The 72089-nt window shown below is 38.0% G+C and overlaps 3 protein-coding genes across 5 annotated transcripts; 2 read left to right on the top strand and 1 right to left on the bottom strand.

Annotated features, from left to right (window-relative positions):
- Positions 1-13669: 13669 nt before the first annotated feature.
- Positions 13670-17957, bottom strand: LOC306844330 (putative C-type lectin domain family 20 member A). Of its 2 annotated transcripts, XM_079376372.1 has the most exons (5): positions 17901-17957; positions 17278-17336; positions 16836-17204; positions 15180-15619; positions 13670-14619 (listed from the first exon to the last, which is right to left on the bottom strand). In XM_079376372.1, exons 2-5 carry the CDS (start codon positions 17315-17317, stop codon positions 14476-14478), a joined length of 993 nt encoding a protein of 330 aa, XP_079232498.1. In that variant the 5' UTR covers positions 17318-17336; positions 17901-17957; the 3' UTR covers positions 13670-14475. The 2 variants fall into 2 exon arrangements, with proteins under 2 accessions (XP_079232498.1, XP_079232499.1); XM_079376373.1 differs by lacking the exon at positions 17901-17957 and having other exon boundaries at positions 17278-17485.
- Positions 17958-42590: 24633 nt separating this feature from the next.
- Positions 42591-53871, top strand: alpk1 (alpha-kinase 1). 2 transcript variants are annotated; one of them, XM_079426528.1, is made up of 14 exons: positions 42591-42705; positions 42996-43106; positions 43764-43918; positions 44637-44835; positions 45282-45341; positions 45423-45509; positions 47354-47430; positions 47543-47638; positions 47719-47823; positions 48703-50581; positions 51400-51547; positions 51822-51984; positions 52183-52369; positions 53557-53871. In XM_079426528.1, exons 2-14 carry the CDS (start codon positions 43001-43003, stop codon positions 53754-53756), a joined length of 3462 nt encoding a protein of 1153 aa, XP_079282654.1. In that variant the 5' UTR covers positions 42591-42705; positions 42996-43000; the 3' UTR covers positions 53757-53871. The 2 variants fall into 2 exon arrangements, with proteins under 2 accessions (XP_079282654.1, XP_079282655.1); XM_079426529.1 differs by lacking the exons at positions 42591-42705; positions 42996-43106; positions 43764-43918; ... (1 more) ...; positions 45282-45341; positions 45423-45509 and adding an exon at positions 46781-46973.
- A 1436-nt stretch (positions 53872-55307) lies between these two features.
- LOC306875786 (ependymin-like) lies at positions 55308-61254 on the top strand. The gene is made up of 6 exons (XM_079426512.1): positions 55308-55623; positions 56994-57028; positions 57248-57382; positions 58228-58414; positions 59091-59178; positions 59319-61254. The coding sequence occupies exons 1-6, from the start codon at positions 55542-55544 to the stop codon at positions 59431-59433; spliced, it is 642 nt and encodes a 213-aa protein (XP_079282638.1). The 5' UTR covers positions 55308-55541; the 3' UTR covers positions 59434-61254.
- The last annotated feature ends 10835 nt before the right edge of the window (positions 61255-72089 follow it).

Genomic DNA, 72089 nt, shown 5'->3' with positions numbered 1-72089 from the left:
ATGGTTAAGACATCATTGTTAATAATGTACATTTGCTAATTTTCAGACTCGAGACACTCAAATTTAGCCAGGTCTCACCAGACAGGTGTTGGGTCCAGGGACAGGTCAACAGGCAGTTAGTAATCATCATATTAAACCAGTCACCTCAAATACCAACTAATTTTATCAACCACATTGTGTATGAATACAGTTGAAGCATATTTTTAAATTAACTCAGTGTTTTGTTTTTCAGACCCTGGGCATTTAAATGCAAACCGAGCCAGCCAGTTGAAGGCTGCTGGGTCCAGTCATCAGTCCAGCCACAGTGACGTGTCCCAGCACAGTGACGGGTCCCAGTACAGTGGCGGGTCCCAGCACAGCAAACGATACCGACACAGGAAGCAGTCCAGGCACAGCAACCAGATGGGACAAGGCAAGCAGTCCAGCACAGCGATTTGTCCAAGGACAGTATTCATTCAAACCCAAGAACGTAAATGTCATGTTAACAAACCAGTCACCTCAAATACCAAGTCATTTTTATCAACCACAAACTAGGGATGCACCGATCCGATACTCAGTATTGATATTGGCTCCGATACTGGCATTTTCTGCGGGATCAGGTAACAGTCACAGGGCTCCAGACTGTGACTAAAACAGTCACATTTGCGACCAAAAATATTAATTTGCGAGTGAAGTTCAGCGTTTCCCACACACAGACTTAACAGTCGCCCAAGTATATTTGGTGACACATTTTTGTTTTTATTGCTATTATTATCTCTTACACTTCTTTTTATCCACCCGAGATAATGAAACGTCACCTGCCGCCACAAGTCTCACAAAATCCTGTGGGAAACACTGAAGTTTTTGCTGAGGTTGCCACTGGCGACTATATATATTTCCATGTTCTTATTTAAAAATTTGCATGTAATGCCTTTTTTTCCTGATTGTTTTGCAATTACATCTTTTATGTTCACGTATTAAACTGATACGATGCACATCAAAGTTTTAGTGTGAAAAAGTTTCAAACAGTGCTCATCTCTGCCGCATAGCAGTGCTGACGCATACCTGCTTAATACAGCTCAGTTGTGCAGCATGAGAGGGATCGAAATGACGAAGACGTGCAAGTAAAAGTGCAGAAAAGCAGTGTCTATTTCGTGCACAACTTTCGCGAACGAACTACAATGGTTAGAGCTGTCAGCTGTGTGGATATTGGCAATATCGTTAACAATTCTCTTTTATAATCATTACTATTATGGCTTCTTCTCAAGATCTTAGTCTGTATGTTATGGTAATGCGTGAACTTACTATTTAAGGAGCACTTGCCGTTCAGTAATCGCAAAAAGCTTGTACTTTGCTACTTTTTAAAGTATCATCTTTAAAATTATGGCAAATTCATAACGAAATTCAAACAATAAATACGGTTTTGGCACTCTTTTATGCAGCATGGGTGATCACATTAGTGCCTCAGTTAAAGCGGCAAGTGAACCCATTATATCTTTCTCTTTACTACTACAGTATAGTACATAATGAATATGAATTAACACCAAAACATCGGCTATTTTAGAAGAGATACTACAATACAAATTACTGAAACGTCTCAAAAGCTCATTCAGTGTTTCAAACTGCGGAAAATGTGTAAAGCTTATAAATTGCAGCGTAATAATACATTTACCTCAGAATAACTATTCGGTGTCCATATAAGCTCATCAGTCAGCTAGAAAAATAACTACGAAGAGGAGCATCTTGCTATATTTATGCGCTATTGCATTTTAATATTTTTACTTAACCTGTTGTCTACATGATTCAACTCCTCCTATAAAAGTGCATTTTACTAATGAAGAAAAACAGATTGAATGTGTGAAAGACGTGACAACATTTATAGGATACATTGAGGGGGAGCCCAAACTACACTCAGTGGCAAAGTGATTATAAGAATTATGATTATATATTTTCATTTGTTATTTTTCATTTAAAATGTTGTCCAAAATGATTAGAACACTAGTATTTCCAGCCGCTAAAAAATGGTTTTAAGTCAGTTATTTCAATCTTTTGCTGTAGTGTGTCAGTAGGAAATATCGGTTTACATTTCCAAACATTCACTTAGCCATTAATTGTAATAATCCAGTGATATTTTTGCTTGCACAAGAAGTCTGACACCCACCAGTGCTCCACTCAGAGATCTGATCTGATCATCATCGTCTGTCTGGAATAACATGAAGAAACAGAACAAACTGAGACTAAATCCAGAAGAACTGTGTCTCCAAAACGCTTCAAGAAACCTCCTGCAAAGCTACAGTGCTGTTAAAAGTTTTAGACACTTGTGTAAAAATGCTGTAAAATGAGGATGCTGTCAGAAATAATGTCATAAATAGATTTTCTGTATCAATTAACTTCTATGGACTAAATTAAATCAACATTTGTTGTGAGCATGCTTTGTTTAAAGCAGTTTTGTCCTCAGTGCACTTGAGCAAAGTTTCTCAGTAGCTTTGCAGGAGGTTTCTTGAAGCGTCTTGAGACACAGTTCTTCTGGATTTAGTCTGTCTCAGTTTGTTCTGTTTCTTCATGTCATTCCAGACAGACTGGATGATGATCAGATCAGATCTCTGTGTGGAGCACTGGCTGCTGTCAGACAAAAATCTCATTTGATTATTAAAATTAATGGCAAAATGAATGTTTGGAAATGTAAATTGATATTTCTCACTGACACACTACAGCAAAAGAGACATAAGTGACTTAAAACCATTTTTAGATGGTAAAAATATGAGTGTTACATTTTGGCCACCACTATATATTTAGCAGAGTGTGTATAACACACAAAAGAGTGATGATCATATTAACACATAGAAGTATAGAAGAAAAAAAACGATGCTGGTATTGTATCAGTATAGGCCGATACTCTGTATCTGATTAGATCAGTTCTGAAAAAATGGTAACGATGCATCAACCACATTGTGTGTGAATTCAGTTAAATCTCTTAGCATTTTTCTGTATTTCCATGAACCTGCATTTTTCCTATAAATTAACTCAGTGTTTTGTTTTTCAGACCCTGGGCATTTAAATGCAAACCGAGCCAGCCAGTTGAAGACTGCTGGGTCCAGTCATCAGTCCAGCCACAGTGATGTGTCCCAGCACAGTGACGGGTCCCAGTACAGTGGCGGGTCCCAGCACAGCAAACGATACCGACACAGGAAGCAGTCCAGGCACAGCAACCAGATGGGACAAGGCAAGCAGTCCAGCACAGCGATTTGTTCAAGGACAGTATTCATTAAACCCTTATGCAATTCACAGAGTCAAGAACGTAAATGTACTAAAATAGCGGCCGTGTTATGAGTTATTTTGAACATATTATGAACAACTGGTTTTGTGTTTAACATTCTGAGCCTCATGGTTGAGCATAGGGTTGTGCCGATAGATGATAGTATTGTGTCAGAGATATCGCCTGTTGCTGATGCCTTTGATAGCAAAACAATTATTATTGTTATTACTATTATCCATACAAAAATACACTAGGCGCCCATCTTAAGTGAAGCAGCGTGGAGTAGTATTGACTATAGTGGCTGCGATCAGCTTGTGGCCTTGTCAGAGCTGTAATGTCCCACATACGTGTGCAGTGTAAATAAGGGGTAAGAGATGTATTCATCATACAGTATACATAGCTTCACTGATTATAACATGTTTTTGCAATGATTGAGCTTGACTGACTGCTGAGTACAGCAGAGGCAGGAATTGTGCACTGGGGTTGCTTGAGTCATCCAAATTTAATGAATCATATGGGCGCAAAACTTGCTACAATTAAGACCTACAGTATATCCATTATTACAAACAAAGTAATATTTGACTAATTTTGTCTTTCAGATTATGAAACTGATCAAACACCAATCTCAAGATACTCTGGAAGGTCTTTCTCTGAGCAGAGTAACAGGTCCTCTGCACATGAATCCAGTCGTACAGGACCTCGTAGGGAAACAGACATAAGATTTCCAATGGATATGGCAAGTAAGTACTTAAGTCAGAACTGGTATCAAAAGCACAAATAATGAATTTGAGCATTAGCAGATTTAACTTGTGTATCTGTTTAATTAAAACAATTCGCTTGTTAAGTCTGACGTCACGCATCACCGCTTCCGCGTCCAAACGCTCTATCAGATACTATGAGAAAACAACAAAAGGTGCTAATATACACTCACAATATGATATAATACTAGCAAAAAAAAATATAATCCTAACCTTTAGCTCCATACCGAAATCCCAGATAGCCATACAATGAAAATATAAATATAAAATTATTTGTGTTTGGGATGCTGTGAGCATGGAGACTGTAGTGTACACCATAAGTTTGAAAGCGTTTAGCTTAAATTTTTAATATGAATAAACAGTGCTCATAAACGGCTGCTGCGGTAGTATTCTCAACTGGAGCGAGTTGGCTTGGACCCGGAAACAGCACTTCTTATGTGACCACTTAACAAGCGAATAGCATCATTTTCCTATTGGCTCTTTGCCAGCAGTATAAACTGACATGAATTTAACGCGTTTATTTTTGATTGGAGAGTTTCAGAAAAAAGTCTTGTCTAAATTAGTGGATATCCACATGGAGGTCAGAAGGCTGGGAAGAAGTGAGCCTCCCCTTTCATCTGCCCATATAGAGCAGCTGGAGACGATGGAGGAGTTTGAGAGAGAGGAGGAGCGCCTCAAGGACAAGCAAGCCTTTGAGTCCCTGGTATGATTTGCAAGATACACACTGGAAGTGATTTAATTTTATGCTTTGTTTTATTTATCAATATTCTTCTGTCGTATGTCAGTGAAGCGTGTTATATTTGAATGTTTTCTAACATGACAAGGAAATTACCCACTCTCTTTAAAGGTGTTGCAACTTGCAAGAATTGGAGGGAAAGCTGTAAGGGAGTGTGTCCACAAAATTCTTGACAGGTATTTTCAAGAGTATCCCTACATATAGAACTTTCCAAACATGTTACATTTCTTGTCACAGTTTACCAGTTGACAGAGGATGTGACATATCTATGCTTATACTATACTCTCATGTTGTCCCAAATCTATATTGATTTATTTCTTTTAAATGGGTAACCAAACAGTTGCTGGTCCGCATTGACTTTGACAGCAGGAAAAAAATACTAAGAACCAGCAACCGTTTGGTTACCCACATTCTTCAAAATAACTTTCATGTTCAACAGAAGAAATAAGCACATTTAGGTTTAAAACAACATGAGAGAGGGAGAGAGGACTTTAATACAGTTGCTTTAATATGAATCAAGTGTTACACAGTGAAGTGTATATAATGCTTTATTTATATTTATTCATTCAATTTCTTCATTCAATACACCTACTGTACCTAAAAAACAAAGCACTGCTTGTTTTATTTGTATATTATGTATATTTTTAATGTGTATCTTTGTTCTTATTTTTTAATAACAAATAAAATGACAACGTTTTTTTTTTTTTTATCTTTGCCCACTTTGGCCTAAATGTCTGCCTGTCAGGGTTCTGTCGTGTCTGTCATGTGTTCCCGCCTAATGTTTCCTTATTTGGTTTGTTTCCTGTCCTTGTTAAATGTAATCATCACTTAATTCTTGTCCAGCTGTGTTTGTCTTGTATCTATGATTTACCTGTGTATATAGTTCTGTCTGTTCAGTTGGATTTCGTCTGGTCTACTCGTTACTCCCTGGTGTTCCTGTCTGTGTTTTGCCCTGCCTTGTCTTGCCCTGCCTTGATGTTATTCAGTAAAGACTATTATTTGAAGTTATATCCTCGTCTGCGTGTTCCTGGTTCCTCCCACGTGTGTGCACCGTGACACTGCCATTGTTTTTTTATTTTATATTTTGTTACCTTGTAAGGCTTTGTTTTTAAAATAGGTAAATTAGTTTGGCTGTACTGCTCAGACAACTTGCAAAATAGTGTTTTTTTCAATTCGTAATTGTGGTTTTCCTGAAAAAAAAAATTTGTGAAATTATATTTTTGCCATATCGCCTCTGCTCTGGAATGCATATAAACCCGACGTGGAAGTTAAAGAGGAGGGGGTTTGACAGATGCAGGGAAAGAATGTCATTAGAGCTGTCAAATGGCCACCTCCCAGAGCTTTGTTTAATCAATGTCAGAAAACTACAGTGTCCAAAACCACATCTCTTTAGTCCACTCTTAGCACACTCACCAATGCTACAGCTGTAGATTACCACACATGTCATTTTTAAATGTTGCATTTGTTTCTTTAGGCTCTTTACCAACCGGTTGATGGCCAAATTCAACATGAAGGGGAAGGGGAAGAAGCAGAAACTACCTCTGGAGACAACTAAAACTTATGAAGCGATTAATGGTACTCAGCATTTTCCCCATGTCATTTAAGTTTAACACCAACACAGTCATATTCACTATCTCAGTTTTTTTCTAAATGTAGCAAAATCTAACTGTAGAAGGAGAAACGGTTTAGTCAGTTGATAGAATTTTATTTAATGAAAGTTTTTCTTGCTTGTTGAATGAGAATATTGGAATCAGCGGGTCAAGCAGAAAGCTATATAATGCCTTATGATGATCAGCCATGGCCACTTGATATTAATGTTATTTGTGTTTTGTGTCCACCTTCGTTGACTCAGAGTCTACTAATTGAGCCGAGATGAGCAGTGTTTCCTCTATATTATTACTTGGCTTCACTATAGTTACTACCGTTACAACAATCTAATACTTTAATGGTTGTGGATGAAATAGCTCAACACGAGAGCCAACACAATGATATATGAAATAAAACGTCATCATGTTTTAATTAATAGTGGCTTGATTACGTGATGGAAATAGTGGATGATGGGCACAGAACGGTAACAAAACTGGTAAAAGTTTAAAACTTTTTTTTTTTTTTAAGAAGACTGTAAAATAATTCTTGTTTACATCTTTTGAAAATATTTGTTTAAAATATTTTCTATTATATTATTAGACTAATAAATAATTAACACCAATAACTGCTTCATTTTTTATTAACTGCTTCCATTATTTATTACATTAAAATATTTTATATTATAAAGATTTGAAATGTTCTGTGTAAGACTTTAAGGATTTTTAATAGTTTATTGGTAAGTAACACAGCACTTTAAAATAGGTTTCTCAGGTCAATTTAAATGTGCATCATTTAGTTATATCAAGGGACAAAAGTCAGTGCCCGAGAATTAAAGTGAAAGAGATGAAAATTGGCAAGTAAATGAAGGCAGCACAGACAGAGGACTGATTTCAAACCCTATATACATTTACCGGAGGATCTTCAGGGAAAACTAATTATTCAGTTATACATGTACTTTGTACATTTATTAATTTCGCTGAGAAGTATCGAAACATTTCTCTGCAAAAAAAATATATTATTGGTCTGCATATATTAATAGTTTTGCCCACTGCAAACCTATTAATAAGTTGGTTTCTTTACATATTTGTAATTTTTGTTTTTGTTCAACTTGCAGCTGCAGTCATGAAATGGGACAAAGATGCTACAGAGGCTACAATAAAGCATCTTGCAGCAGAACATCTCAAACATGCACCGGGGAGGAAGGGAGGTGGAGGGCATACAGGGGTGGAAAATAATTGAGGACTTTTGCATGACTAAGGCATTTGTGTCTATTTCCATTATAGGGGACTTTATACCCCCTCCCCATTTCAGACCAAATAGCTTTGTCTTGGACGATTTGTTGTTATTGTTGTTCAATTGAGTTAAATTTAGCTTTTAGAATTTTGTTTTATCAGCTTGTTAATATTTTGCTGAAAAGCTCATTAAAGATGGTTAAAAAGTACTCACTTGTTGTTTCAAACTATTTTTTTTCTGTCCTTTTTAATTGATCAGATCACATATTTACAATTGCAAATAAGGCTACTAAAATGTCTTTGCACACCTATATGTCTTGGACAGGTAAGGGCTATTCATTAATTATGAACAATTTTAAAGCAGTACTTCTGCACACTGCCTTTACTATGACTAAAATGAACGTCGATGTCGCATAAACTTTCATTCTGGCTCCTCAGAGGACGTCTATTGAACGTTAAATATTTATGTCGTATGGACGTTAATACTGAACGCTAAAAAGACGTCTAAAAAAGACGTCGCATAAACTTTCATTCCGGCTCCTCAGTGGATGTCTTTTGAACGCATGACAAAGACGTTAAATTGACGTCTTTTGGACGTGTCTTTGCTCAGTGGGAGTTAATATTAAGTGACATTTTCAAAATTTTTGTATTTCATCAATGAAATTAGTTCTAAAGAAAGCTTACTGAATTACTTACTGAATGAATTATCCATTTGAATGAATCATTGAATCAAGGACTCAATGACTTACTCATGCAGTTGCTTGCCGCCACCTATTGGTGATTTAAATTTAATATTTAAAGTATATATTTCCTCTCTCTTTTTCAAAATCATTTCAAATATCAGTATTCAACATCTTGTTTCTGAAACATCAAAAAAAAATTATTTTCATTAATTTCAGTTAAATGCATTCATGTTCTGCATTAAACATTCGGTGTAAATGCATCTAAATGCCACTTCAGATGCTGCTTCTGTGCCACCTCTACATTGCAATGACAAATTTTGTTGATACTGATTTCATTTGATTAGTAACAACTCTATAGTGTCTTACTAGTTGAGTTTCATCAGCATAAAAATGGAAAATAATCCCATATTTTCTAATATTTTCCAGGGCAACATGTATATTAAAAATAGCAGAGGACCTAGGACAGATCCGTGCAGCACTCCATACTTTACTGGTGTTAATTGAGATGATTCTTGGTTTAAATAAACAAAGTGGTGACAGTCGGAGAGTTTGGATCTAAACCATCTTAAATCTGTCCTTGAATACCCACATAGTCTTGTAATCGATCTATGAGTATGTCGTGATCTATACTGTTGACCACAGCACTAAGATCAATTAAAACTATAGTAATGAGACGCAGCCTTGATCTGATGCTATAGCAAATCATTTTAACAAGTGGAGTTTCTGTGCTATGATGGAGCCTGAATCCTGACTGAAATTCCTCATAGATTCTTCATCTTTTTTTTCATTCTTCATTCCTTTTTTTTGCAGGAAGGAGCACAATTGAGTAGACACAACTTTTTCTAAAATTTTTGACATAAACGGAAGATTTGAAATGGGTCTGTAATTTGCCAGTTCATTAGAATCTAGTTGTGGTTTCTTAATAAGAGGCTTAATAACCGCCAGCTTGAATGGTTCTGGGACGTGACCTAAAGATAACGATGAGTTAATAATATTGAGAAGCGGTTCTTCTGCTACAGGTAACAACTCTTTCAGTAGTTTAGTGGGTACAGGATCTAATAAACATGTTGTTGGTTTAGATGCACTGATAAGTTTATTTAGCTCTTCCTGTCCTATAGTTGTAAAGCACGGCAGTTTTTCTTTGGGTGCGATGAATGAAGCTGAAATACTAGACGCAGTAGAATCTACATTTATTATTGTATTTCTGATGTTATCTATTTTATCAGTGAAGAAATTCACAAACTCATTACTGCTAAACTGGGCAATATTTAGTTGGGGTGACATCTGATTATTTGTTAATCTAGCCACTGCTATTAAAAAAAAAAAAAAAAAAAAAAACTTGGGCTGTCTTGGTTATTTTCTTTGAGTTTGTTGATATGGTTGGCCCCGGGCAGCTTTTAGAGGGTTTATGGTTTGACATACTTTTTTTCCACGCAATTCTAAAACCCTGCAAGTGAGTATAAATCTGTCTATAATAACCCAGCCTTCATGCAAACACTCTCATTATCTGATGACATTGATGGATCTCCTTGATTTGAAGCCCATTAGGCAAAAGCAAAAGACATGATGGGTGAGCATGACAAGCCAAGTAAACTCATTGGTTGATGGAAACCAGGGATATTCAATTAAAGTTTCAAAAGCTCCAGTCTCTATATTTCCCTTCTCAGTGGACAATACTTTTCCATTTGGAGTAGTTATACATTTTGAAATTTTAACTAAAAAAAAAACAATCCTAAAAACAGTCAAAATAGCATCAAAGATGAAGATATTGGGCCCTGAGAGACAAAGCAGTGGAGTCTGAGAATTTTTGTGCAAAACATTCATATATTTTATAATTTGAGTCCAATTGGATATCAATATTAGAAGGTAAGGTCGGATGTTTTATCAGGCTATTATTATAAATAGAGTTTTCCTATTATTAATTCAGGGGTTTCCTCTTGAAGTCTGAACCATTTTTATATTTTGCTTAAAATAAGTATCTACTAAAAACAAAGTACATAATTATCAAAACACTCTCATCATGAGCAGAATTTTGTCTTTCCTTGTCATCGACAAATACCTTTCATAATTATAACATTGTTTATTATGAAATGTTCCTGACCTGTTGATTAATGATATTAAATGTCGATGGAATAACCTGAACGGTCTGATCAAGAATAATTATATTTGCTGCAGTCTCATTTTTGCAGTGTTTTAGCTAAAGTATCAGTGTGTTTCTGCTGCTGCTGCTAAAAGAACTGCTTCATCTGCAGTAGTGCTGGGTGGTATACCGGTTCAAATCGTAAACTGGGTTGAATTAGGCACACTATATCAAGGTTAAGCAATGTAGACAGCATCATGAATTGAGAGGGGATCCCTTTTAACTGCATATACTTCTGACTAATGTGATCCAGATTTTTGGTCAAACTGCCAGCACTAATCTGCAGATTATAATGTGGCGTTTTAAGCATCTTTAGCAGGAGACAGAAGTAATGAGCACAGACCAGAAAGGGCAAATATAATATAACGCTGAAAAATCATTACCATAAACGACTCTAAGCACTTGTGGAGTCTACATCTCTGCTGTTGTGATGAACTGTAAAAACTGCAGAATGGTGTTGCCAATGTTATAATGTCTCGTGGTTAGAACCAAGCCAGATTTCAACTGCCCTACTTGTGCACTCCCATGACGTCATTTAATGATATCGCTGCAGCCAAATGAGTATCAGTTTGTGACATCATTCATGTTTGTGATGCCCTGTCCTTTATTATTTATTTTTACAATTTGATATATATGTTACAGAATGACTGATCAACAATGTTTTTTGGAGGGTTCAAGGGATCAGGTGGATTCCAGCATGCATTACATTGGGGGTCATGTGGTGTTCTGGGTCAAAAATGACCGAACTGCTTATAAATCTCTCATTTTGCTATATTATCACCAAATATTGGATTCAATCTTTCTGTCAACTTGTTTTCTTTCATTGGGGACTGGTTTTGTGTTTTTATTTGCTTCTGATTAATCGTAAGCCTCAAGCCACTGCTTATCACAACCAGAGGGTTATTATGGATATGGATCCTGTTATTTACAGCCAAATAACAGATTACACAACCTGTCAATAAATAATAAGGCATAATAATGTGTAACTTGGATGGAAAAGATTGGTTACAAAAAGGTTTGAAGAGCAAACAGAGAAGAACTATCTTTTGTTTGTTTGTTTATTTAATCATTTTGAATTTCAAAGATTTAAAAGCACAAAAATTGGTATGTTCTCTATATCCTTAACAAATAATGTTGGCCACTTAATGATGCAATAACTACATAAAAATAAGCAAAATTAAATGAAAATGAAAGGGCATCACAAACACACATTAAATTTGCTTGGCTGCACTGATGTGGTCAAATAATGGCATGCGTGTGCCTGCTTATAGTTGCCTGATGTAAACCATACAGATGAATCACCTTAAAGCACACATTAAGTGCAACACTTTAAACGTCAAATATGATTTAGTGTGCAGCTTTATGGAGGCTTAATGCTCTAAATGAACCGGATAAACCCATCTATTGTGCAGCTGAACAGTCTTCTGCCAGCTAAAAGGTTGACTGAGAAGAAGCATGCAGGAGACAAAGTGATGATAAAATTCAATAAAAGACTTTATTCAATAATCTTAGTTGTATATGTTTCAACGCTCAGACTTCATCTGACAGCACAAATCTAACAATGGTTATTATAGCACAAACCACAGCAATGGAAAATTACTGCTTCACTACACCGTCCTTGAAATGGAGACATTCTCTGATCTCTTACTCATGAAGACAAATATCCACTGAAACCACACAATCATAAGACCAAACAACAATGGAAAAATAATATACATGACTAATCCTTGAATGAATCAATAAAATAAGTAGTGCTGTCAAACACACCTAAAATAATAAAATAACATAGCATTTTAAATATATACTGAATGTGTGTGTATTTATATATACATAATAAATATACACAGTACACACAGTGTATATTATGTAAATAAAAACTTTTATTTTGGATGATATTTATTAGTTTTGACAGCACTAAAAATTTGTATATAAATGATTAAAATATTACATAAATGGAAAAATAAAATGAATTAATGATACATCCTATGTAAATGAAGAATAAATGAATATTAAAGAAAGTAAAACACAAAACAAATGTATGGTTGCTCTCTAAAATAAATTAAAATTTCTAAAGAATTGACTAAATAAATGCAAAATTATATATTGTAGAATATATTATCAGCATAACAAATTTGAGTAAAAATAAAATGAGAATATAATCTTAATGTAATTTACAGTAGACTGCAAAAATGATTTTCTTCCTGTGTTTTTAGCTTTTTTAAGTGAAGCATAATATTATTAAATTAAATAAGATATCTATTGTAGTTTTGTACCAAAATTGAGTGTTTTTTTTTTTTTTTGCTTAAAACAAGAAAAAAATAAAGATTATTCTGAAATAATATTATATGCTTTAAGCACACACTTATTTAGCAAAGAGAGTCAAAAGATAGATATTGTTTGATAGAAAACTTTCTACATTTTTAGAAAATATATATGTGTCCCTGGAGCACAAAAGCAGTCTTAAGTCGCTGGGGTATATTTGTAGCAATAGCCAAAATGACAAAAATCATTAGGATATTAAGATCATGTTCCATGAAGATATTTTGTAAATGTCCTACTGTAAATATATCATAACTTAATTTTTGATTAGTAATATGCATTGCTAAGAACTTCATTTGAACAACTTTAAAGGAGATTTTCTCAATATTTAGATTTTTTTGCTCCCTCAGATTCCAGATTTTCAAATAGTTGTATCTCAGACAAATATTGTCCTATCATAACAAAACCATACATCAATGGAAAGATTATTTATTCAGCTTTTCTGAAATAATTGACACTTAAGACTGGTTTTGTGGTCCAAGGTCACATGTTTTTTTTTTTTATACATTTGGACATTGTCATGCTGAGAAACTGCTGATGAAATATCAGTAATATAAGTGATAGATTATGGTGAGTTTGGGCTCTTTTAATGGGGAGAATCTGCTGTAAATAATGCTGTTTCCACAATCTGAACATGTTTTATGAAGTAACAAGCAAAAGCTGACAAATTGTTGTATTCTACTGCATGAAACCTTTCAAATGATATATGACACATGACTGTCTGAACTGAGTGATGTTTTTTTACTATGTACTGTAATGTTTTATAAATTATGAAAACATGTTTTCCTTATTTATCATCAAATAACTCTATATATATATGTATGTATGTATATATATATGATTAGGAAATTTTTCATCCTGTCGGCGATACACTCCGATTTAGAGGGACTCAGCTCGCATTTGTTAAGATTTGATCAAATTACACTAAAAAGCTGAGTTTCTAAGCTTTAAAATGAGAACTATTTTTTATTTATTTTTTAGTGGTTGCTTAGTAATTAGATTATGAATATTTGCGTAAAATGCATGCTAGTTAATAGTGATAATTGTTCTTTATCCACCGTATTCTTCCTGTAAGAGCATGTGTGTACACTCGTAAACTTTATGTGCAAGGCTTCCAGGCTCTTACACTTCCAGCTATTTTTAGCTGTACAAAACAGCTTGTTTTGCTGCTTGATATTGCAAACTGGTGAGTCTTACCATATTATTTTAATGCATTATCTTAATTACGAACACACTGGTTTGTAGTGCAACCAGTTTTACGGTTTACTGCACTGTTATTCTTCTCTCTATTTCCCTACAGCAGCTAATGAACCGGACGTCTCGCACATTCACAGAAAATGACTTACTTCCATGTTGGAAAAATAAAGTACATAAAGTGTTGCCAAAATATTTAGGTACTTGTCATGGAAAACAAGAGGAAAGGTACAGAGGAAGAAAATAATTTTTTGCAGTGATGGGTTTTCATTAATAGAAATTGTTAATATAACTGTAAATGTCAGTATTTAATTAAAGGATCATCCTGAGTCCCTTCAGTCTTCTAATCAGTTGCACAGCATATCAAACATAGATTAAAGAAAAATATATCTTGAAAGATTTATTTGTAATGAAATATCAAACTGAAATAAATAATGTGTAATATATTTATATTCCATCATTATTTTATAATTTACTATGCATTGACTGTATTAATTCAATGTGATGGTGTTAAACATCTATCGTTTATTATGAATGCCTTTTCCTTAAAGATTGATGAATGTTTGGAGAAGTTATCACATGTATTAGAGTTTAGCGTTTCATTGGAGGAAACACCTCACATGCCGTCTCTTGTATCGTTTCTTGTGTTTTCTGCCGCTGGAAGATCTTCCCGTCAGGTTGGACGCTCCGTGTTATGCTGGATCTCATGTCCTGATCCGAGAGGATCTGCTTCATCTAGAGTCCAGATTACATCAGTCATTAGTGAACGAGATCAATATACTGCTGTTTAGACTTCACGGAACTAAAACTAGTTAAAAAAGAAAAATAAATAAATAAAATAAACACTGGAAAAAGTAAATTTTTACTGTTTTTTTCAGTAAAACTAAAATGTAAACATTCTTAGATCAACATATATTGAAACGATAGAAAATAACAAGCAAATATATCAAAATGTTTTGTTTGTTTGTTTTGTTTTTTCCGAGTAAAAATATCTTTCAACGGAAAGCTAGGTTCAATTCAAAGGAAAGCTACCTGATTTTTTTGAGCCCGTTGGCAGTTTTTTTTCTTTCTAGTTTTATGCAAAAATTCACATATTTTCACATTTTAAGTAATTTTGCTTCTGATTAATAATAATGTTTAGAAACATGCAAACATGCTAGTGACACAAAATTAAAATAGAAACTGAAAAATAATAAAATAAAAAAACAATTCAGAATAGTATAAAATTACTGTTCTCCGTATTAAACTCTGATATCATATTAATGATATTAAAATAACACGCAGAATCATCTCACCTTCTTCTCTATGGCCTCCATCACTGCGGATTCGTCCAGGTGTCCGTCTGATTTGACTGTGAATCTCACACGCTGTATTTTCGGGTTTTCACGGCAGTAGAAAGGCAGTGGAGTCAAGCATTTGTCTGCAGTCATCAGTCCTTCAGTATCGGCTCTCGCACAGTTGTTTCCGTTCATGTCATCAGGCTGCCCAGACTCCCATTTGAGAGAGGACCACGATACACTGGTGTTATCCGACCACAGCCATGGGATCCTGTACAGGCCGATCCAGGCATCGTTGAGGTTCTGTGAAGAAAGCACGTTTGCAAGGAACGCGATCTCTGTGTCGTCTGTAATGGTTGCCAGGTCTACATAGAGTGTTCTGCAGTGCATTTGAGCATCACGCCAGTTCATGCTCGTTCCAATGTGCTTAAACTTGTTCTGAAGTGTGTCCTGTTTGTCTGCAAGGAGTAGATTGGACAGAGAAACGTTCTTGAAAATGAGAAGTGCCATACAAACTTATTTTGTTATTATTATTATTACATAATTTTGTTCATGGACATATTCATCCTCCAAAAATGGCTGGGAAAAGTGGACATTTAACCCATCCAATGTGCACACACACACACACCGTGAACACACACACACAGCAGTGAACACACACACACACACTGTGAACACACACCCGGAGCAGTGGGCAGCATTTATGCTGCGGCGTCCGGGGAGCAGTTGGGGGTTCGGTGTCTTGCTCAAGGGCACCTCAGTCGTGGTATTGAGGGTGGAGAGAGCGCTGGACATTCACTCCCCCCACCTACAATCCCTGCCGGACCGAGACTCGAACCCACAACCTTTGGATTATGAGTCAGACTCTCTAACCATTAGGCCACGACTACCCCCTGATGAACAGTATAGTATAAACAAGCTCATGCTGTGTGTCAGAATAGATCTGTGCTTTAAGTCTGGAGTGTAAATGCAGACCAATAGATCTGCCACTTGTTCTTTGTACGTGTTACTTTGTATAGGATAATGGCGTTTATACAATAATAATAAATCAATAATACAGTTTTAATTGTGTCAGTTCAGTTTTACTCTGTATGGAGCACTGAGAAGTGTTGTTTATATATATTTATGCTGAAAACACATTTGTTACTGCAGAGTTTCATGCAGTGTCTTTAATAAAATAGTTTTTAATTTGGTTATCCTCTGAAGCTGCTTATTTGTCACCTATGGTACTGATCGTATCTTGCTATAAGCATTTTTTTTTTAGCTGGAAAACACGATTTAAGAATGTGTTGGGGTCAGGTTTCACTGCAAAAAATGATTAACTTCCTCAGTATTTTTGTCTTGTTTCCAGCACAAATAAACATCCTTGTATCAAGATACATTTACTGGAGATGGAAAATGATTTAAGATTTATCAATATCTTCATCAAATTTAAGTGGGTTTTTGCTTAAAAATATGAAGAAATACAGACTTAAATCTTAAGATATCTTAAGTCATTTTGCTTCTCAAGTAAATGTATCTTGATTTACGAATGTTTAGATACTTGTACTGGAAAACAAGACAAATTACTAAGTACATCTTTTTTTCTCTGCGAGTATGAATTTTATGAATTGTATGTTTGTTTGTTTTTTAACTGAAATCAAAGAGATCTATGAGTACTGGATAATTTCTTACCAGTTTGGCAAAAGAAGTTGTCTTGTTGAGTACAGTCTCTGTTTCCCCATCGTCTATTACTATATACAGCCCCACAGGCCTCATTTGTGTTGGACAAGTCTGGCTGATAGGAATCCCACTTCACATTGCTCATTGATGTGTTTTGATACGACCAATGCCAATCGTCTCTGTAGAATCCGATCCAGGTGACAGATGTAAAGTTCACAGCGTTTGCTGCCTTCTTTAGTTTGGCTCTGTCTTCATCGCTCTGAACCGTCGCCAGATCTATGTGTTTCTCTCTGCAGTACGATTGTGCTTCTGCCCAGCTCTTTGGCTCTTCGATTAGGACGATTCCATCTAGGTTACATGAAGCCTTCGACAGGATTCCTGCTGCAGGAAAATCAGTAGTGTTAAGTTGATCTAAACCTCTGATCTGACATCAGTTTCTGTCACTGACACTCACCGAGAAAAACAACGAGTTGAATCTTGTTCCACATCATCATGTCTTCACAGGTTTGTTCACTAAAAGAAAGAAATCACAAGAATACAACATGCTGGTTAGTTTTCTGATATTGAAAGTGTAGTAGTTTTCTCTATAGTCAAGGGGATTTATTGGAAATGAGCAGCAAGCAGACATGGTTACAAAATGTGTTATTGCAGGAAGAATCAGTGAATGCAAAACCCACCCTCAAACATAAACCCTTTAATCAACCAATATAAGACAAAAATAAGAATGGGTAGAATGTCAAAATTATTGGAAATAAGTACTGTGGTTGAAAAAGATGCATTTGCCCTTTTAAATCAAGACATGACCAATTTGTATACACAAGGTGTTTGGAAAGGCCATACTTGACTGACTCATGGACATTTATTGAAGGGTGAAGAAGCACCAAAATGTCAATACTGTAGTTCCAACTTGTCTATAAAACATACACTTAGCTTAAGTTACATGAGATTTTATTTGATTTTAAGTTAGTTTAATATAAATTAAGTTGAACTTACTTGTACAACCAATTTGATTATATTTAAGTATAATAAGTTTTTAAGTTTTTAAAGCCATAGAAATCACAACAAAGCCCAATTTACCTGCTCTGGAGCAACTGAAGCTTGATCTTCTCACCAGTGTATTAAGTGTCTTCTCTCAACAAACTTGTCTTTTACTATCTACCCAACTCTTCATACACTACATTATGCACATTTTTCTTTTTAATCTTGTACTGTATATAAGATGCTGAGACTGATTTACATTCTGATTTTGCTGCAATATGAGGCTCTTTATTCAAATAGGCTAATGTGGTCATACTTCCTGGTTCTAGTAAGGACTCTAGCTGCTGCATTTTGAACCAGCTGGAGTTTGTTTATATTGCGCACTGAACAACAACTCAATAAAGCATTACAATAATCTAACCTTGAGGTCATGAACGCATAAATTAACATTTCAGCATTTGACATTGAGAGCATAGATCGTAATTTAGATATATGTTTGAGATGGAAAAATGCGGTTTTACAAATGCTACAAACATGGCTTTCGAAGGAAAGATTGCTATCAAATAGCACTCCTTGGTTCCTAACTGATGACCAAGAATTCATAGAGCAGCCATTGAGTGTTAGATAGTGGTTATTAGATGCAGAGGTTTTTGGTCCTATAATTACCACGTTTTTGTTTTTTAGAATTTAGCAGCAATAAATTACTAGTTATCCAATTTTTTATATCAACAATGCATAATCAGCATAAAAGTAAAAACTAATGCCATTTTTCCAGATGATATCTTCAGATCATATCTTCCAAGGGTAATATGAAAAGCATGAAAGGTAACAGTCTTAGTACTGAGCCTTGAGCTACTCCATAATGCACTTGTGATCAATATGATACCTCTTTATTCACAGCCACGAACTGGTGGCAGTCAAATAAGTACAATTTGAACCATGCTAATGCACTTCCACTAATGCCAACATATTTTTTCTAGACTGGAAAACTGGGCCGGGCTTTCTGGGATGGTTCTCAATTGGTCATACTTAGAAGGGTATAGTATAGGAGAGTATAGGAGAGCATAAGTTTAAGTGGAAGTCCATGACATGCGAGTAGTGATTACCGCCAGCAAACGTCAATATGATTAATGGCTTTGACCTTTGTGACCTCATAATAATATTAATAATTTCCATATGTGACCTTTGATCTCATAACGAGTTTCATGTTTTTATCTACAGAAAATTATTCATGTTACAACCCATCACAGAAAACTTTACATCTAAGAAAATAAATAAATAATTTGCTTTATAAGTGATTTACTCATGGGCTCAATAAAAGTTCTCTCTCTCTCTCTCTCTGAGACACCGTAGATTAAACAAGTACACAGACACACATTCAACTGTCAGAGTCTTACTCTCTCTTTTAAATGAATTGAATATAAATAAAGTATGCGATCACACATAGATATGAAACAAAGCAAAACATTGACACTAGTTTTAGGTAACACAAATATGTAATGAGGGCCGAGCCAAGTAAAGGGGGAAAAAATAAAAACTTAACAGGCAAATGGTAAGGAATATAGTGGACTCAACATGTCAGGGCATGCCATTGTTATGTTTGAAAGCCATAAACATTGTATTTTTTTATTTCCATGGACATATTTAAATTCAATTCACGTTTATTTTTTTCACAAAACTAATTGTTGCAAAGCAGTTTCACAGAAAAGTAAACTTTCTGCATTTTATATTTTCATAGACATTATTTAATATAATATAAATAGCTGCTATGATTGTGGGGACAATAATTTGGAGTATTACTACACATTGGGTTTGTGTCCCCTTTTTGCTTTTTTGCTATTTTGTACAATGTCTATTTTGTATATATGTATATTATTCTTTTCATTCTCTTTATTATCTGTGTCCTGTCGCTGTCTCTCTGTTGCACTGTGGAGCTTCTGTCACTGAAACACATTCCTCGTATGAGTTAAACACACCTGGCACTAAAGCTCATTCTGATTCTGATCCAAACCTGCCCATCACAGTAAACTTTCTACTTTTTTATTTTAAATGTTATTTATTTTATTTATATATATTTTTCATGAACATCAGTATATTTCATTCACATTAGTATAATTCTTCATTATGAAAACTGAAGAAATGTCATCATAAATCACAAAACACAAGCATGTATATCCATTATGCTAACATATTATTGTAACTCCGTTTGTACCGAATACACTATAATCAGACTTTCACCATTGATATAATTTTAAGATACCGAAAAACACAAATGCCAAAACTTGCTTCAGCAATTATATGTAACATACTGTATAAAAATAAACATTTGAAGCTAAAAAGAGACTCAAGTAACAAACTCGTTTTATTTTTTATTAAGGAACAAACATGTTCCTAAAGCAAAGCAAAACATTGATCATTCTCTTCATTTTAAGATACCGAAAAACACAAAATATATAATTATATATGTCAAACATGTTACTAAAGCAAGTCAAGATTCAAGAGTTTTATTTGTCACATACACAATTATACAGGGTATAACCAGCAGTGAAATGTAGGTCAGGTCCGCTCCAAGGACAGTGCAATTATATAGAATACAAATATTAAGAAGAAGAACAAACATAAAATAAAATAAAAGATAAAATAAAATAAAATAAGATAAGATAAAACATATAAATATAAATGTGCAGGTCAGTAAGTTGTTGACTTAAATAGTAATAAGAGGAATGTGCAAAAAATAATGTGCAAAAAGTTGTACAGGGTATTTGAATAGCAGCAATATGAGGTAGAGAAAAAATATGAATAGCTTATTGATATATGATATTTACATGGAGAAACATTATGAATAACTTATTGATATGGTGATATTACATGGAGTCAAGTGATATTATGACACAGAGTTAGAGTTTAGGAGCCTGATGGCCTGGGGGAAGAAGCTCCTTCTAAGTCTCTCAGTTTTTGCCATCAGGCTACGGAAGCGCTTACCAGATGGAAGCAAAGTGAATAGACGGTTACCAGGGTGATTAGAGTCCTTGAAGATTTGAACAGCTCTATTTTTGCAGCGTTTGAGGTAGATGTCCTGCAGAGAGGGGAGAGCAGACCCTGAGATGCGCTCAGCTAAGCGCACAACTCTCTGTAGTGCTTTGCAGTCCTGATTGGAGCTGTTTCCATACCACACTGAGATGCACTGAGTCAATACACTTTCTATGGTCCCTGAATAGAACGTTTTCAGGATTGCTGGTGAGACCCTGAATTTCCTCAGCTGACGCAGATGGTACAGTCTTTGCCTGGCTTTCTTAACCTGTGTTTGGATGTGTGTAGTCCAAGTCAGGTTCTCGGAGATGTTTACGCCGAGGTACTTGAAGCTTCTCACCCTCTCCACAGGGGTCCCACTGATCCTGAGAGGAGAGTAGGGCTGCTGCTGTCTCTTCCTAAAGTCCATGATCAGCTCTTTAGTTTTCCCCACATTCAGAGAGAGACAGTTGTCCTGGCACCATGAAGTGAGTCTCTCTACCTCATCCAAGTATGCGGTCTCATCGTTGTTGGAGATGAGGCCCAGAACCACAGTGTCATCAGCGAATTTGACAATAGATGTGGAGCTGTGAGAGGACACGCAGTCATGCGTGTAGAGAGAGTAGAGCAGGGGACTCAGGACACAGCCCTGTGGGGCTCCTATGTTCAGAGTGATGGAGTTTGAGGTGAACTGGCCAACTTTCACCACTTGAGGTCTGCCGGTGAGGAAGTCTTGAATCCAGTCACAGAGTGAGGAGTTTAGGCCGAGGTCTGTGAGTTTAGATGCCAGCTTGATGGGGACTATAGTGTTGAAAGCTGAGCTATAGTCAATGAATAACAGCCTTACATAATTCCCATTGTTGCTGTCCAAGTGTGTGAGGGAAGAGTGGAGAACGTGAGAAATGGCATCGTCCGTGGATCTATTTGGGCGATAGGCAAACTGAAGAGGGTCCAAAGTATCAGGGATGGAGGAGCAGATGTGGCTCTTTACAAGTCTCTCAAAAACCTTCATGACTATAGATGTGAGGGCAACTGGGCGATAGTTATCCCATCAGGTCCGGCTGCTTTCCTGACGTTCACTCTCTTTAGCGCCCTCCGAACCTCATCCTCCGACACGGTGATTACAGGATCATCGCTGCTCTGCCTGTTGCTTCTTGACACGCTGGTCGGCAGAAACGCGCCGCCGCCGTTGCCATCGAAGCGGCCGTAGAAGATGTTTAACTCGTCGGCCAGCAACGGATCTGCTCTCACCTCCGCGGAGGATTTGTTTCCGAAGTCACAGATGGTCCTCAGTCCCTGCCACATCCGTCGAGAGTCGTTGAGCTGGAAATGAGACTCAATTCTCTCTCTGTATCTGTGTTTGGCGGCTCTTACTGCGCGTCGGAGAGCATAGCACGATGCTTTGTACTCGCTCGTATTCCCAGACAGAAGAGCCTCATTGTAAGCGGCAGTGCGTGTGTTAACCGCGGCACGGATTGTTCTGTCCACCCACGGTTTCTGATTGGAGAATGTCCTTATCGTTATTGTTTCTGTAGCTTGCTCGGTTAGCGTGTTTACAAAACTTAATGCTACATCCGTGAACTCACTGACGTCAGAAGAACTCGCCCGGAACATGTCCCAGTCGACGTCATCAAGCGCCGCCTGCAGCATAGTCTCTGAGTGGGAGGACCAGCGCGTCACTACTCTCTGCACCGGAGGTTCCTGAACGAGCCTTTGTTTGTATCCCGGTGTTAGAAAAATGGTGGCATGGTCCGATTTGCCAAAAGCCAGTAGTGAGCGGGCTTTGTAGGCATCCTTGAACTGAGTGTAGCAATGATCCAGTGTGTTTGGTCCTCTAGTTGGACAGGATACGTGTTGGTGGAAGTTCGGCATGACCTGTCTGAGGTTGGCTTTGTTAAAGTCCCCCGCGATGAAAAAGGCAGCGTCAGGATGTTTGTTAATGTAGCCACTGAGCACATCGTGAAGTTTAGACAAAGCCAAGCTGGTGTCCGCCTGTGGTGGAATGTGCACAGCAGTAACAATGATCGATGAAAACTCCCGGGGCAGATAAAATGGGCGGCAAATAATGGAAAGATGTTCCAGATGAGGCGAGCAGGAACGCGACAGAATGGAGATATTCCTGGGATCACACCATTTCTTGTTGATCATGAAACATACTCCTCCACCCCTGGATTTACCGGCCTCTGCTGTTCTGTCCGTCCGAAAAACAGAGTAGTTATCACTTGGCATTACAGCAGTGTCCGGGACCGAGGACGAAAGCCACGTTTCTGACAAACAAAGGATGTTACAGTCCCTAATGTCCCGTTGGAAACTAATCCTGGCTCTAAGATCGTCCATCTTATTCTCCAAGGATTGGACATTAGCGAGGAGAATGCTTGGAAGAGGAGGACTGTGAGCCCTTTTCCTGAGTCTGACTCGAATTCCAGCACGCTTCCCGCGGTGTTTCTTGATCCGTCGCCTCGGGGGGTTATTGTTCGTCTCCGCGTTCCGAAGAATCTCCAGAGGCCACGCAGGATTCGTGGATAAAGTGTCCTGAAGCAGGTTGGTGTAGCGGTTTCCAATGTCCAAAAGTGTTTCTATGTTGTAGGTGATCAGTGCCAACGTGAAATGTGTAAAAAGAGAAAGTAAAAGTAGGTAAAAAAGTAAGTTTAAGCAAAGTCTCAGCGGAGCGACCCGAACGGCGTCCGAACACAGCGGCACCATTTGTGGTTGACTTAAAAGTGTCATTTATCATACACTTTTAAGAAGTATTCAACATTTAAATGTATTGAACTTATAAAACACATAATTCTCTTCTTTTAAAGAAGGTGGTTAAAAACTGTGATTATATATAACATACGTTATTCTGGGGCAATGATGTTCATATCTCGAATGAAATGTTTACAAAATGTACCCAAGTTGATTTTGTACTGTACGCCTACCAAAATTCAGCATAGACCCCTTTTTAAATAAAATATTGTTTGCAAGCTATCTTAATAGCTCAGGAAATGTGATCATAAACCACATTTACGTTGTTATATCAGAGTATTACCCACATCATTATTTAAATTTGTGTATGGCTAAATCATATAAACACACATAAACATTCATGCTGCTCACATATTATAGTAGAGCAGTATAATCAGACTTTAGCCATTAATATGCTTTTAAGATTCTGAAAAACACCAATGCTAATACATATATAATTATATATGACAGCATATTACAAAGGAAATTCATTCATCACACATTTTAAACACATTCAGCATTTATTTAAGTTTATTGAAACTTATAAAACACATCCTTCTCTTCTTTTAAAGATGTTAATAAATAATTTTGATTATATGTTGCATACTATATAAAAGTAAACATAGTCTTAGCCTATAATAAAATGTCTTACATTTTTTCTGTGAACAATGATGTCCATTCTGCGAATTAAAGATTTCTAAAATAAAATAAAAAATAAATAAAATGTTGTAAAGAATATGAAATATAACAACAGCTCAGAGATCCTCCCAGGGTTATTCTCCGATGTGAAACCGAGGGTCTGCTTCAGACAAGAGAGAGAGGGGGGGGGGGGGGGGGGGGGGGGTTGTCTGTCCAACATCTGGTCTGTTGAGTTACAGACCAGATGATCTGAGATCTTATTCTGTTCACTTGTTTCAGAGTAAACAAACACATCTTAAACTATTATTATTAAAGTATAAACTTAAGAGTGTAAATAAGATCTTTCAAACTTAAAAGGTTGTTTAGACTAAATCTTAAAGGTTTTAAATTAAAGATTTTACTTATCTGTTTGCAAATTTAACCTTAATTAGGATTTTTATTCAACAGTACCTGTTCAAATTTTAGTTTATCATTTTAAAATAAAATTGTACTTAGTTTATTTTATTTCAAAGCATTTTCCCGCTTAAAAGGCTAAATAAAACGTTCCCATATCTTAGACCATTACTAGGGTGAGCCTGTGATCTAGTTCTACACTTATATAGTTGTATATGTTCATACTTTTCTGAAGCGACCTTTATCAGCGTGATAAATATCATAGGCCTATCAATATACTATTGGTTATCTACTGAAAATATATGTAGAAATATACAAAATGTGATGTATCCGTTTAGTATGCCGGTCTTTAAAGAGAGATTTTATGACTTTTGTAGGGCCATCCTTTTCCCTCATGAAGCTCATTTAAAATGTTTAAGTCAAATACAGACATGTCGCCACAACTTGCATTCTTTGGATTACACGCTTGAATTAACAGCACATGTGAGGAGCATCTACTGCCGTTCAATGTTCAAAGTCCCCTGCTCTACTCTCTCTACACGCATGACTGCGTGTCCTCTCACAGCTCCACATCTATTGTCAAATTCGCTGATGACACTGTGGTTCTGGGCCTCATCTCCAACAACGATGAGACCGCATACTTGGATGAGGTAGAGAGACTCACATCATGGTGCCAGGACAACTGTCTCTCTCTGAATGTGGGGAAAACTAAAGAGCTGATCATGGACTTTAGGAAGAGACAGCAGCAGCCCTACACTCCTCTTATGATCAGTGGGACCCCTGTGGAGAGGGTGAGTAGCTTCAAGTACCTCGGCGTAAACATCTCCGAGAACCTGACTTGGACTACACACATCCAAACACAGGTTAAGAAAGCCAGGCAAAGACTGTACCATCTGCGACAGCTGAGGAAATTCAGGGTCTCACCAGCAATCCTTAAAACTTTCTATTCAGGGACCATAGAAAGTGTATTGACTCAGTGCATCTCAGTGTGGTATGGAAACAGCTCCAATCAGGACTGCAAAGCACTACAGAGAGTTGTGCGCTTAGCTGAGCGCATCTCAGGGTCTGCTCTCCCCTCTCTGCAGGACATCTACCTCAAACGCTGCAAAAATAGAGCTGTCAAAATCATCAAGGACTCTATTCACCCTGGTAACCGTCTATTCACTTTGCTTCCATCTGGTAAGCGCTTCCGTAGCCTGATGGCAAAAACTGAGAGACTTAGAAGGAGCTTCTTCCCCCAGGCCATCAGGCTCCTAAACTCTAACTCTGTGTCATAATATCACTTGACTCCATGTAATATCACCATATCAATAAGTTATTCATAATGTTTCTCCATGTAAATATCATATATCAATAAGCTATTCATATTTTTTCTCTACCTCATATTGCTGCTATTCAAATACCCTGTACAACTTTTTGCACATTATTTTTTGCACATTCCTCTCATTACTATTTAAGTCAACAACTTACTGACCTGCACATTTATATTTATATGTTTTATCTTATCTTATTTTATTTTATTTTATCTTTTATTTTATTTTATGTTTGTTCTTCTTCTTAATATTTGTATTCTATATAATTGCACTGTCCTTGGAGCGGACCTGACCTACATTTCACTGCTGGTTATACTCTGTATAATTGTGTATGTGACAAATAAAACTCTTGAATCTTGACTTGCTTTAGTAACATGTTTGACATATATTTTGGGGAAGTCGTGGCCTAATGGTTAGAGAGTCGGACTCGTAATCGAAAGGTTGCGAGTTCGAGCCCCCGGCCGGCAGGGATTGTAGGTGGGGGGAGGGAATGTCCAGCGCTCTCTCCATCCTCAATACCACGACTGAGGTGCCCTTGAGCAAGGCACCGAACCCCCAATTGCTCCCCGGGCGCTGCAGCATGGCTGCCCACTGCTCCGGGTGTGTGTTCACGGTGTGTGTGTGTGTGTGTGTGTGTGTGTGTGGATTTGTTCACTACTCACTGCTGTGTGTGTGCACTTGGATGGGTTAAACGCAGAGCACCAATTTCGAGTATGGGTCACCATACTTGACAATACGTCACGACTTATATATAATTATATATTTTGTGTTTTTCGGTATCTTAAAATGAAGAGAATGATCAATGTTTTGCTTTGCTTTAGGAACATGTTTGTTCCTTAATAAAAAATAAAACGAGTTTGTTACTTGAGTCTCTTTTTAGCTTCAAATGTTTATTTTTATACAGTATGTTACATATAATTGCTGAAGCAAGTTTTGGCATTTGTGTTTTTCGGTATCTTAAAATGGTCACACTTTATATTAGGTGGCCTTAACTACTATGTACTTAAATAAAAAAAATAAGTACAATGTACTTATTGTGCTCATATTGTATTGCAACACACTATTGCTGCTATTGAGGTGGGATACGGGTAAGGTTAGGGACAGGTTTGGTGGTATGGGTAGGTTTAAGGGTGGGTTAAGGTGTAAGGGATGGGTTAAAAGTGTAATTATAAATGTAATTACAGAAATTAGTTTTAGATGTAACTACATATAGGCATTTTTAAAAATATAAGTACAATGTAAGAACATGTATGCACACAATAAGTGCATCGTACCAAATGATTAATTTCAATGTAAGTACATTGTAGTTAAGGCCACCTAATATAAAGTGGGACCCTTAAAATTATATCAATGGTGAAAGTCTGATTATAGTGTATTCGGTACAAACGGAGTTACAATAATATGTTAGCATAATGGATATACATGCTTGTGTTTTGTGATTTATGATGACATTTCTTCAGTTTTCATAATGAAGAATTATACTAATGTGAATGAAATATACTGATGTTCATGAAAAATATATATAAATAAAATAAATAACATTTAAAATAAAAAAGTAGAAAGTTTACTGTGATGGGCAGGTTTGGATCAGAATCAGAATGAGCTTTAGTGCCAGGTGTGTTTAACTCATACGAGGAATGTGTTTCAGTGACAGAAGCTCCACAGTGCAACAGAGAGACAGCGACAGTACACAGATAATAAAGAGAATGAAAAGAATAATATACATATATACAAAATAGACATTGTACAAAATAGCAAAAAAGCAAAAAGGGGACACAAACCCAATGTGTAGTAATACTCCAAATTATTGTCCCCACAATCATAGCAGCTATTTATATTATATTAAATAATGTCTATGAAAATATAAAATGCAGAAAGTTTACTTTTCTGTGAAACTGCTTTGCAACAATTAGTTTTGTGAAAAAAATAAACGTGAATTGAATTTAAATATGTCCATGGAAATAAAAAAATACAATGTTTATGGCTTTCAAACATAACAATGGCATGCCCTGACATGTTGAGTCCACTATATTCCTAACCATTTGCCTGTTAAGTTTTTATTTTTTCCCCCTTTCCTTGGCTCGGCCCTCATTACATATTTGTGTTACCTAAAACTAGTGTCAATGTTTTGCTTTGTTTCATATCTGTCACGTTCCCTCTCGGGACACAAGGAGCGAGGAGACGTAGGGGTTCCAATAATCACATTTATTGGAGAGACAGACACAATGAGACGAGGAGCTTGGGGAGAGACGAACATCAATGACGTTTAGAACGGACACAGGGGCTAGGAAACACAGGACTTATAAACACAGGGAAATAAGGAACAGGTGTGGACTAATCAAAACACAGGGCTAGGGACTAATTAAACTAATGAAGACAAACGAGGACAGGAACAGGAAGGCCAAATATGGGTACGGGAGACTCTGTCGGGCGCTCTTGCAGCGCGGACTCTGTCGGGCGCTCTTGCAGCGCGGACTCTGTCGGGCGCTCTTGCAGCGCGGACTCTGTCGGGCGCTCTTGCAGCGCGGACTCTGTCGGGCGCTCTTGCAGCGCGGACTCTGTCGGGCGCTCTTGCAGCGCGGACTCTGTCGGGCGCTCTTGCAGCGCGGACTCTGTCGGGCGCTCTTGCAGCGCGGGGCTGGACGGAACCAGCGGGAACTCAGGAGGGCTGGACGAAACCAGCGGGAACTCAGGAGGGCTGGACGAAACCAGCGGGAACTCAGGAGGGCTGGACGGAACCAGCGGGAACTCAGGAGGGCTGGACGAAACCAGCGGGAACTCAGGAGGGCTGGACGAAACCAGCGGGAACTCAGGAGGGCTGGACGAAACCAGCGGGAACTCAGGAGGGCTGGACGAAACCAGCGGGAACTCAGGAGGGCTGGACGGAACCAGCGGGAACTCAGGAGGGCTGGACGGAACCAGCGGGAACTCAGGAGGGCTGGACGGAACCAGCGGGAACTCAGGAGGGCTGGACGGAACCAGCGGGAACTCAGGAGGGCTGGACGGAACCAGCGGGAACTCAGGAGGGCACGTGCGTGGAGCCGGCACTGGAGGGCACGTGCGTGGAGCCGGCACTGGAGGGCACGTGCGTGGAGCCGGCACTGGAGGGCACGTGCGTGGAGCCGGCACTGGAGGGCACGTGCGTGGAGCCGGCACTGGAGGGCACGTGCGTGGAGCCGGCACTGGGGGGCGCTCGGGAAGCGCGGACACTTGGGGGCGCTCGGGAAGCGCGGACACTTGGGGGCGCTCGGGAAGCGCGGACACTTGGGGGCGCTCGGGAAGCGCGGACACTTGGGGGCGCTCGGGAAGCGCGGACACTTGGGGGCGCTCGGGAAGCGCGGACACTTGGGGGCGCTCGGGAAGCGCGGGGCTGGATGGAACCAGCGGAGACGAAGGAGAGCCGGACGGAACCAGCGGGAACTCAGGAGGGCTGGACGGAACCTGCGGGAACTCAGGAGGGCTGGACGGAACCAGCGGGAACTCAGGAGGGCTGGACGGAACCAGCGGGAACTCAGGAGGGCTGGACGGAACCAGCGGGAACTCAGGAGGGCTGGACGGAACCAGCGGGAACTCAGGAGGGCTGGACGGAACCAGCGGGAACTCAGGAGGGCTGGACGGAACCAGCGGGAACTCAGGAGGGCGCTCTTGAAGCGCGGGGTTGCGGGGGTGCTCTGGGCTGAGGACAGCAGCAGTGCTGGGAAGAGTTGGGTGGCCGGAACATTTGGCAGGGTATGTGGAGGGTCCTGGCGAGCGGTGAGCTGGTGAGGCCGGGTTGTTCTCGGGTTGGGTTGGACGAAGATCGGTTTGACATTCTTCGAAATCAATGCCATGTACATTGAGGACATAATTTATCAGCCCGATAAGGGAAAAACTGGACGTGGGGATATCGCAGCTGATGACATCTTTGTCCAACCCAAACCGAAAACACACACCGATCGAGGCGTCAATCCAGCTCACCTCGTTGGAAAGCTCAAGAAACTCCTCTACATACTCTACCAACTCCCGACCATCCTGCCGCAGACACCAAAGCCTGTCTTCAGCCATAGTGTTGTTGTAGGTCCGGTCTTCTGTCACGTTCCCTCTCGGGACACAAGGAGCGAGGAGACGTAGGGGTTCCAATAATCACATTTATTGGAGAGACAGACACAATGAGACGAGGAGCTTGGGGAGAGACAAACATCAATGACGTTTAGACCGGACACAGGGGCTAGGAAACACAGGGCTTATAAACACAGGGAAATAAGGAACAGGTGTGGACTAATCAAAACACAGGGCTAGGGACTAATTCAACTAATGAAGACAAACGAGGACAGGAACAGGAAGGCCAAATATGGGTACGGGAGGAGGGGAAACACAAGACAAGGACTGACAATATCTATGTGTGATCGCATACTTTATTTATATTCAGTTCATTTAAAAGAGAGAGTAAGACTGTGACAGTTGAATGTGTGTCTGTGTACTTGTTTAATCTACGGTGTCTCAGAGAGAGAGAGAGAGAGAGAGAGAGAGAGAGAGAGAGAGAACTTTTATTGAGCCCATGAGTAAATCACTTATAAAGCAAATTATTTATTTATTTTCTTAGATGTAAAGTTTTCTGTGATGGGTTGTAACATGAATAATTTTCTGTAGATAAAAAACATCAGGAATATCACCATTTTAGATGGCTACGCAAATGTGTGTGTGTGTGTGTGTGTGTGTGTGCGTGTGTGCGTGTGTGAGAGAGAGAGAGAGAGAGAGAGAGACAGAATTAAAGTTTAAACACGACCATTTTTTGTAATCATTTTATTTGAGACCCACTGTGAAGAGATGTATTTTCTGTCTTTCCCTGAACCATTTTATTCGTTAAGCTAAACATTAGACCTTCTCATTGATCGCCTATTTTATTTAAATTATTTTTATTTAATCAACAGAATATGTACGAGCGCCGGGGCGTGTCCCTCGTGAAAAAAAAGCATGCTAAGTATACTTGCAGCCAGACTAATTGTCAGTATACTTCCAGTGTGTTAATGATTAGTTAACTTGAAGTGTGCTATTTTGGATAAACTTTTTTTTTTTGTACTAAGTGTATTTTAGTTGTAATTAAATTATACTAAAGTATAACTTAAAGTGTATTTACTGTACTTTTTGATGCTAAATTGAGACAATTTCAAGTATACTTAGTACACTTTAAGTACATGTCTATTTTCATGCTTGATTAGTGATATTAAAGTTTATTTTTTTGTATTACGAGTACATTACAAATTAAGAGTGTCTTTGAAACACACAAGCAATATACTATAAATGTATTATTTTTGAGTAAAAATATTAATTTTCCCCCCAATGCTGAATCCACTTTTTAAGGTCATAACAATAAATACATAAATTCAATGACAGAGACAGATTGTTAACAATTCAAACAGTGTTTATTTAAACCTCAAATGGTTTTAGCATTGCAAAACATAAAATGCACCAACCATGTTTAAAAAAAAACAAAACAGATAAAAAACAAACAAAACCTTTCAAACATGTAAAAAATACAATAAAACAAAGCAAAAACTTTTAAATACATGTCCAAAAAAATCTTGTAATTTTATAAAGAACTGCTGTTACATTTGCGCCTGATGGCCGCTCACCCATCAGATATACTGACACTCCACAGAAACAGCATTCGTTAAAGTAAAAGAGGTAAGGTCAGAGGGCATGTTCATACAACTTTCTCTTTTTACTACATCAGACTGTAAATATCCTGTATTAAACCCATACGACTCAATAGAACGAACATCATGATTAGCAGTGAGGAATTGTATCAGTGTGTCTCGTCAATATTGCTTCCAGTGAATTAGTCACACATACAGTATACAACAGAAGTGAGTGCACCCATGTAGCATCACTATAAATCAGGAGATACAACACTATTCAAGCTGAAAAGTATTGTATTTCTAGAACAGATCAGGATAAATTGTAATGTAGACACATGCCTGTTCTGTAAAGCTGCTTTGAGACGTTAGTGTGCTATAAAGTGCAAAAACAGGAGCAGTGCACTGATACTAGACCTGGTTGACATCATCTCTTTGTCTTCAAAGACGATCAAAACATCCAGTGTGTTCCTCGTGACATTTCCTCTTCCTCCTCAACAGCAATGATGGGGACTGCTGTCTTCTGCACCTGGTCAGGCTCCTTTCTCTAAATGCATCAAAAAAGTGTTAGTATGTGTCACAACAAAACATAAAATTAAGCCTTGGGTGGAAAGACATTTAAATGTTCATAATTGAAAATAAAGGTGTGAAGGATCAGAGTAGTGTTTATTCAGTCAGGCCTGTGTCCTGTAGTACTTTTCAAAAACTTGTAGTAATTTTCCCAAAATGTCTTCCAGAGCTGTTGGTCAACTGGATTTAATTGGGAAAAACTTTCAGGGGTGTATCAGCTGAATGTTCTTGAGCTTGAATTGAAATGGGGTTTTCATTAATAAAACAACCAAATAAATATAAATAATAAATCAACACACCTTTATACAAACCCAAAGCAACTTTAAGATAAGTGCAAGTAGAAATATAACACACAAGACCTTATTAATCCATATTAAGATATTAAGAAAGCTACTAGAACTAGAACTGTCAAGACCCAACTCTATTCCTGTGAAGCATAATGACTCTGAATCAAAGGCAAACTGAAATGTAATGTTTTTCATTCTGCTAATACAGTCTGAATCAGAAATAGTGGCACACTACATTACATCAAACATCCTTGATCCGTGGATATCATGATGTCCTTCATGTGGTGTGAAGAAGCAGTGTTTGTCTGGGCTGTGTCTGCATGAGCTGATCAATGATTTAAATCTGTCTAAAATATTGTATTCTGCTTCAGAAGAAACATTTGTGCTGCTACATTTGCAAAAATAGCAATTCATCCAAAAATGAAGCAATATACTTAAAAAACCTTTCAGAAAATGATGGTGTACATCTCGCAAACACTAAAACATCAATTAAATCAATGTGAACTCTACTTAAGTTACTTCACTTTAGGCCCGTGGTATTACAGCCGTCTTGATGTCTTTGACATCCCAGCACTCCACGACACCTTTGCTCTGAAAATATTGATTTAAAAAACATTTGCAAGTATGAGTTTCAAATTAAAAAACGTGAGGAGCTAATATGAAATAGTAAATAACGTTATTAAAACAGCCATCATAAATGCTCCTGGAGCCGCTTGTTTACCGGGGCTTCGGCTGCATTAGTAAACTTAATTAGCATCACATGGTTTATGGTTATGCTCGATGAAATCATAAATACCAATGAACACAAAGTTTAAAACTAACAGGACTGTAATATAGTGAATGTGTTTGTCTTGACGTTACCTTTTATGTGTTGTTAGATCTCTCAGCCGTCCTCCTGGTTTAAAAGACAGAAATCACCGGACTTGTTTGTCTGTGTCCGACTGAGAAAGAAAATCACAAACAAATAACGTTATATGTTTTAACAAACTGTGGTGTTTATTTAACACTTGCCGTTGATAACTTTGATGCAATGGCGTGTTAGTTCCTCTCTGCATTAGCGTTGCTGAGCTGGTTAAAATAATAAGATACGAAAATAAATCATAAACGTTCAAAAATGCTTTAAATATGAATAAAGAAGCTTGAAATGCTTACCTTTTCTTCCCGAGTCAAAGTTTTGAGTTTGAATGAAGCTCAGCTGTGATTGGACGGGTGACGTCACGGCCGCGGGTTTGGAATCTCGTTAGGAAACACTAAAAATATATATTTTGCCATAGCCCATGTAAAAGTTATTACATTAAAAAGGCCTAATGTAGGCGTAATATGAAAAATGTATGTACAATGAAAAAAAGATATTTTTTAAGATAAGTGGTTGCAATCCATTTATTTGAGCTACATTTAAATACAAATGTGGAAAGTTAGTCAACTAAATTTGTTTATTTCAATGTAGCTAAAATAAATGGATTGCAACCACTTTCTTTAAACAAATGTAGCAAATTCCATTTTTTTTTCTCTCCAGTGAAATAGTAAATATTAAATATATTTACTATTGTTTATGTATTTATTTGTTTAGCTTTTAATTAGTTATAACCTACAGCCCTATACTCTATAAACATATTTTCTCCAAAAACATTATTTAATAAGTAAGTAAAAGAAAACGGTTGTTTCAAGTCTGTTCAATGCAGTCATGTTTGAACAGGAAACCTGATATATGATGTTAAATCAAAAGGAATTGTTTAAATAAAGTGAACAGCATTTCTTCAGTGAGCAGTGTTCTTTATCATTCTTGTAATAACATGACTCTTAAAAAGAGATGAGTGATGGAAATGATGACCCTGATGGCTTTCAAGTGTGAGGATGGGCATCTTCTTCTTCCACTAAAGAGAGTGTGTGTAAGAGATTCTTTTTAGAGATGTTCAGCTAAATATATCCTGAACATTTGTCTCATAATGTATTTGCTGTCCATCCACAATCACTCAAATGGAAATGTGTAATTATTCGGTCTAAGGACAAACTGTATGTCATTCCACTTCCAGACAATATTGAAAGAGACAAAAAACTCCTGGGGAACTACTTCTGCAGCTTTATACAGAGATCAATGCCAATTGTTGTTTTTCAGCTTTATTTCTCCATACAATTTATAATGATGTTATAATAAGGCAGTGATATAATATTAACGCAGAGTGCGTGAACTTCACTTTTTGGCCTTGCAATATAGACCGTGTTTACTTGACTGTACACTTTATAATGCATTCACTTTATTTATTTATTTTTTTCTTTACTTTCTGAAAGCAATGTATGCCCAAGTAATGAAGTAAATTCCAAGCACTTAAAAATTACTCAAAAATGTACATACTACAACTACAGGTTATTTAATAATGTACTTTGAAAGTACACTTTCAATGCATTGTTACAGAGATCATTTTCAGCACACAGTTAAAAATATTCATAAAATATATTTAAGTAAAATGCAAATAAATATACTTATAAAAAATGTACAGAAATTTAAATTCAAGCATATTTTTGTAAAATATGTTTTTTAGAAAATATACTAAATTACAATTATTTTAAAGTGTGTTAAAAGTTGTATTTTGAAAATAGTCAAAAGTATGCTGCTAATATACTTTTTGTATATTTAAAAATAGTACATTTTTTGTTATTATATTTGCAATGTACTATTAAAGCAGGGAATATATTACAAATACAATAAAGTATACTTTTTTTTCACTAGGGATGTCTTAAAGCCGATATTGCTTGTTCATTAATGTTTTTTCTCACAGCTCTCCCATACAGAGACAGAGAGAGAGGAGGAAAGAGAGAGCGCGCGCCTTGGAACGCAACCGGACACCACGCGCGCGCGCTGCAGATGGGGAGGGGCGCGCCACACAGATGTTCCTGTGATGAGGATGTTTTGCTCCATAAAATCTTCAACAACATTACTTGACAACTCATTTATGTTTTTTCCTCCTACCGGACGACATGCCTCATCCCCGGATGACTCGGAGTTTCACGCTCGACCGATTTCCGGATCTCAAACTCGTTATGAGATCAAAGGTCACATATGGTAATTATTAATATTATTATGAGGTCACAAAGGTCAAAGCCATTAATCATATTGACGTTTGCTGGCGGTAATCACTACTCATGCGAAGTCCCACAAGGCTCAATTCTAGCCTGTATATGCTCCCACTAAGTCAAATAATGAGAAAGACTATTTGGTTCTATCACAGCTATGCTGATGATACCCAGATTTACCTATTTATTGCCAAATGACTGTAAGAGAAGAGGATCGGAGTGGCAGGGAAGACAAGAACCTCCGTCTTTGCCAGGTTGAGCTGTAGGTGATGTTCTTTCATCCATGCCGAGATGTCTGCCAGACAGCCTGAGATCCGTGCAGCTACCGTTGGGTCATCTGGTTGAAAAGAGAGATAGAGCTGTGTGTCATCGGCGTAGCAGTGATAGGAGAAGCCATGTGCATGTATGATGGGACCCAGCGATGTAGTGTATGTGGAGAAGAGGAGGGGTCCAAGAACCGATCCCTGAGGAACTCCAGTGACCAGTTGATGTGGTTTGGATACCTCCCCTCCCCAGGCCACCCTGAAGGATCTACCGGTGAGATAGGATTCAAACCAGCGAAGTGGGATCCCAGTGATGCCCAGTGATGAGAGTGTAGAGACAGGTCTGTAGTTTTCTAAAAGAGAAGTGTTTAATGTAGGTTTTTTGATCAGTGGGGTTACCTGAGCCTGCTTGAATGCTGTGGGGAAGATGCCTGTGAGGAGAGATGTGTTGATAATGTGTGTGAGTGCCGGTAAGAGTGTGGGAGAGATTGTTTGGAGAAGGTGTGAGGGGATTGGGTCGAGAGGACATGTTGTAGGATGGCTGGAGAGGAGAAGTTTGGATACTTCTGCCTCAGTGAGGGGACAGAAGGAGAAGATGGGAGTTTGAGCAGTGGATGTGGTTGGTTTACCGTGACTCTACCGGGCGACTCCACCGGACTGGGATACCGACAAAGGATATAAGTATCGAATTTTATTTCCCTCTTTCCTACAACTTGTTTCACTTCTGTTTCAGTTTTTATAACCGTTTCTTACTATGTGTAAATAAGTTGTTGTTCTTGTTTTAAAACGTGTGTGCTTGGCTTAGTGTTGATGTCTGTATAAGTTGTTTATTCACTTTTAGTTTTATTTAATTTTAGTTATTTTAGTACTTCATGCTATTTGGAAATGAAATACTATATATATATTGAATTTATTTTTATATGTATGTATATGTATACGTGTGTGGTACATACACATGTAGTTGTTTTTTGGTGTTTCAATCTAGCCTACTATTAAAATAGTTGATCAGCCGTCATTGTTTGTTGAGAGCCTGTGTGCAGCATAATATGTGCATTATATGCATATAGCTGCGTTAGCTGTAACAGAGATGTGTAAGATGTTTACAGTTGAAATTCAAGTTGAGCTTTATTCTCATTCCGCTACATGTGGGGACATACAGTGGAACGAAATGACGTGCCTCGCAGGACCACGGTGCTACATAAATACAACAATGACGTAAAAAACACTATAAACCTATACACAACTAACCTTGCTTACTGAAGGTCCTGACTAAAACCCCACGGTATGCCACTGCTACTAGGTACTTATACTATATTGACTGGGTTAAATAGAATTACTAAAAAGAGACTAAAATGCAATTTTCATTGACTAAAACTAGACTAAATGTCATCAGTTTTCTTCGACTAAAACTAGACGAAAATAGACATGGATAATTCTGACTAAAATAAGACTAAAATGCTCAGACTTTTAGTTGACTGAAACTTGACTAAAAAGAGTATGAACGTGACTAAAACTAATAAAAACTAAAATGATAGCTTCACACAAAGACTAGACTATTAAAACTAAAATTAAAACAGGCCGCCAAAAACAACACTACTTGTAAGTCACTTTGGATAAAAGCTCTGCTAAATGACTAAAAGTAAAGGAAACTGGCTCAGTAAAGTGCTATCACTAGGACATTGACAAACAGACAGTACTCGGCAGTTTGAGAAGGATCTGAGTGAGTGAATAGTGTGTGTGTGTGCGTGCGAGTGCGTGCGTGTGTGTGCGAGTGTGTGCGTGCGTGTGAGTGCGTGTGTGTGCGAGTGTGTGCGTGCGTGTGAGTGCGTGTGCGTGTGTGTGTGTGTGTGTGTGCGCGTGCGTGCGTGTGTGCGCGTGTGAGCGCGTGCGGGGTGTGTGCGCGTGTGAGCGCGCGTGTGTGTGTGTGCGCGCGTGTATGTGATTGACTGCAGGTGAGTCCAATCAGTGCAGTGGAACATGAGAAATGTAGTCCAGGGTGACGTGTAACAATCTGTGTGGTGTGAGAGTCAATATAATGGAAGAGCTACCTCTGGTGGCAATCGGATGGAAGGCCACGGACCGGATTCGTGACGATCCCAATGCATCTTTTTCATTATCAACATGAATAATAATAATCAAATCAATGCCAGCAAAGCCACTTTGTGCCAAATTTAATGTAAGAAGTGTCAAATCAAATATAAAATTTCTCAATGCAAAATGTAGCAAAGAATTCACCAACTACCATACATAATATTGTGAAAAGATTGAGTGAATCCAGAGAAATCTCAGTCTGTGTGGGGCAAGACAGGACTTCTCAGGTAATGAGCTTGACCTTTGAGGCCTCAGATGGCATTGCATAAGAAACCGTCATGCTGCGGTGTTAAATATAGCCATAATTGCTCAGGAGTACTTCAGAAAACCACTGTCATTTACCACAGTCTGCCACTGCATCAAGAAATGCAAGTTTAATCTCTGTTGCTCTAGGAGAAAGCTATACATAAATTCTATACAGTAATGGCTCATCACGACGATGCCAGGTCTCGTTCTGCATGTGCTAATACAGCGTGGTAGCGTAGAGTGAAGAAAGAGTAGGGACAGAGTGAATGTGCTAGACTGACCAGCAGATCTGACTCCTATTGAACATGTAGACCAGTCATGAAAAGGAGAATCAGACAATAATGCTTATGGACTGATGAGCATCTGAAGTCTTGAATCTAACGAGACTGGACAAAAGTTTTGCATGCAAAACGTTAACAATTATTTATTTATGTATGCCTGTCTGTAAGCCTCTCAGCTGCAGTGTCAGGAAACACTGAGCCCTGCTTGACATCTGGAGGAGCAGTAGGTGAAAATACAGATGAGACATGAAAATACTCCTAGACCAACGGTTATTAATCATGCTCATGGGGACCCTGCGCTGCACATTTTGAACGTCTTTCTTCTCTGACACACTCAGTTCAGTTCATGGAGTCTCTCCTAACGAGCTGATGATATTGTGTTAAATAAAATAATCTAGACACATTTGAATGTAAGTGAACATGAAAGGAATTTAAGAGCTTTTCAAGCAATCCAATACAGTGCATGAGTCATACTGTTTTCTTTAATCTTATGAATATGTGATGATAATTTATCAATAGCTTCGTGATGCTTCTTTGTCCAGTCTGCATGAGGATGAGTGAATGCTGACAGGGTTTTTCCTGCTGAACTCTCCTCTGTATTTGTTTAGTTTAAAACAGACAGTGACAAATGAGCTCTGGGTTGATGTAATGCTGTTTAGGAGATCGGATGAGGTTTTAACCCATGCAGTTTTTACTGCAGTCATAACTAAGGCAAACACACTCATGTTTGCATATGCATTAATTTGTTAAGCTAATGATGCATGTCAATACTGAGAAATCAAAGAATGGAATTATTTGCATGGAGAGTTACGTTTTTATTGACAATTGCTCAGGATGATGGGAACTGCAATGTATTTTCTAACATTCATTTTTTGAAAGTAGGAAATGTTTGCAGCACACATTCAAACCTTTCTCTTTCCTAATGAACATTAAATTTGCCTCTAATGAATTTATTTTGTTTGTCTGTTTGCATTTGGTAGATGCGTTTATCCAAAGCACTGGATTTGCATTGGATTTCATTATTTCAGACATTCCCAGGAAACGCAATGATAAGAATGAAATACAGTAGATAAAATGCATAATAATAATAATAATAATAAAAAGTGGTGAAAATTTGGCAAAATTAAACTGACACTAGTAGATAGTTAAAAAAGATTGGCTCAGATTGTCCTCGCAGCAGCTGTGGTGACCTCATGATTGCATTCAGTCTGTGTAAAAATGAGAAAATAGAATGAGATTATTGTCAGGAGTAGAAGTGAATGTTAAAATAAAGAATATAGAAGAATATAATCGTGATTGCTTCAATACAAGGATTTTCACAGATTGTCTTTAATGTTTAATACAGTAGCTATATTACAAAGCTCCAAAAGCTCCAGTCTCTATGTCTCCTTTCTCAGCGGAGCTCTGGACAAACCTCCATAGGCAGCAGTACAGCTTTGTAAAAGAAGAAAGAAGTCCTAAAAACAGTCAAAACAGCATCAAAGATGAGGATATTTATTGGGACCCGAGAGTCAAAGCAGTGGAGTCTGAGAATTGTTCTACAAATAATTTAAATATTTCATCAGATGACCCCAACTGATATGAATAATAGATCAGATGTTTAATTATGTTTTATTAAGATACTGTATGGGGATTCAGGTTTTTTTCCTCTTGAAGTCTGAACCATTTTTATCTTTTGCTTAAAATAAGAGTCAAAGTACATAATAATCAAAACACTCTCATCATGAGCAGAATTTCTCATTTTAAGTTGCCTTTTAATGTCAAAGTTTAAATTGTCTTTCCTTGTCATGTACAAATACCTTTCAGAAGTATTACATATTGTTTATTATTTATGAAACACTCTTAACATGCTGATTAATAATACTGAAAGTCTAACAAAACCTGGTTTATTTAAACGCTCTGAGTCATATTTGTGACCCTGGACCACAAAACCATAAGGGTCCATTTTATAAATTTGAGATTTATACAACATCTGAAAGCTGAATAAATAATATTTCCATTGATGTATGGTTTGTTATGATCGGACAATATTTGTCTGAGATACAACTATTAGAAAATCTGGAATCTGAGGGTGCAAAAAAATCTAAATATTGAGAAAATCTCCTTTAAAGTTGTTCAAATGAAGTTCTTAGCAATGCATATTACTAATCTGAGAGCTGGTGCTGGGTTGTTTTGATGTGCTGTTGAACTGCAGACACTGCCGTGGTCATTATATCTCGGATCAGCACGCGGATACAACCTAATCATTTTAATAACTATCGCCTATGAGAATAGTTTAGAAGTTTACTTCTGAGTAATGTCAAAAAGCAACTAACGCATTCGCTCCCTCTGTTCTCCAAACCGTGTGCTGTGCTCTGATGGGCCAGACCTGATGTGAAACTGTCCGTGTAGCCGAATATAACTCTTAAACTGAGTCAAAATCAGTCGTTCCTATGTGACATGAAAACTAATTGAAGATTATTTATTTTATTAATCTCTTCAGTAAAAACTAATTTTCTTCAAGTAGCCGACAATACCTTTATAATATCCAGTATCTATTTAGCATATTTTTACAATCTTAATTATCATATTCTCCCTAACTATGTGTTTATTTGCCAAAGGACTGATTCATAACCAGAGATAGATAGATGCATTTTAAAATACTGTTGTTATTTTAGTTTTAAATACAATTAATAGTCAAAATATTAACTTTATTATTAACAACGTGTCCTAATTTATTTATTTATTGTTTGATGTTATTGATTGATGCATTATAAATGTAATTTAAATGAATCAAATCTAAACTAATCTAATTTAATGTAATGTTTTAAGCCTGTCAGTTCCAGTGTTGGTCTGTCGGGAGAAATCTCTGGAAGAAAATACAGATGAGACACGAATCGATTCCTGTACACTTTTGAATCTAAGTGAGCGTGAATTTATGTTTGTTTATGCTGGGTATTAATTGTATGAATGTATATTTTGAACAGTTTATCCGCTAAGCTGCTGACTGCACTGACTGACATATTAAATATTCAATAAAATAGAAACTAAGAAGTTATGGCATCTATTTCTGCTTTGTAAGTAATTACAGTCCACTTCTATTAGAAGAGAGATGATGCACAGATGGGTAGGACTAGCCTAATTAACACACAATCTGCTATGCTGATAAATGCATTTAAATCAATGTAAACTTGCTGTGCATCTTTATCTGTATCTACTGTATTTGTTTAAACTGAGACTAAAATTAAACAAGAAACTAAATTATGCATTTGCACACTTAAAGGAGATTGCAAGAAACGTTTGCTGCCTACACGACTCGGGCAACTATACATGATTTAAGGCTGTTCTGTTTGTCAGGATGTTATTATATACACAGCTGTAACCGGTTTTCTGTATAACCCCCTGACATAGAGACCATCTGTCCTGTTGGGTTCAGGTGATCTGGAATACAGTGCATGAGTCATACTGTTTTCTTTAATCTTCTGAATATGTGATGATAATTTATCAATAGCTTCGTGATGCTTCTTTGTCCAGTCTGCATGAGGATGAGTGAATGCTGACAGGGGTTTTCCTGCTGAACTCTCCTCTGTATTTGTTTAGTTTAAAACAGACAGTGACAAATAAGCTCTGGGTTGATGTAATGCTGTTTAGGAGATCGGATGAGGTTTTATTAACCCATGCAGTAACCAATGCAAACACTCATGTTTGTATATTCATGAATTTGTTAAGCTAATGGTGCATGCCAAATGCATTTACACAAATACTGAAAATTCTAAGAAATTGGTTATTTGCATGGAGAGTCAAGTTTTCATTGACAAGTGTTCAAGAGTCATTTGACCTGGGATGATGGATCTGCAATGTGTTTCTAACAAATATCAACCAAGCTTTATTATATTTACAGTAAATGGACTAGTGTAGTTACATTATTATTCTCCAATACAGTAGATACAAACATATTATCAAATGTTAGCCAACTGGATTGTATTTTGGCAGTCAATGAAAGAAAGAAAGAATAAAAACGCGACTCCGGTGGGACTCGAACCCACAACCTTTGAATCACATCGCTAGATATGCCTAGAAGTCCAATGCGCTATCCATTGCGCCACGGAGCCACCTGTTGAGCGAGACGAATATTACAGTTATTATTATATACACTCACACTCTAAACCTCTCATGATGGCTCTCATGAGTATTTGTGACTTCAAATGCTTCTGAATCCGTTACATTATAAATTACATCTTATTTTAGATCGGCGTCGTTTGTTTGTCTTGTGTCGCTTCACGCATGCGATGCTGTGATTGGCTGAGACGGCTAAGCACGTGACACGGAAGCGAGCAACATGAACCGGATCCGATAGTGTTATTGTAACGTCTCCACGTAAACAAATAAACAGAGTTCACAAAAATATCTTAGTATATGGTGAGTTTTAATAAGGCAGCTGTATCTCAACGATCGATTGAGGACGGGTTCATGGGAATTCCCGTTGTGTTGTCATGAGTCTTTACTCTGAGAACCCGAAAGCACCAGTCTCGCTTTCATAATTAAGCTAAACACGTTTGTACTTATATTTCGTATAAAATCGATTATTTTACCGGCACATTTTAGTTGTTCAAAATGTTCTGTTTACATGTTATTCGTCATGTAATGTTGTCTGGAAGTTGAAAATAGGTTGTAAAGTTGAATATTCTTTTTCTGTGTTGCTGTGGTAGAGAGCATGAGCGGGCAGCAGGTGGCGCTGTTGCTGCAGGAGTGTCTGAGGCGCGCGGTCACCGGACCTCAGGGAGACACACACAGCGCTGCAGAGGGCGCTAGTCGAGCAGGTGCAGCATCCGCCTTAGATTCTTGACCTACGCTTGACTTCCGGTGTCGTTTACACTGTTGATGATGTCTCAAGCTGCTGTGTCTTATGTGTTATCACAGTCAGAAACACACTGGGCTCTCATGGCACTTCTTTTATTTATTTACATAGAATCAGAGGTCTGCACATTCACAGAAAATACATTTGCACACTTCATACGCTTGAAATTAATGTTTGCATTAGTTATTAAAACAAGTGTTTTCTTTAAAAGGAAGTTAATGAAGGTGGTGAACGCTGAGTAACAGGATGAGTTTATTCCATTCAATTCTTTGATGCACAGAATGCAGAACAAACATGAGTCTGTGCTTGAAAATATAATGGAGTGTTTTTTATAATGTTTTATAAATGTTTCTACTTGTAACAGATGGTTGAAAGAACATTGAAGAGTAACATTCTCATTATGGTAACACAATGTTACAATGGAGCGTTCCTTTAGTGTTCTCTAATGTTCACATGACCCAGACAGAACGTTCTGAATGTTCTCAGAATAACATGTTTGTAATTTAATAGGAATGTAGCAAAGTGTTCCTAGTGATCGTTCTTATTTTGGGTAGCTGGGTGGGACCCCATTGACTTTCACTGTCTGAGACTTATTAAAGTCTTGACCTCTGACCCCCAGGGTCGTTCCCGGAGGATCTGAACACGCTCCTGCAGGAGGCCAAGGACAGAAAGTGGCCTTTCGTCGAGGAGAAATGGCAGTACAAACAATCCGTGACGTCTGAGGACAAAATGAACTCGTCGGATCTCATCAGAAAACATCTGCTGCAGTTACTGGTAACGATCAGACCATGAGTTACGGCAAATAACGGCACTGAGACGTCGTGCCCCCAAGTTATTACAGCGCTGCGCATTATAGCCAATCACACATGAGTCTGTTGAGCTTATGAGTGCAAGGACCAATCAGAGGCGTTCAGATGAGTCATCGCTCAAACGCTGGTGTTTTGTTCACTCATTCAATCAATTCCTAACTTACAATGAATTAAATGTGAATTTAATAAAAACAAAGTCAGTCGTATTCAAAATATTGTATGGCAGGACACCCATATCTGGTTGGCTACTGAAGTAAAAAGATGGGTTTTTATGTGTAGTCAATAGATTACACTATTAGGCCCATCGCCCGTTATAAATCAACTAATATATTCTATAAAGGTGCAAAACGCATTTGAGAATCCAGATATTTCATGATCTAGTTAAAACATTTGGAAATATTTCAAATAAAGAGGAAAAAATGACCTGCCCAACTCAATCCCAGCATCCGAGTCCTTATCCATCTTCAGGAATCAGCTTAAAACACATCTCCTCCATCTTTATTTGACCACTAACTCTAGCACTCTCTATTCTAATTCTATTCTTTAAAAAAACAAACTAACACTTGCTTCTCTGTTCTTTTTGTTTTCTATCTATTTGTTTTCTTTTTATTTATTATACAATTAACAAAAAGCCAAAAAGGGTGTCTAAGTAATGAGTGAATTATTGAGTTCTGTGATTGCAGGGGTGTCTCAGAGACAGCATCGCCGCCGAGGAGCCGGAGTGGGCCGTCGCTGTGGTTTTTCTGCTCGACCGGCTGCTTTATTGGATGGACGGCTCTCATGTGCTGCTGAAGATTGCTAAAGCGTTGCATAAACGTTATCCAGACGTTCCCATCGCCCCTCAGGTCATCATCAGACAGGCTCGTGTCCATCTGAACACCGGTGAGCTCTGCACTCTGTGTGTGAGAGAGTGTGTGAGAGAGTGTGTGTGTGTGTGTGTGTGTGTGTGAGAGAGTGTGTGAGAGAGTGTGTGAGAGTGTGTGTGTGTGTGTGTGTGTGTGTGTGTGTGTGTGTTCAGAGTATGTTTGTGTGTGTGAGAGTATGTTTGTGTGTGTGTGTGTGTGTGTGTGTGTGTATGTGTGAGAGAGAGTGTGTATGTGTGTGTGTGTTGAGAGTATGTTTGTGTGTGTGAGAGTATGTTTGTGTGTATGTGTGTGGGAGAGTATGATTGTATGTGTGTGTGTGTGTGTGAGAGTATGTTTGTGTGTATGTGTGTGGGAGAGTATGATTGTATGTGTGTGTGTGTGTGGGAGAGTATGATTGTATGTGTGTGTGTGTATTTCAGCTTTAAACAGATGAATAATGCAACTCTTTTATTTGTGATGCAGGTAAACTGCAGAAAGCAGAGTTCATTCTCAGCAGTCTGATCAGTAATAACGCTTCAACAGGTACCATTCACTTTCATTCATATTTCAGCTCATTTGTCCGTCCTTGCTGTGAAATACAGCATGCTGTCTCTGGTGATTCAGGCTCGTGGTCGTATCAGAAGACCAGTGATCAGACGCTAGTGCAAGCCGTCAGTCTTCAGGTGCGAGGACAGGTGCTGCAGACACTGGGTGAGATTTACTCTAAAGCATCTAAATTCTGCTGTTGAACCTGTTTCACTCAATCTAATTAGCCTTATTGTATAACGTCCAGCTTCAGCTGCTGCTTCTCGTGTCTTTCTGCTGTCAAATCTGGTCTGATTTTGATCAAGTAAAGGTCAAAACCCAAAACACGAGAAGAAACTGGCTCAACGTGGAGACTGTCCAGAGCCCCGAGGCTGCCTACCCATTGCATGTAGCGCCCCAGCCCGTGCTGGAGGCATCTGTTGTGACAACAACATGCCGGGACACTTGTTTTAAGGGCACCCGGCCTGTAGAAACGCAAGGTCCGTCCAGGAGCTGAAAGAGCGGCGACACGATTGCGTGATGGTCACACAATGTGTACCGCGGCGCCATGCCCATCACGGGACTCGTGAGTATAACCAGTGCTGAAGTGGTCTCATATGAAGCAACCCGAGCGGCGTGACTGCGGCTACGAATGCCATATGCCCCAGGAGCCTCTGAAACTGTTTCAGCGGAACCACTGTCCTGACTCTGAAGGAACTCAGCACTGAATGGGCGCGCTCGTCCGTGAGACGTGCCGCCATACTCACGGAGTCTAACTCCACACCGAGAAAAGAGATTCTCTGCACAGGGGAGAGCTTGCTCTTTTCCCAGTTGACCCGAAGCACCAGGTCCCTGTGACCACACAACTGTTATCGCGACCGGGCCAGGATGAGCCAGTTGTCGAGATAGTTGAGGATCCTGACGCCCACCCGAACCTTCATCCTCGGAGGACGAAAGCCCATCCCCCGATGCTGCGATCGACATCTGATCCTCGGGTGGCGCACCGAATGAAATGCTGGCAGCCCCGTGGGACGAACCAGCGAGATCACTCGGGAACCGGACGGGATGATCGCTGCGTGAGGAGTAAGAGGTCCGTGGGGATGTGCTCGGCGGAGATCACTCGGGAACCGGACGGGATGATCGCTGCGTGAGGAGTAAGAGGTCCATGGGGACGTGCCCGGCGGAGAAGCTCTTACTGTCATCCTCAGATCTGAAAAGAAAGGCGAGATCGCAGCGTCGTCATGTTCATAAGCCCACAACAGGCGCATGAATCATCCACGAACACATCTTCAGCGTGTTGGATGCCCAGACACTGAAGACAACGATCGTGTCCGTCATCCGCGGACAGGTAACGACCGCAACCAAGAGAACATGGACAGAACAGCGTCTTTAAAAAGACGTGAACCGTCCGCGATTTGCTCTTTTAGAATTTGCTCTTTTAGAATTTGCTCTTTTAGTTGAAGTGCCCAGGGGAATCGCTGCTGGAGGGACACCGCTGACTGCACCATAACGCCAACCGGGAATAAATAGAGGTAGAAAAGGCTTCGTGGAGATCAGCAAACTTCTCATCAACTCGGCTCCGAAGCAAAAATCTGATGAGTGGATGCACCTGTCGCCCTTTTATACCCGTATGCACGGGGAGTGGCTCAGGTATGCAAAATCCACTAGCCAATTTCATTTGGAGTTTTCTCTTATCAGAGGTGATCGGGGCTCCCAGGTAAATCCCCTATTGTCGTCACAACATAACTCGCAGTGACCGACAGATAGGGAACTCAACATCCTGTATATTCTCTGTAAATATGTTTAATTGTCTTGCACAGTTCTGCTTCTCAAGTAAATTTATCTTGTTTCAAGGATGTTTAGAGAGTTTATTCTATATTTACTTTATTAATTGCCATGTTGAATTTATGCTGTCATGAAAAAAATGAATAAACGATGGCATATGAAGAGGACAGTTCACACTATAATGACAGTGTTTAACGTGCGTCTGTTACTGTAAATATATAATGTGGCATGCTTGTGTTTATTAGGTCTGTGGCTTGAGGCTGCTGAACTCATATGGGCTTCTCTGATCGGTTTTTACGCTCTTCCACAACCTGATAAAAAGGTCTGGGCTCACTGTACACTCCACGCTCTCACCGTCTGTCAGTCCTTTTGCCCAGAAGTGTGTCTGGAGTTATAGTTTGTGAATAGCACTCATGAATCTGAATTGTTTTCAGGGTATTGGAACGTCTCTCGGGCTCCTGGCAAACATACTGACCTCCATGAATGACCGAGACTTTGCTGCGCTTCAGAAGAAGCCTCATATTGACCTGGTAATACAGTCCTAAATATCCTAAATCAGTGATTTGCAAATGTTGAGCTGTTATTAGACACTCTTTTCTCCCTCGTTCAGAGTTTTCTAGGAGAGAGTCGCCATCGTCTGCTGTCTGCGGCGCGAGCGGCTAAAATGGCCGTTGTGTTCAGTCAGTATGGATCGCTGTATGTTTTGACCAATGTGGTGAGTCTTTAAGAACAAACAAAATCATGTTCCCTTTTGTCTCGTTCCATAAATAGTTCATTTGATGTCTTGTGACATTTTTCTAAAGTTTTGGTAACAGGGTTGCAAAATTGCAAGCCTAATTAAATGGTAAAAACATGTTACATAATCTAACCGCGCAAGTAAATTTGACTTTTTATCACATAATCTTGAATTTTCACTTACCTCATAATTTTGACTTTTTATGTCATAATTTTGACTTTTTGTCCACTTTAACTATTTATCTCATAGTTTATCTCGTAATCTCATAATTTATTATGTCATAATTTTGGTTTTCTTATCTAATTTTTATAGATTTATATAAAAATTGCCTGATAATGTTGACTTGAAAAATAATGAAGTGAATATTTAAAAAGGTGTATTAGCATTTAAAAAGGATAAAACGATTTAAAGACACTAATAGGATAATTCAAAATTATAATATAAAAAGTCAAAATTGTGACACTAATTCTAACATGAAAGATTGAAATGACAAAAAATCATAAATGTTACATAAAAGTCAGATTTTATGGCTTTTTGTCTTGCAATTCTGATTTTTAATCTCATAATCGTGATTTTTACTTTTTAAATAATTTTGACTTAATATGTCATAATTTCGACTTTTATGCCTTAATTACGATTTACCAAAAAGGTTTATTTCTCAAATAGCAAACATGCACTTCAACCCGATGACTTTATTTAGCATTAATGTAAGCACTGAATTCATTCTGATTGATGACTCTGAATGTAGTCCAATGGAAACAAAAGTGGTGCATGTAAACATAGCTAGTGACAGTTTAGTGGCCTGATATTCTAACACTAGATGTATTCATCAATTTATCTCCTGATGCTCTTTTGCAGGTCGCTCAGGGCATTTGTTTACTATCCTACAGCTTTTCAAAAAAATGCCCTGCGGAGGATCAGCAGATGTACCTGGCTTTAGCTAAGGAGGCCTTTAAGATCGGCTTGGTAACAAAGACAACAGGAGACGTCGTCACCAGCAAGCTGGAGCTGCACATGTTCCTCAAAGCCGCTTACTGCTTAGCCACGACTCACAGATGGATGTTCGGCCCGTCAGAAACGATCATCTCAGCGATGAGCACCTGTCGGGAAGCCATGACTTTATTCATCGACTACTGCGCCAGAGCAGATTCCACTTTGTGCACCGAGATCATGGCGAAGATACAGCAGATTAAGTTGCTGTTGAAGGTGGAAACGTTTCATAATTCCGATCCGCAATCTTTTATTCCCGACAGCTACCGTTTAATGGAGTTCGGACCTGTTTTGTTCACGCTCAGCGATTTTGCGAAGGCATTGGATGTTTTTGGAAAGCACCACAAGTCTGTTTGCGAGGCATTCGAGAATGGCGTTCGACGTGGTTCGTGCTCGAATCACACGCAGTGTATAACGGCGTTCCAGACGGACACGGAAGTTCTCGCAACGGAGATGCAGAAAGCTGATCATTCACGTCTGTTTTCCTCCAAGGAGAATCCATCTGGAAGCGGATCGTCTTTAATTCTGGTCGGTCAAAGTTGTCGTACTGTCGATGAACAAAGCAGCCTTGGATCTTATGAGCTGGTTGATAACTTCAGCAATGGGAGTCAAGAAGCAAACATCGTCAATCCGAGCAATCGAAGCAGTGATAGCCCATCTGTTCCCAACACTTTTAGAAACAACAATGGAAGCCCAAGTCAATCCCAATTGATGCAAGAGCTCGCCACAACTGAAGAGGTTGAGGAAAAACTATCAGAAACATCAAACACCCAATGGAGAGACAATCAGAAGAACCAGAATGCAAGAACGCCTTCGAGTTCCTTCAGTAGTGGTTCTTCATGGGAACATGTTTCAAGACAGTCTCAAAGTGGCATAGAAACCGAGGAAGACATTGCAGATCCCTCTCATGATGGCAACGATGCAAGGGTTGGGTGCACCAAAGGTGGAAGCATATCTTCGTTTTCCCTCTGCGATAGCTCCGCATCAAGTTCTTCTTGGCAAAAACTCCCCATAAGCCTGTTCGCTAATGTAGAACGTCTTCAACGACTTGAACATCAGTCTCAGAGCAGTATAGAAACCGAGGAAGAAGTTATTGACCTCTCTTACGATAGCAGTGTAATCAATAACGATGCAAGGGTTGGTTGCACCAAAGATGGAAGCACTTCTTCACTTTCCCTCTGCCATAGCTCTGCATCACGTTCTTCTTGGCAAAAACTCCCCATAAGCGCCGTCGCTAATGTAGAACGACTTGAACATCAGTCTCAAAGTGGCATAGAAACCGAGGAGGATGTTGCAGATCCCTCTCATGATGGCAACGATGTAAGGGTTGGTTGCACCAAAGGTGGAAGCTTATCTTCGTTTTCCCTCTGCGATAGCTCCGCATCACATTCTTCTTGGCAGAAACTCTCCATAAGCCCCGTCGCTAATGTAGAACGACTTGAATTAACGCACAAGAAAGAAAGGACAGATCAGCATCTTGAGGTCCCAGACAAGATTCCAGAATACCAAGGAACGACTCTGCCGTCTACCGAGAGTGACCCGTTTGAGGAACTGGGGTTTGAGCATCTGTCAACACCTGAGTCACCGTGCAACGACTGCTTTGAGAAATGCATCATGGGAAGCGACGTCCTGACTGAGCGTGACTACCGATGTCTCTTGGCTGGAGTTTGTCAGCGATGCCTGGTTGAGAGACTGCCGAACAAACCGCTGAAGCCTCTGGATCTCACACAACTGGAGAAGGCCTACGGTAAGTGATAGGGCTGTCAAATTAAAATTTAAAATATTCATCAAATTTAAAATAAAAATCCACATTCGAATGCAAAAATGTTGCATTCGAATTTTAAGTGTGATGATGAAGATGTAAGTGTCGTTGCTTTTTAATGTTTTTTTAGCCTATCTAGTTGAACCTACTAGATGTGGCAATGCTGAGTTGTTCATTCAAAATATTGCAAAAAAAAAAAAAAAGAGAAAATATAAATGCGGGGAAGATAACGTCAAAACTGAAACCCAGCCGTTCACACAGAATGCATAATTTTCTAGAGGAACGTCTATCACCGTTGCACTCGCGTCTTGCACAGGAGAGTGGCATGTTTAGAAAGCAATGTAAAATTAATGTTAGTTCAAAAACATGACTTTATTTCCCATCCCACTGCATCTCATGTTTTTAAATGAAAAATTACTCTTTGTGATTGGCAAAGAGTGTATTAAACTATGCATACATGATGCTGTTTTCTTCATAATTGTTTAAGCCACTTAATTATGTTTGGTTTATGGTGCACTTTTTCAGATAGTCATGCTATTTTATTGCTTTGAATAAACGTGTATTAGCAATATTTTGCTCGATGCGCCCTCTTGTGGCCTCAGGAGAGAAGCCAAAATCTTTTTTCCCCCAACTGAAATTATGCCTTTTAAATTTGAAAATAATTAAAATATGATGATCTTTAAATACAAAATTAGTTTTTCAGTCATTTTGACAGCCCTAGTAAGAGATGCGCCATGATGTTGCCATTGCAAATTGTGGTGAACGGTTGTAATAGAAGCATGTGTCCTCATCTAATCTGGCAGATGCCATGGTCTTGAAGTACTCGAAGGCCTCTGACGTCTGGATAGGCTCTGAGAGCAGCGTTTACATCGGGAAACTGATGGGTGTCCAGGGTAAACAGAGACGAGCCATCGAGGTGCAGTACCTTCACCAGGAACAACTGCTCAGCAGGTGCTAATCAATTAGATTTATCCATTAACAATCATGCCACAAGAATTAAAATATTTCTCAGGGATGGGATTTTTTTCCATGCTGATTTTGCCTTTTACTACATATTTTTGTATTTGCTCATACTTACATGTTTTTGTATTGTAAGTATGACCAAAGTACATTGCATAAATCTGAGGAAAAAATGCTTTCTTGTTCTTAGAGGATCATATGCATGATTGCACTATTGTATTCAGAAATGTTATGCTATGTATATTTGCATTCTTTCAATCTTCAGCTATGTAGCAAAGGAATACCTGAAGGCTAAAGGGCTCCATGCACACCTTGATGATGTGGAGAGACAGACGACTGCACAATACTACGTTACCGAGTTTAATAAACGCCTTTACGATAATAACGTCACAACCCAGATCTTCTTCATCCCATCTGAAGTGCTGCTGGTGAGAAATACTTTATTTGCTTCATCAAACTGGTCCAAATACTGTATGTCTGTAGGGACCGTATATTACACAAATCATATATAATTGTTTGTTATTCTATTGTGGATATGGCTAATCATGTCAAGGTTTATGAGTAAGCTCCAACATTAAATCAGAAGTGTAGAGTTTAATGCAGCTGTGTTCATACGTCTGTTTCAGATTCTGGAGAAGGATCGAATCGTAAGCTGTTTGTCTGCAGAGCCGTACATGTCTGGGACGTTTGTAAAACTCACAAACAATGCAAGAGATACTGACAAGCAGCGTGAGGCGACTAAATACGGCATCGCCTTTGGTCATTTCACCTACGAGTTCTCCGGTCATCAGGAGGTCGTGGTGGATCTGCAAGGTGAGAGATCTGAGATCATTAAAAAATATATATAAATATCTTGTCTTATTGACAAGCATGTCTCTCAGTATACTTTGCAGGAAGACCTATTAGCAGATTCTGTTAAGCAACTCGAACAAGTCGACAAGATCGTATCCAACCACAATCCTTAACCGCTGAGAGCTGAAGGACTAAGAACTCGTCATCTTTAGAAACCTCTGTCGTTGAGCATTTGTTTTAAAGAGATACAAACATGATGAATTTAAGGCAATTTGTGACCCTGGACCACAAAACCAGTCATAAGAGACAGTTTTTTATTGAGATTTATACATCATCTGAAAGCTGAATAAATAATCTCTCCATTGATGTATGGTTTGTTATGATAGGACAATATTTGTCTGAGATACAACTATTTGAAAATCTGGAATCTGAGGGAGCAACAAAATCTAAATATTGAGAAAATCTCCTTTAAAGTTGTTCAAATGAAGTTCTTAGCAATGCATATTACTAATCAAAAATGAAGTTTTGATATATTTACGGTAGGAAATTTACTAAATATCTTCATGGAACATGATCTTAATATCCTAATGATTTTTGTCATAAAAGAGAAATGTATAATTTTGATCCATACAATGTATTGTTGGCTATTGCTACAAATATACCTGTGTTACTCATGACTGCTTTTGTGCTCCAGGGTCACTTTTAACTAATAAAGATCATCAGTTTTTTGATAGCATAAAGAATTGCGTACATTTTTAGTAAGACAAGATTTCGTTGATGTTGTTGTTATATTAGATTTGAAGGATTTTTCATATTTTTCCAGAGGGGATTTTATATTTCTCTTTCCATCACTGTATAAATCAGAAAATACTGTGAACAGACAGAAAACAAACACATTTTCACCATGTCTTTAACAGTAAAGTGTTATTAAAACTTGTATGAATGATATAAATATTGGTGTCTGCTGAAGTGGAGAAACAAACTTTTTGTTTTTTGAGAAAATGGCCTTTAAAAATGTGTATTGTAACTGAAATCTAGACGCAAATAGATAAAGTGCAATAATAAAACCAGGAGAATGACATATATAGCCTTCAGAATATAGAGAGGAATAAAACATTGTTTTGTAGCTTCTTGCTGGAAACTAAAAATGTTCTGAAAAATGTTCCAGCAACTTTCCCGTTTTTAATGTTCTGTGTTTTCCTCCTCAGGATGGATAACAGCCAACGGGAAGGGCCTGACGTACCTGACCGACCCTCAGATTCACTCGCTCCTGAAGCCCAGATCCAGTAACTTCCAGCAAACCGGGATCAATAACTTCATCGAGCATCAGCACGGAGACCAGTGCAACCAGATCTGCCACGCCGCCGGACTCCAGCAAATCAGATCATATAGAAACACAACCAGATAATGTAGAAAAACTGCCTTAATTTACCCTAAAATAAAATATGCTCCTATAAAATATCCAATGTTTTATTTATAGATATTTATAGGCTATAAAAACAATGTTCATATGCGATATGAGGAAGTGGCTGTTATTATCAGTTACACATTATCTGACCACAAGAATCTGCAGTTCCTGATTGAGAAATATCTGGGTCACGATCAAACAGAGTCATATGAGCGTGTGTGAGATCATTAATACTGCGGCGCGTCATGTGACTGAAACCAGATCAACTCCATTCCAGAGCGTCACAACAAACACTCAAACTGCTCCGGTTACTCTCTGCTTGTTTTCAGCGGACCGGCCGGGCAAATCACTCACTGATTTAAGAGCATGCACAGTAAATATACCATACAATCACTAGTATTTCATCTGGAGGATCACTCAATGTAAACGACTGAAAAGATGATAGCAATTTTTGTGATAGTCTTGGAAATATCAGAGGACTTAAAAACGGTGTTTTGCAAACCTCTAAGTGTTATCATGTCAAGTTCCACACATCAATGGAAATATTATTTATTAGCTTTCATGAATGTAAAAAAAAACACTTTTTAAAACTGAAATGATTTTTGTAAATCCAGAGGTCAAATATGTAATAATACCAGCTGATAGTGACTGATCTCTGAGTGAATGTCCAGAACTGGAGACTTTCTGAGCAGTGGGCTATTATATATGGGCTAACGGGGAAGTCGTGGCCTAACGGTTAGAGAGTGGGACTTGTAATCCAAAGGTTGTGGGTTCAAGTCTCGGGCCGGCAGGGATTGTAGGTGGGGGGAGTGAATGTCCAGCGCTCTCTCCACCCTCAATACCACGACTGAGGTGCCCTTGAGCAAGACACCGAACCCCCAACTGCTCCCCGGGCGCCGCAGCATGGCTGCCCACTGCTGTGTGTGTGTGTGTGTGTGTGTGTGTGTGTGTGTGTGTGTGTGTGTGTGTGTGTGTGTGTGTGTGTGTGTGTGTGTGTGTGTGTGTGTGTGTGTGTGTGTGTGTGTGTGTGTGTGTGTGTGTGTACGTTGGATGGGTTAAATGCAGAGCACGAATTCCGAGTATGGGTCACCATACTTGGCCGTATGTCACTTCACTTTAAGAAAGGAACATTTAAAAGATTCAAAAGTAGAATTAGCGAGAATCAGTACACACACATATATATATATATGTTCTCATGTTTTTATTGTGGTTTATTGTGTTAGCTGTTTTTTAGTTATTTTTGAACCAAATCAAAATAACCCACGCAGTTTGATTGAGATTCATTGGAATGCACAAAAACATGATTTCTGAGAATTGTTAAAAACAGAGTTATCTGTTTTTGCAAATGAACTCTTCGTATATATATATATACACTGATTATATGTATATATACTATACATATATACACACACTACAAAAAAAATATATTTTTAATATACATTTTCCACATAGTTATGCTCAGTTCCTTTAATAAAATAATAATTATATCATCTATAAAATATATTATAATAAAATCTAAGTAAACAATTTAATATAAATAAAAAACTAAAAGTACATTAATCCCAATATATGTACTAATAAAGGAACGATGTGGAATGAAAGCATTGGGACGTTTGAGGTTGATGTATGTCTCCGAGCTCTTTATGATCCTCAGGTCAGGATGGAAAAGCAGGCGCTGGATTCTGGACTGAACTCTTGTGTAGTGAACGAGGAAGTGCTGGAAGTGTTTACTGCGCTGCGAGCAGCTGAAGGTCACAGTGAGGGTCAGATATCTGAGCTGTAAACATGAAGGCGCTGCTGGGTTTGTGTTCTGTGGTTCTGCTGGTTCTGACCGGAAGATGTTCAGCACAGATGCCGCATCGATGCCGTGAGTCTGTCAAACCATGTCTGCTCTCTCATCTGTACCGTGTTTACAATATTTTTGTGCCAGATATTCATTTCAAACATTTCTAAAAAAAAAAAAAAAAAAAGAAAGAATAAGTTTCAGTTTTAGGTCACAATAACCCAATGTTTGTTAAGAATTCATGTAGGCCTATATAAGATTTTACATTTAAATGTTTTTTTGTGTTGTTTTTTTAAGGAAAGTTGTGTTTCCAGATGTTGGTCAATATTTTTAATCACAGATAATTTTTTATGCTTTGATTGAAATGAATATTGTATGACGTACAATTGTTACTAGTAGCTAGTTATAGGCTACATCGAGAATGCTTTATAATAATTATGCAAGAATACAGAATCATGTTGAAGCATTTAAAGCTGGTCTCTTGAACTGTCATGAGTTGGCCTGTAATCTGATCTGTCATGTAAGAAAACAGACCTAAAACACACACGCTGAGGGTCCAGACTCCAGACCCTGAGCTCAGCATCGCCTCACTTCACTCACATCGGATCTGCATTACATCATCACATTACAAAAATTAACTACTTAATTACATTAATGACTTTTCAAAATACAATCAGACTAGTTACTTTTTTTATGGATTACATATTATTTACACAATAGCAATATTTATTGATTCTCCCTAATTCCTCTTTTTCATATTTTCAATGTTCCTTTCTGCATTTACATTGTTTCAACATTGCATCAGCTACTGATAAACACACCGATTTGTATTTGAATATTATCACTGTTCTATGTCTTTGGAAAGCTTTTCTTTCAAACACATTAAAATGCACAAAATCACAAACTTTTTTTGTCATCTGATCCCTTTTCATGTAATATATTTACTTAAAATTACCCGAGATTTTAAAATAAATATTTTAATAATGATCACAGTTGCATGTTCATGGTTCTCTGATGTCGTTTATAGTCACATGACATGCAGGTAAACAAATAAAATGTTTCATTTAGTATTATTATTTTATTTATTAATTTTTGATTTATTTTAAAATTATATATTTTTTCTTTTAATTAAACCCATAAACCACCTGCAGTTCCTTAAGACCCCAGTTTGAGAAACCTTGAAGTAATATGTTTAACACACTTCATGATGTTAAATACAAGGAATAAAATATTTGTCTTACTCTTTGTATTTTTATATCAATATGGTACAAGATTATCTTATTTAAATCATTGTGATAAACGAGTTCAAAAGGTCAACGGTAATGTAATGGATTATGTTACTAACTATAATTATTGTCATGTAGTTTGGAAACAGTAAGAGATCCACAGTAATCCACCCAGCTCTGCTACTGTAAACATGTTCATGAGTGAATGGTGTGGTCTCTGTGTTACAGGAACTCCTCCGCTGCTGTCCGGCAGTATGAGCGTGGTGAGTTATGGCTTATTAAACGTTACATGAAGACAGAAAATTAATGACCATCCACTCCCATGATGCATTGCGAATCGGCATCTCTAGACTCTACTTGTGTATTTGCATTTCGGTATATTGTGCATACTGTAGTTATTGTGCACTGTTCAGTTGGACTGCATCGATCATAGTAAAGCTGTTGTGTACTGTGTCTGTATAAAGGCCTATAATGTGTTTCAGAGCGCTCGAGACGGGGAGGACTGGGCGGTTGCCAAATATCGTTATGATGCTTTCGGCCAGCGGATCCGTTTATGGGAGTTCGGTCAAGTTCAGAGCAAATCGTTGCATGTGAACATGCTGTTCCTGTTTCGAGAGGTGAAGCACAAACACAACGTGGAACTAGAGCTTGATTTCTCAGGAACAAGCACAAACCTCTGAAATATCAGCCTCTCGGGAACAGAAATCCTCATCAATATACAGAAAATATCATTCAAAACATGCCGTTTCATGCATAGAAAATTCATAAAACTATGCAGAAAATATGCTGAAGTTAAAGTTTGAGCACTTTGACTTTTGAGTAAAATATTGATAAAGTATCTAAACAAACATTTACTAAATTCAGATGTTAACTGAACCAAAACTGTTTTTGTCATGTCATATTTTGACTTTTTATCTCATAATTGATTTTTTGTTTTGTTATAATTTCAATTTTAATCTCATAATGATAACTTTTTGTGGTAATTTTTACTTTATCTCATAACTGTCATAATTTTGAAATGACTACTTAAGTCATAATTATGAGACAAGTATATATATGATATGTCATAATTTCGATTTATCTCATAATTATGACTTTTTATGTCATGATGTTTTATCTGTTGAATTTTATTGTCATAATTTTGTATCTCGTAATTATGTCGGAATGCCAGAATTTCAATTATCTATCTCATAATCGTGACTTTTGTGTCATGATTTTGAATTATCTCATGTTTGACTTTTGTCATAATTTAGGCTTTTTATCTCCTAATTGAACTAATTTCGATTTTTTTAATCTCATATTGGACTTTGTCAATTTCAGTTTATCTCATTATGAATTTTAAATGATTTGCCAAAGCATTATTTTTTCATATGTGGCAGAAACAGGCTTCCATACGTTCAGACATACGGTCATGTGCTGTAATTAAATGTGTTTCTAATGCTCTCTTCGTTTATTTGCTCAGAGTGTGGTTTACACCATCAGCTACAGGAACCGGACGTGTCAGAAGAATCCTCTCCACGCCTCTTTCCACCCCTCACACATTCCCCATAATGCCTCGCTGCTGTCGCAGGTGGTTCTGGGAGGATCATCGGCGCCCGGTGAAGGGCTGCTGGTCAACACCTGGATGGGAGACGTACCTGAGACTGGAGGTGAATGTCATGTGGCTTTAACCAGAACTCAACAGCTTGAAGAAACTAATTAGTTTATTAGAACTCATTTCTGTTACTATTGTAATATCTATAGGATGCAGGATGTATTTAAGATGATTTTTTGTTAATAAAACAATATGCAAAGCATTTTGTGATTAAAAAATAAAATAAAATAAAAATAAGTCAAAGTTGAACAATAAATAAAAATGAAATTTGAATATATTTTCAAATTATTTAATATAAATTTAAATATATTTGAAATGTGTTTAAAAAATTTAATAAAAATATTTGAATACAAATAAAATTTAAAATTGTGTTAATATAAAAATTATAAATAATTATTGCATTTGTTTTTATCAAATCTATTTTATAAATATTTAATAAAAATATCTGTAGGATGCAGAATGACTCTCCATTAATAAATGCAACTTTTTAACCATTTTCATGCAGATTAAACTGTTACTGATGAATGAAATCCAATCCCACGTTTGTACTGCTTCACAGAAATCGCTCACATTACAAAATGAAAAGCACTGCAAATTCTGTTTCCAGCTGAAGTGTTTTAGATGAGCGATGCATTAATGCTGATTAATGTTTCATCAGTCCCCCTCTGAACTGCTGTGTGGACTCTACAGTTAAAATCATCGCATATTTTTAATTAATGATTTTTGCCCAGGGAAATATCTGGCCACAGTCACAGAGTTCGGTTGCATCCCGGTGTCGACGCTCTACTACACTGAACACACTGGTTGGATCGTCACAACGTAAGCCACGGTTCATATATGATAAGAAGCTTAAAAATAAACTGACAAAAGCAAATTCTACACGATATGTTTTTATGCATCTGTATCAATCACTGCAGAGATTGACAAGCATTAACAGTCATAATGTTAATTTTTTTCAGCTATTTTAATGCGGTGAAGGGGATCGAGGACCCGGAGCAGTTCATTCCTCCTTCGTTCTGCTCCGATGCAGAGACTGAAGACGAGGAACTCGATTTCTTCAGCGCCTTTCTCTGAGGAATCTGTGTTTAACCTGATTAACTCTGCCACTAAAATAACATTTGATTATGATTTTAACCATTCTAAACCAATGAACGCTTTCAGAACGCTCTTGTTGTTACATTTTACATGCTGTTGCTGCTCTTTGTGATTGGCACACAATGCATTTACAATCTAAAGCACTTTCATCTCTTACAAAAGGGAAAATAAACTTTGTTTCTCAAACACTAAATCTGAAAAAGTATTTTCCTTTCTGGCTTTTTCACCAGTGCATTTACATTTGATTCATGCATTTAGCGGACACTTTTCAGGTTTCTGCATGTTTTATAAAGGGACGTTTTGAAGACTTCTTAAGACCAAGATAAGAAAACGCATGGAACACAATGTCAATATGGTCTCGAAAATCAACTACGCTGAAAGGGAAAACCAAGTTTTCATTCCCCATTCACAGATCCTTGTTTTAAGCATAGACTCTTTTTTGTTCAATTTCTCAGAAAACAAATCTATTTCAAATCCAGCAAATCTATCTGGATGTTTAAAGATTTGTATTATAAAACAAGACAAAAATACTGTGGAATATTTTTGTAGTGCATGCAGCATTTAATGCCACGACTTTATTCATTTAAGCATATGACTATGCATGCATTTTTAAGGCCTTAATTTGTGAAATGACTACTTAAGTCATAATTATGAGACAAGTATATATATGATATATGTCATAATTTTGATTTATCTCATAATTATGACTTTTTATGTCATGATGTTTTATCTCAGTTGAATTTTATTGTCATAATTTTGTATCTCATAATTATGTCAGAATGCCAGAATTTCAATTATCTATCTCATAATCGTGACTTTTGTGTCATGATTTTGAATTATCTCATGTTTGACTTAATGTGGAAAGGAGACTTTTTAATACTCACAGAAACCTTATTTTATCAAAAGTGAGCTTTAGAGGAGCTTTAGAGCAGGATTTTTGTTAAAGTTAACTATTGAGTGGATAAAAAAAACCCCAAAAACTTCAAGCACAAAAAAAACATTTGTTTCCAACTTTATTGCAATCGTTTTCATTGAGAAACATGTCAAATGCATAAACTATTAAAACACTGAACCAATCATCAAGGAGAATAAAAGCAAATAAACCGGAGAGAAGATCAGAAGAGTCACAAAACATTTGCAAAAGGTGTTAAATTCAGGAACGAGTGACTGAAAACACACTTGTGCTTCTGACTTGCATAAATCATGAGTGTTGTGCAAACGATCTGCCGTGGCTCTTGATTGATTGGTCCTTTGATTCTAATGAAGCACTAATATATATATGAGTGAGTTACTGGTGCAAACCTACGATTATCATCCAAACCTACTGATCTCTTAGTGCTGCGTTTCATGTGAGCTTCTCTACAGCGTTAGTACAGTTAACCATTGAACCTCCTTCACCAAGGGTTTACTCATAAAATGACAAGAAACAAACCTTGATGCCTCATTACATGAAATGTGAACCCAGACGATTAGACTAAATAGAAACCCAAAGCATGGAAGCAAAGATATCCGTGAACCGTTTAAAGTATTGCAAGCATTATGGCATTACGTTAAAGTTCAGCTAATTGCACAGATTCAGCTTTGAGTAAATCTTCCTCTGTTAAAGGAATAATTCAACACCGTTGGCTGTGAGTGTTTCCAGTGAAAAACTTTATAGCATCTCCCTTTGAGTTTCTCTGAGACATAAGTGTGTTTCTGTATGGAGAAATAAAATCATGACTTTTTCTTTTACAATTCAGACTTTATTTCACGCAATTCTTTTGCAATTTTGACTTTATTCTCAGAATTATATAAACTTGCAAAAAAAATAAATAAATGGCAAGATCTAAACTCAGAATTGCGAAAAAGTTCTGCGTTTACACAATTCCATTCGTTTCCACCATGAAATAAAAAGAGTTTTCTCACAATTTCAGGTTTACATCTCCTAATTCTGAGTTAATATCTTGAAATCCTGACTGTCAGAAAAAAGTCAGATATGCCACATTTAATCTCTTAAATTTACGAGAGAAAAAGTCAGAATTGCAATTTTTTCATTATTTTTCATAAGACAGAGTTGCGAGAAAAACCCAAAAATGTAAACTCAGAACTATGACTTACAATCTCGCAATACAGTTGACATCTCACAACTTTTTATTGTTATTCCCAGTTTACATCTTGAACATTTTTTTTCCACTAATTGTTTATTTTTCAAATTTTTTTTATCTTCCAATTCTAAGATTTTGTCGCAATTCTAATTTGTGAGATATAAAATGAAAATTATGAGAAAAAAGTCAGAACTGCGATATAACTCAGAATTGTGATAAGTTTAGTTTTTGTGGTGAATTTAAAAAAAAAAACTAAACATTTTCTGACATTTCTGGCTCAGAATTGCCAGAAAAAGTCAGAATTGCAATGTTTAAACTAAAGAGTCATACTTCTGAGTTTACATTTCGCAATTCTGGTTATTGTTCTGTTTATTGCCACAAAAATGTAAACTCAGAATGTGAGATAAACTCAGACTTTCTTGCAATTACAAAAAAAAATACTTTTTATCTTGCAATTCTGACTTTTTTCTCGCAATTGCAAGTTTATATCTAACAATTCTAAGATTTTATGTCGCAGTTCTAACATATTGAGATATAAACTCAAAATTACGAGAAAAAAGTCAGAACTGAGATATAACCGATTGTTTTTCAACAAAGAAATTAACTTATTTTCTGACATTTCGGATCAGAATTGATTCTGCATTTTATCATCTTGCAATTACGTGTCAGAATTCAGAAAAAAGTCAGAATTGTGAGATAAAAGTCGCAATTATTTAACTTTTTGTCCCATGTCAGAAAGATGAAGGCTGTGGAGGACAGAAGACGAGCTGCTGGACTGTGATGCGTCTTTGGTGCCGGATGTTTCCTGAGAGCGTGGGATTATGGGAAGAGGCGTGTTTACGTCATGAGCAGGCGATGCACGCGCTGCAGCTGCTGCTGCGACAGGACGAGGCAGTGCGTCTGCTCTGCACCGCGAGCGCAGGGAATCATCACCTTCCCCACCAGCACCGAGCCGCTGTGCTGCTCCGCTTTGGCCTGGGACACACGTCTGCAGGGTTACTCCTGAACACACTCACCGAGCGACAGACTGTGTGTGTTTGTGCGCTCTTACCTTGACGAAAGATGTGGAGGGGAACGAGGCAAAGTCTGACGACACACAAGCTCCAGGCTGCTGCGACACGACATGCTGCGACACTTCAGCCTGAGACGAACACACACCGTCAGACACCGTCAGAACACACTACACTATCAGAACACACCATAACACCGACCTTCAGTTTATCCAGCGCATCGCTCAGAGACTTCAGTCTGGCCGTCTGCTCCAGCAGCTGAGCGCTCGCTGCAAACACACAGATATTACACATTCATATATTTCTACACATACAACAAACGCTGCTCAGTTTGGAGCACAATCATTTAGTTTTTGAAAGAAATTGATACTTTATCATCAAAAACTCTTTTTCTCTCATCAAAACAAATGTTGTTCTTCACAAATAGTTCTCTTATCAAAAAGTGTTTGTTCCTTATAAAAGCTTTTTTTTCTCTCTCATCAATTTTTTTTCCTTCTAATCAAAAGCCTTTTTTCCCTTATTAAAAAGGAATTTTCGGTCATCAAAAAATCTCAAAAACTTTTATGCTTCAACATTTTCTTCTCACTAAAAAAAACCTTTACTTTTCAGATTTTTTTTTGAGCAGAAAAGTTTTTTGAAGAAAGAAAATAGGACAAAATATGGAAGCCCATTTCCGCCACGCAAGAAAAAAATCCATGCCTTAAAGTCTAAATTATGACATTACGACTTTTATCTTGTACTAATGACTCGAGTCGAAATGGACTTAAATCGAAATTGACACACTTAAGTCATTATTACAAGATAAGTCGTAATCATGACTTAAAAAGTCTAAATGTGACCTGTACTGGCAAAATGAGTCAAAAATGAGTTATTTTTATTTTTACATTCTCTATTAAAAGACCATCAAAATGATATGATTTCTCTCAGAAAACTTACAAATAAAGATATTAGATGTTTAATTACTATTTGGAACATTGGGATAGCTAGATTAGGGCTTAATGAACTCATTTTTGTGAAAACCTCAAATTCGACAACATTTTTTTACTTTTTTGCCAGTAGATTAAAATTAGCCCGTGCGCATTCAGACTCATTTTGCCAGCACAATTTATGATTTACTAAATCCAAATTATGACTTAAGTCATAATTACAAGATTAAAAAAAATCTAAATTATGACATAATACATTGTTGAAAAATAAATGGAAATTATGACTAAGTGGAAATGACTTTAAAAGACTCATAATTAAAGTCTCATTATTATGGCTTTTAAAGTCATAATTTTGCCTTTTTAAGGCATTATTTTTTTTCTTACGTGGCGGAAATGGGCTTCCATAACAAAATGTTTTTTTGAAGAGAAAGAAATTATCTTTTTCAGAGAAAGATTTTTTGTTTGTTTTTTTTTTATTATTAATATCTTATTCCAAAAAGGGAAAAAACCGGCACAAGAACTATGAAGCAGTGTTTCTGGTGTTTTCCCTTCAGCGGTTAGCTGAGTCGGGACTGGTTTTCTGAGTCGCTGCAGGTGGTAGCTCACCTGAGGTTTTTCCGCTGATGTCGACGACTCTCAGTCCAGCGCTCATCTTCAGCAGGTTGTTGAGCAGCAGGTCAGTTCTGCGGTACAGAGATCCGGCCGGAGCCTCCTTCATCACCGCAGTCATGTTCGCCGGCTGCAGGGGCGGCAGAGACGACAGCTGCGCTCGCATCTTCTCAGCCTGCCGGGGTCAGAGGTCACAGAGTGAGAGTGTGTGTGTGTGTGTGTGTGTGTGTCGGCTCACACGAACCTTCAGTCTGTAGTTTTCACTCTTCAGCTGCTTGATGGCGAGGCGCTGCACGTCGATCTGCTGTTTCAAATTCAAATTCAAATTTTATTTGTCACATACATATACATACGTAGTACGACATGTAGTGAAATGTATTGTACGACTGTCCAACAAATTGTCCAACAAAATTAGAAAAACCTCAAGTTTACAAAAATACAAATAGAAAAAGTACAGTAACCATATATACAGAATAAACTAGCAATAAAATAAAATAACAAATAGATATGAGAGTAAAAAATAGAATATGATTCTCTATAGATTCTATAAAAAGTAAAGTGTATGTCAGTGATAAAGTGTCCGTGTGCTGTGCTGTGCAGTGCAGTAAAGTGTATAAGTGAGTAAAAGGATACTAAAGACAAAGACAAATGGTATGTAAGTCCCACTCATTTATCCTTCCGTACCTTCTACAAATTAGTGCAGATTGTACTTGAAAAATGTGCAAAGTGGAAGTGTGGGGTGATGTGATTATAGTGGAGAGAGGTTAAGACTCCGAATGGCCTGCGGGAAGAAGCTCCTCCTCATTCTCTCTGTGTTCGCCTTCATGGAGCGGAAGCGTCTCCCTGAACGCAGCAGAGAAAAGAGTCCATTGTTGGGATGGCTGAGGTCCTTCACTATCTTCCTGGCCCTGGTCAGGCACCGCTTGCTGTAGATGTCCTGCAGGTTAGGGAGCTCGGTGTGAATGGTACGTTCCGCTGAACGCACCACCCTCTGGAGGGCTCGTCTGTCCTGCATAGTGCAGTTCCCGAACCAGGAAGTGATGCTGCCCGTCAGGACGCTCTCGATGGTGCAGGTGTAAAAAGTCTTAAGCACCCGAGAGGGAAGTCTAAAGTCCCTTAAGCGTCTCAGATGGTACAGACGCTGCCTGGCCTTCTTCACCAGGGTGCTGGTATGACAGGACCAAGTCAAGTCCTGCGTGATGTGAACACCCAGGTATCTGAAGCTGTCCACTCTCTCCACTGGAGTCCCGCTGATCGTGATCGGCTGGTACGACCGCTCCTGCTTCGTACTGAAGTCCACTATCAGCTCCTTAGTTTTGCTGATGTTCAGGTGTAGACTATTCACCTGGCACCAACTCTCCAGGTTCTTAATCTCCTGTATGTAGGCCGTCTCGTCGTTGTCTGAGATCAGGCCCAACACAACAGTGTCATCAGCAAACTTAATGATGGTGGTGGAGTTGGAAGTGGCCACACAGTCATAAGTGTACAGTGAGTACAGCAGGGGGCTCAGAACACAACCTTGAGGGGCTCCAGTGCTTAGGGTGATGGAGGATGAGGTGTGTTTACCCATCCGTACGGCTTGCTGTCTGTCCTTCAGGAAGCTGGAGATCCATTGGCACAAGGATGTGCTGAGACCAAGGACCTCCAACTTGGAGGTGAGTGTGGAGGGAATTATGGTGTTAAACGCTGAACTGTAGTCCACAAACAGCATTTTTACATAATTCCCTTTTCTGCAGTCCAGGTGACTTGTTGTGGTGTGGAGGAGGTGTGAGATGGCATCCTCCGTGGAGCGGTTATGTCTGTATGCAAACTGTAGTGGATCCAGTGTGTCTGGTAGTGATGCAATGATGAAGTCTCTGACCAGTCTCTCAAAGCACTTCATCACCACTGATGTGAGGGCTACAGGGCGATAGTCGTTTAGGCAGGTGGGCTGCGGTTTCTTGGGGACAGGAACAATGGTGGACTGCTTAAAGCATGAGGGGACTATGGACTGTTCCAGGGAGAGGTTGAAGATCTCGGTGAACACCGGTGCTAGCTGGTCAGCGCAGGCCTTCAGAACCCGACCTGTGATGCCATCTGGTCCTGCTGCCTTCCTGATGTTCACTCTCTTGAATGCCCTCCTCACGTCATGCTCCGTGATGGTGAATACGTTGTCCTCACCGGCTTCCTCAGCGTGCATGCAGTTAGCACTGCTAGCGCCGTTAGCGTGATTAGCTGCAGCCTCGAAGCGAGCATAAAAAGTGTTCAGCTCGTCAGCCAGAGAGGCGTCCGCATTCCCCGATCTGGAGGGTGGTGTTTTATAGTCCGTGATGGTTCTAAGTCCCTGCCACAGGCTCCTAGAGTCGCCATGTTGGAATTGCGACTCTAGTTTCCTCCCGTAGCGCTGCTTCGCCTCCTTCACCGATCTGCGCACGCTGTAAGATGCAGCCTTGTAATCATCCATGTTCCCGGTGATGAGCCCGGTGATGTTTGAGGAGAGGAGAGTCCACCACCTGAAGCACACCTGAGACGCCGCTCACGCCTGCCGACATTCCTCCTGAACACACACATTTCTTTTAGATTTACTGTTTTCAGTTTCATTTTAGTTACAGTTTTAGTAATTTAGATGACATAATACATATTGCCGATATCCAATATTTTTCAACTCATTTTGGCCGATAGCTGATGCTGGTCCCATAATTCCTTTTAATTGGAAACAACACCAAGTCTCTCCTGTGCGAAAATTATAAACAAATTATTTTTAATTTTGGTTTGTTTTTAACAAAAACTTATGTCCTCGTCTGCGTGCTCCTTGTTCCTCCCTGCTGTGCGCACCGTGACACATGTACACCACTTTAACATTTTAAATTATATCAAATTAAAATATTTATTTTAAATATTATGCATTGATTTAATTTTTTTCTTTATTTTAATTTAAATGTTATTTTAAATTTCCTTTGTTTTGTTTGCTTGTTTTATGTAGATGCTCTTCAGTGTTCTTCTAAAGATTGCACAATTTCATATCAGTTTCTTTAATAAAATGAAACAGACCTTATGCAACATTTGAGTAACACTAGGGAAAAATCTCTTTATATGGGACTACGGTTGTACATTCTTCAGCTTTTATCCATCTTAGAAACATTTGTATTTGTTTCATACCTCCATGCATTTAGTTCTTTATTTCTGTATTGTTATTATTATTATTATTAGGCCTATATATACTATTTTTGTATTTAATTTTGTAGTCTATTGTGTTTTGCAGTTATTAATTAGTATTTTTGTTTTTAACTCAGCTGTCACTAAATAAAACAAAAATATATCATTTTAAAAAGCAGTGGTATCTGTATTTTGTCGTGTAAGCCGTGTTTCTCCAGCCTTCTACCTGTGAAATGGCAGTCAAACCCGTGACTTCCCACCTTGAACTCGTATTAGAGCATACATTTGGCCAAAACTGGATTACAACGAACAACCGCAAAATCATTTTCAGCATTAAAGTCACCCAAAAATTGCTGTTTTAAAAAGGAGTGTCTTGATTCTAGTGTGTGTTTTCTATTCCTTTGAGGCCCGTTTAGTAACACTTAACTATTTATTAGTTTAGTGTGTGAAAAGTAATTGAGTGAAGCTTGGTAGGTGTTCATAACTGTTTAATTATTTATAAATATTCATTCAGGATTCAGGATTTGTATGTGCTGATTTATACTGTAGAAATGCCCAGATGACTGAAGAATCCTTATAAAGCATCTATGATTGTGTAAGTAAAGTACTTTTCTTAGATTGTACTAAATGATGTAAAGAAGCACTCGTTAGCTGTTGGCTCCACCAGCTGGTCAAACTAGTAAACCGCTGGTTTAGTGAAGAAGCGTGCATGGTTATCCATATGCTTATCCTGAATTCATTTATGTCCCTTAACTAAAAAAAAGTAGTTTTTTTAAAGAGATAAATACCAAAGTCTGCATCAGACAAGCACATAATTATATATTATAAAAGCACATAACTCTATTACTGTACCCTGTTCTGTTTGATGAAAAACTAAGTCTGATATTCTCTCTCTCTCTCAGTTCAGTTCAGTTCAGAGCTTTATTGTCATGACTGTGGAATAGCACAATGTTGCAATAAACAGCGAATAAAAAAAGTGTAGTGTTTCTATATATTTCTTTCTCTTCTGATTTGAGTTTGTAAATATATCTGACTGTACAGTCTTGTAAAGTTTTACTGTTGTTTTGCGTGTGTTTAATTGATTTTATTTTTTTATCATTTTAATATAATTAGTAAAATAGTGAATATTTTGATTTCAAAATGTTCTTTATGCTTTTAACTCTAATAATCCTGGTTTGTTGGTTTATTTTAAATTCTATCACTTCCAGATTTAAGAAAACTTTAAACTGCTAAAAATCTTGATAAACGTACACGCTGTGGTCTCAAATGCCTTCACTCTTAAAAACAGATTTTAAATATGTTACTCCACTCTCATATGTGTGCTATGAATGGGAATTTAGTACTATGGCAAAAGCTGTTTTCAATCACTTTAATGCATTTCTTGTGTGGGGCCCTGGAATATTTCCTTATCCGGGGACAAAAAGGTTGAGAATCACGCTGTCTTCAGGAAATACACAGCATTTTAATGTCATTTTTAATCCTTGCCCCAACTGAACTAAGAGACTAGGAGAGAGATAGAAAACCTTTAAAGAACTATACAGCACCTTCTGTGTTTGCAGCGGTGCTTTATGTGTGTGTAGCTAATTATCTTGACACTGATTTTGTTGTAAAAACAAGTCAGTACATTCATGAAGTTGTTTTGTACAGTAAAGCTTCAGAAAGTATTTGGTTTGTTTAAAAAATGCGGCGACAGTCAAAATGCAAAAGATCACATGTTGTGCTTGTAGGGTGTTGATCTTCTTACTTCTTTGAAGCTAATTGTGACAACAGATCTAATTTATAGCCACTCAAAGAGTTGGCTTCAGGACAGGAGACTTTCAGCACAGTAAATAAAGTCATTTTTTGAATGACTTTAATGACATTGTGAGAGAAATGCCATCCTGGTCTGACAGGTTGAGGAAAGAAAATAATTTTTAAAGAAAATCTACGTCAGTGAGAATGAAAAGATCATTTGTGCCAGAAAGGTGTTGTACAATAAACTAAAAAATTGATGTGGGATTTAAATAATTGTCACTCATTTTACAAGAAATTAATTTCTAAGAAATGGCCATTAATTGTGACATTTTGAAGTAGAAAATCTGAAATAGTATTTTCTTTAAAAAGATATTATTCTTTTTTAAAGGACTACTCCAGTTCTCTTTGTTTTATTTAAAACTTCAGCAGAAAAAAATCAGCAGAAAGTTTATACTCGTTTTGACTTTTTAAAGCTGTTCATCCCAGCCAAACCCAAGGCAGTAGCCTATATTGTAGTGAGCTACCATACTGTAAAAATGATCTGTCAAAGTTGCAAATAAAACAGAATATTGGACTACGTTTTACAAGACTACAGCTACAGTACTATTTCGGTTTTTGTACTTTTAAATTCCATGTGTAATTAAATGTGTTACTTTCTATTTCTTCATAATTCTGAAATTTTATAGCAATTTCTGAGTGCAAATTGTTTCTATACCTTTTTTTTTGGTGTGTACACTCGTCTTCTAAGCAGGAATGTCAGATTATGATATTATGATCACTCTGTGACTACTAAAATTGTATTTTTGTTCTTTAATTTTAATGTAGTGTTATTTAGTTTAGTGAAGTTATTTTTTACCTTTCATGAATGCATTGAAAAATAGCCCTGTCTGTTCTCATGTGAACATTCCTAACCGCATACTTCGCTGATTTGGAAATCACCATCTCTAGTTCTATTTCCTTCTTCCTTTTCAACTGCAAAAGGTTCCTGTGGAATGCAGCCAGACAAATTGCACAGATAGTCATTGCCTGGTAACTTTACATTGTTAAAAACTCTTTCAGACAGATGTCACGGTAAATAAATCCCAGGCCTCACCTCAGTGGAGATCCTGAAAAGTCAGTTCCATGTAGTGTTACTGGTTTCTTATCTTTTTGAATCACATTTTTACCTCAGTTAAGGTCAGTAGACAAAAGCTTTGTTTGAGAATGCTCACATACTTGTCACTATTTGGTTGATGGAAAGAACTGATTTTGATTTAAGTAGTAATGGAACTATTAAACTAGTCACTTATCAGCAGTTTATAGCTTTGTGGTTTAAATTCTACTTTTTGTTGTAGATGATCACGTGTGCAGTAGTTCACAATTGCACCCTTCCAGTAACTGTTTTATAGTTTATGAGTTTGGTATCCTAGAAATCAATGACTAAATCTTAAGGTGATTCTCATGTACCTGCTCTAATATTGGCACCCAAAGGCAGCTGTGAAAGTAAATCTGTTGGGGGGGTGTTTTCTCCAATGCATGTTGGCCACAATTATTGGCACCCCTAGAAATTCTTGAGTAAAATATGACTGAAATATTCATATTTACATTCTGTTCCCCTAATCATTCATCACAAGGAGTAATCCTACAGAATATAGTTCTGGGCCTGTATTCATGAAGAATCTTAGTGCTAAGAGTTGCTCCTAGTAACAAAATTGACTGTTCCTGTGTCCTGTTGCCAGTTCACAGAGGGAGTGTGCTGGATGTGAGGGGTCCAGAGTGATTTTACCAGCCCTTTTGCTCACTCTGGATAAGTACAGTTCTTGGAGAGTGGGGAGGGTTGTACCAATGATTCGCTCAGCAGTCCGGACTACTCTCCGTAGTCTTCTGAGGTCAGATTTGGTAGCTGAGCTGAACCAGACAGTTATTGAAGTGCAGAGGATGGATTCAATGATGGCAGAGTAGAACTGTTTCAGTAAGTCCTGTGGCAGGTTGAACTAGAGCCCTGCACGGGCCTCAAATTCAGGCCCTGGCCCGAGACGCTCAGGCTCTAGCCCGGCCCGCGGCCGACAGCTCATCAGAATTACAGACCTGAGCCCGTCTTTTTTCCCTCTTCTCCTAAAACAGTTTATACTACTGTTTCGGCTATTAAAATAGTTCAGTTTTGTGTGTAATGGCAAAATTATTATATTTTGTTTTGTTTTTTTATTGAGTTAATTTAGAAAAACATTTGGAGCATTTTTGTTCGTTAAATAGCCTAAAGGTTTTGTTTTTTAAAGTAACGACCAAGCGGCCAGCGGCATGAGCTGAGCATAGCCTATGTTTGATCAATTTAGCCTTCTCATATCATCACGACTTGCCAAAAATAAAATCTATAGATATAGTAAAACAGTTCAAGCATATAACAATGTTTAAACGTTAAACCTGCTATAATAATAATGTGCGCTAGCCTATATCTGAGTTTGTGAGGAGAGAGGAAGATAAAGCTGCTCTGCAGGACATGGCGGCACCAGCAAACACTTGCATTGTTTTCAGTGGAAACAAATTAAAATAGCCTACACTGCAAATAAGACTGGGGACATTGCATCTCCCTGACGAGTTCCCCTACATAAATTTAAAATAACCATTAACTCGGACTCTTGATTCAGGGTTTTTATAAAAACCCTTTACCTGAGAGTCTGTTCCAGAAACACCCAGTCCACTCTATCAAATGCTTTCTGAGCATCTAAGCTGGGAAGCATTGAGGGTGTTTTACTGTCTTTTCCTATCTGCTGTAAATTTAAAGCTCGTCTTATACTGTTTATTGCATATCTTTCATTAATAAATCCAGTCTGATCTGGTTTAATACATTTTGTAATATGTTTTTGAATTCTGTTTGCTAATATAGAAGTTAGACTTTTCATATCTTGACATAGTAGGCTTATTGGTCTATAAGCCGTACATCGCATGGGATCTTTTCCAGTTTTATGAAGTACAGTAATGATTGCGTCAGACCATGAGTGTGGTGGGTCTTCATTCTGTAGTACAGAATTATATACCTTACATAAATTAGGAGCCAATTCATTTACAAATGCCTTAAAAAAAATTCCTGGTGACTTGTTATTTTTTAATTTTAATATAATCTTGCTTATTTCTTCTTCCGTAATAGGGGATATCATTTC

The sequence above is a fragment of the Barbus barbus genome, assembly GCF_936440315.1.
Source record: "Barbus barbus genome assembly, chromosome: 1".
In the NCBI taxonomy this organism is placed as follows: domain Eukaryota; kingdom Metazoa; phylum Chordata; class Actinopteri; order Cypriniformes; family Cyprinidae; genus Barbus; species Barbus barbus.
The sequence above is the reverse complement of the archived record's forward strand: the minus strand, read 5'-3'. Positions and strand labels throughout refer to the sequence as shown.

Excerpts from the sequence above, each read along its gene's own strand:
- LOC306844330 (XM_079376372.1), bottom strand. The coding sequence starts at position 17,317 with ATGATGATGTGGAACAAGATTCAACTCGTTGTTTTTCTCG. Across the intron at positions 15,620-16,835 it reads CAACTTCTTTTGCCAAACTG|ACAAACAGGACACACTTCAG; the intron begins GTAAGAAATTAT and ends TACTCCTTGCAG. Across the intron at positions 14,620-15,179 it reads TGGAGGCCATAGAGAAGAAG|ATGAAGCAGATCCTCTCGGA; the intron begins GTGAGATGATTC and ends TCTGGACTCTAG.
- alpk1 (XM_079426528.1), top strand. The coding sequence starts at position 43,001 with ATGAGCGGGCAGCAGGTGGCGCTGTTGCTGCAGGAGTGTCTGAGGCGC. Across the intron at positions 47,639-47,718 it reads AGAAGCCTCATATTGACCTG|AGTTTTCTAGGAGAGAGTCG; the intron begins GTAATACAGTCC and ends TCCCTCGTTCAG. Across the intron at positions 50,582-51,399 it reads ACAACTGGAGAAGGCCTACG|ATGCCATGGTCTTGAAGTAC; the intron begins GTAAGTGATAGG and ends CTAATCTGGCAG.
- LOC306875786 (XM_079426512.1), top strand. The coding sequence starts at position 55,542 with ATGAAGGCGCTGCTGGGTTTGTGTTCTGTGGTTCTGCTGGTTCTGACC. Across the intron at positions 57,383-58,227 it reads TGCTGTTCCTGTTTCGAGAG|AGTGTGGTTTACACCATCAG; the intron begins GTGAAGCACAAA and ends TTATTTGCTCAG. Across the intron at positions 59,179-59,318 it reads ACTGGTTGGATCGTCACAAC|CTATTTTAATGCGGTGAAGG; the intron begins GTAAGCCACGGT and ends AATTTTTTTCAG.